Source organism: Protopterus annectens, chromosome 2.part0, assembly GCF_019279795.1.
Source record: "Protopterus annectens isolate FY-2018-M chromosome 2.part0, PAN1.0, whole genome shotgun sequence".
Lineage (NCBI taxonomy): Eukaryota > Metazoa > Chordata > Ceratodontiformes > Protopteridae > Protopterus > Protopterus annectens.
In genome coordinates this window covers 1,217,053,810-1,217,125,898 of record NC_056728.1, presented here as the reverse complement: position 1 = coordinate 1,217,125,898, position 72,089 = coordinate 1,217,053,810, and positions in this window count along the sequence as shown.

The following is a 72,089-nucleotide window of genomic DNA, read 5'->3' as shown; positions in this document are numbered from 1 at the left end:
CCCAGATGTGCTGGGGCCCAGTGAGATGGCCAGATGAGGTGGGACAGGTGGATGCACTGGGATCACCTTCCCAAAAGTGCTATGGTGTTGAGGTTTTAAAGAATACGTTGGTTAGTCATGAACAACACGCTTCCAGATTAGTTACAACTGCATGCATGGGTGTTCCAATTATCCCCGTAAAACAGATTTGAAACAGTTGCACAGCAAAATGAACACATGCTTAAATGGAACAACAGTATGCATCGTAACAGCATGCCAATAACATTGACAGCAACAGGCCACCAACAATGGTATTTGAACAAGGTATGTTAACATGCAACCAATCAAATATAAGAACGATAATATAACACAAGTCCCAGCATTAGGTTTGGAGTAAAACATACCCATACTATGTTAGTTATTGTATTGATCCAGATGAGGGGTTGGGAGGAGAGGCAAAAAGTTCATTAACAGCTGTTTATGCTTCTATTTTTCACAACAGTACTGCTCAATACTCTGTGGGCCCTCACTTTACATCTGCCTATGGCCCATAGCTTCTGTACCACAAATGTACCTCTTAAACTGTCAGCCTGGAATGATTATGGGAAACTGTGACAACTCTGGGTACATGCCTAGAGGGGACTTGTACATGTCAGGGTTACATATCTAGCATAGGAGGGGTACCCTGAAATGCTGTTATGTGAGTGTGCTACTGGCATACTTCAACTGGTTTCCTATCTGTGTCCAGGGTTATTGGCAGCAGTGACCAATAGCCATGCCAGCATGACATCTGAGAGACATGTATTGGGAAGAGTGCATATTGTATGTACCTATCCTGCTGTCATTTACAAGCATGTGGTGGGACAGTTGAACGGTTGTACACAGTTTATTAATATACCCTTCATACAGCTACTACCAACATTTCCTTACCTGTACAACCTATGGAGAAAATATTTGTTAACACTACCAGGCTGTTTTTACATTTATTCCAGATTCCTTGTGTGTTGATATGCACACATCTTAGTACCACTTCCTGGATGTGAACAGTGTCTGTGTATGCAAAATTAATAACTAAGCTATTTCTCATGACACTGAGCTAATGAGGAACTGCAGGTTCTAGTTTCACTGGTTTCTTTCTAATACTCTCTTGTTTAGACAGTATGACCTTGTAATCCTGTGATGCATGCATGACAGATAGTTATTGTACTGTGCATTAATCCTCTGGATTACTACAATCTGGAAGGCAAAGGTTAACACAAAGCAATGCTGAATGGAACACAATTTTAAAATTCACACATGACTATTCAGGATTCAGAGCTTAGTGCAGTATATATTTCACATTTCAGTTATATCTTGTTGTATAGCTCCACCATCTACAGATTTTCTTCCAGCTGGTTCACAGAAAAAGCTCAGTTAATGTATGCTGTCACAGCCACATTTGCTGTGTAGAATATGTATACATTCTAAATGTGTACAACAACATACCAGAGTAAACACAACAGTTTTTTAGGTAGTTTTATTGCACATCAATATTAGTCTGTCAAACATTTTTTATTTATTCAGTTCACACAGTAACAGTATACCTACTAGCAGTAAGCAATGTACTCCTTGTTAGCTAGTTGAACAATATACTGCAAGATAGATTTGTACTCCCTAGCATGTCGGTGCAGCCTCTGCATTCTGTCACCATGGGCTTCGATGTTCATAGCCCTCTCTGCTGTAGCTGTAGGGGAGTAAAATAAACATTATGCATACCTATCACATTCTCAGGCTAGTATTTGCTACAAACTACTTGATAGTGATACTTACTCACTACTGGAGCATTCTGTGCCCATGCATCTTGGATCCACTGGGCCAAGAGCGTCCCCTTACTCTGCTTTTGGTCAGCATAGTGGTGCCATACCTGCTCACCAGTCTGGGAGATGCCAGTAGCACTGGTGAGATTACATGCAAGATAGTCCCAGGCCTCTGTTTTGTGCTGTGAGCTCTGGTTCTGGCCCTGCAGCAGTCTCTCATCATGGTTTTTGACAAGGAGTCCAGCCATGACCCTGGACTCCTGAATGCTGCAGTACTGTGCCCGAAAGCGTGCTCCCTCTCCAACAACAGACATGTTCCTGCATAGATAAAATTAAACAGGTTATAGCTGTATTCCCACCTGCATGGTTTAAATACGGACCATATTCCTGCCCTTTGAAATCATTGGACCATTTTGAAAATGCTGAGCACAGCTTAGCAATGAGCAAACCCGCTAAGTTGGGTTGAACAGTGCTTAAAGGGGTAATTGCTGAGCACTGCTTAACAGTGAGCAAATCCGCTTAGCTGAGCTACCTGCTACTTAGAATTCATGCTTAAGCGATGCTTATGGTAAGTAAAACTGAGCATTGCTGACCATTGCTCACTTTTCATTTAAAAAAAAATCAGGATAATGGCTTTATTTAGTAGGTGTATATGATTTACTATACATGACATCACTCCATGTGCTTTCATTACATTAGCAAGGGGTGTGACTATACTGTATGGGACACTTGTGTATACATGGGTGATTTCACATGTTACATGCACTCACACTTCCGTTTTACACCAGTTGCACTATCCTGGTTTACAAAAAACAGTTACTACATACTTTATGTTAAAAAAGTAATTTTAACACTGCTTTCCAATATAAAAATAACTTGCCTGTCTTGGTACTTGGACCATGAACACCTGCATGTAAAGCTGGGACTCTAACCACTACAGTATCTTGGTTTAGGAATTTCAGCTGTATATTTCTATTTATTTCCTATGGGATGTTTAAGCAATGCGTAGCGGAGAGACATAACATGCACATCCGCTTATCTACACTTAAACATTCCTTAGCATGTAAAAAAATATATTATATTATTATTATATTATTATGTTATATAGTGAGTTTTGTGGTTTTCTGACAAGTCATCGAGGACTGCAGTCAGGAAATAATGGCATATATTTGAATTTCAGACTTCTATCCATAGGAAATTCATGCTAATGCATGACCTGTTTCTATCAACTTTTAAGTTTGTGAAGGCAATATTTAAGTAGTGTTCCTTTTTAGTGCTTTGTCCCCCCATTATTTGTGCTTTTGTCCACATGAACTGCTGTCAAGGAATAATGGCATATATCTGACTTTGAGACTTCTACCCTTTGGACATTTCTGCTCATGCATGACCTGTTTTCTATCAACTTTCTAAGTTTGTGAAGGCAATACTTAAGATCTGTCCTGTTTTAGGGCTTTATCCCCCCATTAGTTGTGCCTTTGCAGACATTTCCTGTTTTAGCAGGTTGCAAGATATTGTATGGCACTTTTACAATGCAGGGGATGTGTCACAGAACCTGTCACATACCTCCTGCATTGCTTTCCTGCTACCGTATGTATTTCAGTGTCTGTGGACACTGAAATGATTATTTATTTCATTTCACTGTCTGCAAATACTGAAATACTGGTATAATATTAGAAAAATTCTTTAATATTGTGCCAGATCATGTTTAGAAAGTGCCGTATGGAAGTTTCTGAGTGCAGGGAGCGTGTTCATAGTCTGTGCATCCCCTGCATTCGTTCATGGTTCATGTCAATTTAGCCTAAGCAGCAGTGCACCTTCATGAATATGCAAGATGCGCTACTGTGGCTACACAGACATGAACCACTCTGTGCAGGAATAGCACTATTCCTGCATGGAGTTTATTGAATCCCAAAGATTATTTTAAAAGAAGTCAATTTCTTTTTTAAGCTATATTCCTTTGCATTCTAATGACACAGCTGTAGTCGCACCAGGTGAGCTGGAGTGCATGGCAGACATTTGGTACTGTTTCCAGCATGTACACAAAAGGTCATGCAAGTTTGTGTGTACCACAACAATGCAGGAGTATCTAGCAACATACACAAGAGCTTGGGGTTAAGTAGTACAGTGGTAAAGCAGCATAAAATCAAAGGGTTTTAGGCATTTAAATGCATGTGAAATTGTATGCATGAAACAAGTCATAATTCATTTATCTTTCTTTTGGGGACATCCCTGGAATAACTGGCTGGCTAAAATACATACAAATAATACAGCATATGGCTTAGGAGTTATGTTTTGCCACAGACAGAAGTATATGCAAAGACCTATTTGGTCACATGCCTGCTATCATAAAACTAAGTATGAACCAGAAAAAAATGAAGGGAAAATGCTTCTGCTATGCTGTGCTTCCAGAAGGCCTTTTACTGTTTTCACAAGAGTAAAACTTAATAAGTTGCATGGTGCCATTCTCAAGCTGGACCACACTGTGTGCAAGAATGGTTGACACAATGGAAAAAATATTTGCAAGGAAGCTATCTTGGTACATACAGTTTCAACATCCTGATACACTACTGAGCAGGATGTAATATAGTGGCATATGACACTTGTAAATTGCAGGCTAAAAGAGTAAATAACATAGTCTAATGAGCTTTTTGAGCCATACCCTGACCTGGATCAAGGTCAAACAGACCCCTAAGCATACTGATATAGTAAGAGAATGGGCCCTATTCCAGAACAGCTCTCCTGCGGCAACCCCCTACTCCCCTCACAGCAGTTCCCTCCCCAGTGCTGACACAAGTCCTATAATAAATGGCTCACTTAAAACAAATTTGAATTTATTGATAAATCAAGCCAAAAGACTTTATACTACAACTAATAAATACAATCAACATCATAACCAAGTTAATATAATATAGATTAATACTGAATTTAAAATAAAATGACCACCAGGCTATGATTTCCTGGCTATCATATTGCTATGAATGAAACACCAACTGATATAAAGATAAATATGATATAAATTATTAAGTATAAATATGAGTAGTTATCTGTCCTTTGCTTTCAATTTTATTATTTATGTTCTGAGCATTCATTGTTCAGTTTTAGGTGTGTTAATGTTCAGGCTCTTTTAAGTTATTTGGCTCCAATTTTAAATGAGTTATGTAGCAGTAGGTTATTTAAATGGGTTGTTGCATTGTTATTTTATCTGATAAAGTGTCAGTTACCGGTGCATATGAGAGACAAAAGCACTTATCAGTTTTTATTTGTATTATAGTTTTTAGGTTTGATTTATCAATAAATTCAAATTTGTTTTAAGTGAGCCATTTATTATAACTGATTCCTTTTTTTTTTTAGAATAAGTGGCCCATAGTCACAATTGCAGCTGTTTCATTGTTTCATTATTGGTTCATTTGTGCTGCTTGGTTGAATTCAAGTGTAACCTATACAGTTGTTGGGTATAATCCTTTCTCTTGAAAAGTTTATACAAGGACTTTCGAGGGCAGCTCTTGTGCTACATATTTGCTGAAGCAGGATAAAGTGGAAGGTCCCCAGTCCTGGTTTTGTTGATGGAGCATTTACTGCACTGCAGCTTTTGGAGCAACAGCTCTTTCTTCTTGGTAGCTGGACCAGTTGTTTACTTGATTTCCAAGAGTACTTGTGGGGAATATTGGGACCATTTCAGAGGTCTGCAGAATAAATAGCCTCTTTCCAGCCTGGATTTTTACAGATGCGTTATAGTAGCTTGTTCTTGTATTGTTGATTTTTTTATTGGACTTGTTTCAGTAGTCTGTTTCCCTTTTCTTGAAATATTTTTCCCCTTTCAGCTGTTCCCTTAATAACCTCAACACAATCTAGTTGGCCTCTATTGATACCTTTGAGGTAGTAGTACCTACAGGTTTCACTTGTGTCTTTTCACAGTCTTCTTTCCTCAGGTTTAGACAGTTCTATTCCATCTTCGTAATATGTTATTTATTATTATTATTATTATTATTATTATTATTATTATTATTATTATGTTTTTTTGGGGTAGAATTGTTGTTAACCTGTAATATCACCTATGCAGTAATGTAGATTATGATTTGTTCACCATAAGGCTTATGACTGTTTACTGAACACTTTTTGCATTTTCTGTCTTTACGCTGGTTTCTATACAGTAGACTGACTTTTTTGTTGCACATGCTGTAAATTGGGAAAAAAAACTTTAAATGCCTTAATGTGAATTTTTCCAAGTTCTAACAAACTTTGGTGCTCCAACAACATAAGTGGGGTTTTTTGCACATATATATTTGACTTCTCTCCTTTTGTATAGGTGCAGGTGTTAATCCAAGCACTTGTGGTACTTCAGTATCTCAGGAATGGTGTGGATGTATCATTAATTTCTCCATACTCTACCTCTATCATTGGTTTGGATTACAGATGATCTTGGCTCTGTAGATTTGGCAAAAGACACACATATTTCCTCACATAGCTTTTCCCAAGCTAGGTTGATACAGAGTTTGACCTTGATTCAAGTCAGACAAGAGTTAAACTGAATACCTTAGTGGTTATATTTTGCGTTTAATATTTTGTGTGTTCAATTTGTATTTGAATGTTGGTATCCTACGATTCCATCATAGTGCATGGGGTTACATGATTATGCATGCAAAGTATATGTTAATGAGTGTACAGATTTTTGGTCAGTTATACCCACTTTTCATGAGCCTTTGTCCAGATTTTTGATATTTCCAGGTTGAGAGGTATAAACTGAAGTGGCACGGATGTTTTGTTGGCTGCACATGTTCTGCCCTTAGTGGGAGATTCCTGAGTATCACTGACATTGTTATGATTAGAAAAGTGTGATGGGAACTAATGAAATGACAGATGTGTTAACAATCTGCTTTCTTTACTTGGCTGGACTCTGCATGTGTATATAATGGGGTTTGTGTCACATAACTTTTTTTCTGAGGATGTCACATGTTTGATGATCATATGAAAAGTATTTGTGTGCAACTGTGGCATTTTATTTACAGGGTCAGCAAGACAAACAGCTAAGCTAACAGCAATAATGTGGATTGCAAATTAGATATAGTGGGCACAGCTATGCTTTTTATAGCAGATCTTCAGATGACTTTGCAATCTGACAATGAATCGCATGATGAAGAGAGAATACTTCATCACTTCTCATTTACATTTCCTTATTGCTTCAGATATAGACATAGATATAGGCATAGATATATAGATGTAGTCATAGACATAGATATAGATATAGACATAGATGTAGTTTAGATATAGACATAGATACAGATATAGATATATAGATGTACTGCAACAAAGAAAGGTATCCCTTAAGTTTCAGCAAAACAAGTGTTTATTATAATAAGCAACAGGAAAACATAGGTTCATTGAACTGTAGCAAGATATGGAAACACATATCAAAACTTGTGACAGCTTATTACTGATTACTGCTGTTTCGCTTATAAAAGTCCTCTCTTGCCTTCTTGGCTTTGTAAGACTGAGATGTATTTGCAGTGTCAAAACAAATTTACTTTCAGTTCACTGGTCTTGATGGACCTGTCCTAGTGAGTGGCTGTCACTGCATAGATGTATTACAGCTCTTTGTGTCTGGGTCTGTCACTATCAAGCAGCTGCAGCACTATAGAAGTGGTACTTCTTCAGATCTCACACTAGTGAGTGGTTAAGACACATATAAAACAGGTAGCAGTCCCATCGATCTTACATGGGTCTCATACTATGGAGTGTTTGTGCAATGGTTAAATAGGTAACAGATGCTTTTCTCCTTTCCAAGTTGTACATTAGCATGCACTTGCAGTTAAGCAAAACAGGTGACATTTTGCTTTATCCCTACTAAGCTTATCCCAAGAAACAAGTAGAAATCAATGAAAATGAAACACAATCTCTTTCATTAGATGTTCCATAAATGTATAGGAGTAGGTTTATATTCACGCAAGGCAAAATTCAAGGAAGACTATTACACTAGCCCCTATCTTACTTGCAGTGTAAGTTTTTTGCCTTGGAACTTAAATGGATCAGCCAGCAAAATTATCATGCAAAACATAAACTGCAGCAAACTTAGGTTAACAGTCTCTTAGACACATAACAATGCTTAATAAGAAAATTATCTCATATCCGGCTTGTGAAGAACAGAAGGCATTTTCAGGCAATCAGTGATTAGTGCAACTGTAGGGTTTCAAATAAAATTACCTTTCAGACAGCACCTCAACACAAAAGCTGAATGGTCATTTCTGGTCCATCACTCAGACAGGGAATGTGACTGCCAAACTCCAGAACTCTTGGCATGCAAGTGCACTAAGAAGTGCTCCAGCTCTTCTGTTCTCCGTAGGTTTAGTCAAATTTCTAACTAAATTCATGAGTCTTCTTAATTGTCAACTTCTTGACTTCTGATATTTTGTTTGTAGACTTAGCTTATATGGGCATCTGCCTCTTTCTGTGCCTAATTACCTTAACTAACAAGTATTTCTTAAAAGCCAGCTATAGCATCTTACAATTTTCTAAAGTGCCTTACTAATAGAATATAACCTGGGTAGTGCATGTCCATCAGACCTGCCTATTGCTGTTATTACCAAGTGCTGGGGTCTCACAGTTGCACCATCATGCTATGACATAATATCTATCTATCCTTTCATCTATCTATGTGTCTATCTATCTATTTACAGTATAGGCTGGATTCAATAAAGCCTACACAGTGGGCTAAAACTGTGTGCGCATTGTGCCACAATATGCACATGGCAGGGTGCTGCTTTTTATTCAGTAAGCAGCTCTACACACCCTGTAGAGCTACGCAAACTTGGTAAACATTGTGGCATGCTAATTACTGCATAAGCTGCTGAACTGTGTGCTAATCAACCAACCCAAGATGGAGGAGCTATTCAACAAGCTATAAACCAATCAAGTAGACTCAGTGCAGGTTTTGCCTGTGAATTCCAAAACCTATTGGAGTACAACCACAGAAAATACTCTAAACAGAAACAATGTTAAGAGCTGTTGCTGCTCTTATATATGTATATGTGTAATGAGCCCAAGTCTATGTGGCTGCTGAGGCTAATAGCCTCTGCCAAAAATAAGGGCTTTTAGACTCCCTTTCACTTTTCATGGTCTGGATGAGGTGGAAATTATAGAGAGCTCCAGGGTGGCTAGAGGCACACTACAGACATTCTGCAACCTCTGTCATCCTCAACTTAGAGCAAAGGCAAACTGAGGGCAACCAATACCTGTGGAGGCGAAGGTATGTCTAGCACTTACAATATTAGCTACAAGAGCCATCCAAAGAACAACAGGGGATATGCTGAGGGCATCACAGTCATCAGCATCCAGGATTCTACATCAATTCCTGAATGCTATGCTACAAAATATGAGTGATTACATACAGTTTCCCCATATACCCCATGCACTATGCAGGATTATTACCCTGTAGCACACCTCCCTAAAGTCCTAGATGCTATAGACTGCATGCACAATGAAATCAAAGCACCACCTGGGGACCAGGAAAGGATGTACATTAACAGAAAGGGCTTCCACTCCATTAACTGCTAGGTCATCTTTAACACTAAGGGAATCATCCTGAATGTGTGTGCTGGCAACCCAGGCATTTAGCATGACTCACATATCTGGCACAACTCTCAACACTATCAGATGTTTTCTAGGGAGGCTATCCCCAGAGGGATATTTACTAGAGGATGCAGGCTATGCACTTGAACCATGGCTGATGATGCTCATCAAAAATGCATACGCATCAACTGAAGAATGCTATAATAAGGCCCTCACTCAAACAAGGAAAATCATAGGGGTGTGTTTGGGCTGCTGAAGTCACTTTTCCAATGCCAAGATACATTTGGGGAAGCCCTCCAGTACAATCCCTGTACTTCTTTTGAAATGTTCACCTTCTATGCCATCCTTTATAATATTATCTTGGGAAAACAGCTTCATCAGGAGCACCAAGGGGAAGGGGCATTGATCCCACCACCTCTGGCAAGGTCACCACAACCACATGCAGGTGAGAAGTCAAAGGAGAAACCACTAGCTGCTGTGGGTGTGTAGGCAGATATAGGCGTGCACAATATCTCCTTAACCTGGCCAAGAAGCAATGTGCTCACCACCTAAGGCAGTAAACCTTCAACCTATGCACATACATACAGTAACATTGATGCCAGGCAACACTCACAAACTTTATTTACCCATGTAATGGCTGTTTGTTGGTAGCATCACACAAACTCTGCCCTGAATTAAAACTCTTGTAACTGCTGGACTTCCAAGTAAATGTTGAACGTGTGAGAAGAAAATAAATGGCCAAGAACACAAATGAATGCCATATCTTTGCATACTGTTACTTGCTAATGTAACTAAAAAGAAGGTGGGTGATTTTTACAGCAATGACATCAATATGTTACAGCACTAACATGTCAATAGATGTGCTCTTTATCAAGTAATAGGCCTCATGCATCAATTTTCAAAAGAGCATCACCAACACATGTATACTAAGCACTCAGTCAGCTATGCACCCTGGTCATGAGACAAAAAACCTATGTATCCCTGAATCCCTGCTTACCATGTGCAGATGACTCCACACTTGCTATGGAGGATGGTCCTGGAAAATGTTAAGCAAAAGGTAAGGACACAGTCACCACAATACCAATAACACAGTGAGACAGCAATTTTGCCTATATGTTAATTAACAATACTTTTAACTGAATATTGGCTGACACATCCACCCAAAGTCCATGTGTAATGAACAAAAATGTGTTGTTAACTGTATCAGTTTATCAACTGGTTCAACCAAAAATAAAATAAATAAATAAATAATTAAAACAATATGATTTATTACATTCAATATTTTACTATACAAGAAAATGTTATAAACTGACATATGTAAGCTTACCTGGAAGATTCTCCTTGCACATACTTGTCCTCACAGAAGCATTAGTAAGAACATCAATCATATGTTGTGCACTTTTTACTGACCCTTCTGCATTTCTGAAAGTGGACAGGAATTCTTAATTTGGTGTTAGTTGTGGCTTTTTAGCAGCCCCCCCCCCCCCCTCCAGTACCCAGCTGTTCATAGATAACTGCAGCTGCTCTGCTGTGGTCTGATGAAATCATCACACCTAATTATATGTCCTGCTGCACCCCTCCCCCGTGACATGTGACTATCCGGTTCCAAATCTACATTCTGTCAGACATATCCCCTCATCCTCTCTCAAGCAGAAAGGCACCATGAAGTCTAAATGCTTGCACAATTAAGTCATTTTTTGAGTCACTGAAAATGGGTTTACTTGAATTAGTACTCTTGGGTGCCATACTCCTAGATGACATAAAACAGAAAAGGATACAAAAAATAAATACCACATAATTAAACTCCTGCTTATATACATGTATATATTTTCATTATTAATCACTGGAGACACATAGTTCAGATTTTAAAATTTAAGGTTATGTGGTTGTACCATATTGTAATCTCACGCAAACCAATGTTTGACCCAAAACAAGGAATAACAATAGAGTAATGTATTGGTTATCATAGAAAGAATTGGATGACTGCACAATTTCAAGAGCAAACCTCTTGAAACACAACTTTTGTTATGGTAACACACAAATAGTATTTGCCCCCAAAAAAAAAAAAAACAGGCAAATTACAGCTTGTAACAAGCAAGGAATAATGGGCGGCCACGGTGGTGCAGTGGTTAGTATTGCTGCCTCACAGCAAGAGGTTCTCCGGTTCAATCCTCGGCTGGGGTGCCTTCTGTGCGGAGTCTGCATGTCCTCCCTGTGGTCGCGTGGTTTTCCTCCGGGTGCTCCGGTTTCCTCCCACATCCCAAAGACATGCTGCAGGTGGATTGGACACTCTAAATTGGCCCTAGGTGTGTGTGTGAGTGTGCCTTCTGTGGAAGGTTGGGCGCCGGGCTGGCAACTCGACACCATAAAACTCCACTGCCAATCAATGTGCGGACAAGGTGATCCGCTGTGGTGACCCCTAACTGGGAAAAGCTGGAAGAAGAACAAGCAAGGAATAATACATTAGTCAATTGTTTTAAATGCTTTCTAAAAAGTCTCACAAAATGTGCACCCATTTACAAAAGAAATGTTAAATTTATATGATTGCCAGTCACCTCTCCCTGTGCCCAGCACTCCTCTAGAGGTATTTATCGGCCATCTTATAAGGCTAACACCCCTGTGTCATTGACAATATAAGACATTAAATTTCACTGAAATAACATAGAAGAGTGCAAAATATCCACTTCTAACAATAACATCCGTGATGAAAGTGAATCTATCTGAGAAAGTAAAACGCCTGACAAAATGCCTATGCAAACAGTGAACTTATAAGAGGTGCATACAGATAAAGGTTGTATTTTCTATTGTGTGTGCATATGTATATATATATATATATATATATATATATATATATATATATGGGTCTAGGACTATTCACTGAAAGCGCATTTCACTGAGACACATTTGACTGTGCACAATTTACTGAAAGTCAATTCACTGAAAACACAATTCACTGAAACACATTTCACTGAAAGTTATATATGGCCTTATCCCCACTGTTGTGCGACCCTGGAGTTAGTATATATATTAAGTGGGTGTGTGGGGGACACCGCCCCGACCTATTTTAAATATTTTGAACTATATACATGGATACTTGCAATTCCAATAAATTAGTCTTTTCTGAACTTAATATATATCCAAAATATGTGAGGGGCTACACCCCCCACACCCCCTAACTATATATACTAACTCCAGGATCACACAACAGTGGGGGAAAAGGCCATATATAACTTTCAGTGAAATGTGTTTCAGTGAATTGAGTTTTCAGTGATTTGTACAGTCATTTGACTTTCAGTGAAATGTGCTTTCAGTGAATAGTCCTAGACCCATATATATATATATATATATATATATATATATATATATATATATATACATGTGTGAAGGGATTGGTATAGATACATAGATACACACACACACACACACACACACACACACACACACACACACACACACATATATATATATATATATATATATATATATAAATTTATTTATTTATTTTTTTTTCTTGTAACATATGAACAAATCTAGCATGCATTTGAAACATACAATTGTACCTTAGTAAGATCAGAAGGCTTCTGTGAAGATATATCAAAACTAATAGCAATCTTCTTCAGTGTTCTCCACATAGTTAACTCTCCTCACAGACAAGTTCCCCAGCTGCATGGTTACCTTTTTATAGTGTAGATTCAGGCCTATGAGCACAGTGAAGATGCAAATGAAGTGTGAAGTTATAAGTTCATAGGTGTGTACTAGGCTAATGGCCCTGGAGCCTTTACAAGCCTAGCCCATAGAAGTGCCCTGGCATCTTGCTGTCCAACATTAGTTCCCAGTCCCTCTATGAAGTAGAGCCACTGGAGTGATCCCAGGGATGAACTTTCTATTACCCATCCACTCATCAAGATTTCTCTTGAAGAAGGACAGTGAGGTCAAAGTGACCAATGGTCCCAGTTTTTCCAGGACAGTCCCAGTTTGGAAGTCTCTGTCCCAGAATCCCAAACATTGTCTTTGGGACACAGAAATGTCCCAGTTTAGACTGCTCAGTCTGAATGGTGACTTGGCTTCCCAGGGTGGCCAGTCCCCCTGCTTTCCCATCCTAAAAAGCTCTGGGGACTTTGCGATTTTTTGGGGAAGCCATTGGGTATGGGGTAAGGTTGGATGCCTTTGCCCTGGCAGGAGCCTTCCAGGCCCTGCCACCATCAGTTAGTCACAGCGTCAAGGACGTCTGTCGTAGGGGGTTCTGCTTCACCCCACTCAACCTGGCAGGAGCTCTCCAGGCCCTACACCCATCTGCCTGGCACTCCCATACTGATGTATGTCAGGGCCAAACCCTACAGTCCTCCCCTTCAACCCAGCTAAGAGACATTCCCTAGCTGTGACCCCCCCCATGTCAGGGGACTCCGTTGCCTGCATGTCTGCTGCACACTGCCAAATCATGCTGGGTTGCTCATGCCCTTGGACCCCCTCAGGGGAGCTTCCCTCTGATCCTGTCTTCTCCTCTGTAACTCCCCTCAGCTGCTGAGGAGCAGATCCTCTCTCATGAAGGCTTTGGAGTCCTCCTGCTTTCCCATCCAGAGCAGCCCTGGGGACTTTGAGATATTTCAAGGATGCTGATGGTTATGGGGTGAAGTTGGATGCCTTTGCCCCGACAGGAGCTCTCCAGGCAGCTCTGCTGTCCACCCTGGCACTTCCTCAAGGACTTCCATCAGAGGGAGCACTGCCTGACCCCACTCGCCCAGGCAGGAGCTTTCCAGGTCCCACCCACTGTCCGCCAGTTGCTCCCTTAAGGACGTCCATCATAGGGAGCTGTGCCTGACCCTGCTCATCCAGGCAGCAGCTCTCCGGGTCCTGCTGTTGTCTGCCCTAGTGATCCCTTAAGGAGTTTCATTATGGGGAGCTCTGTAAAAAAATGGTCACCTTGAGTGAGGTGCTCTTCTTGACATGTATGGGAAGTCTATTCCAGAGCATGGGCAGTCTCTGGCTGAGGAACCTGTCCCTCCAGCATGTTCTGTTGATTGTGGTAATGAGGTTGAGGTCTCTGGACCATGTGGTGCAGAGGGAGTGGGATTTCTTTAGATGTGGCATTTCTAACAGAGCTGGGTCAGACATGGCTTTGTAAGTCAGGCAAAGATCGCCTCTAAGTAGGCGATATGAGACAGAGAATAGCTGGAGTCTTTTGAGTCTGTCCATGTAGGACATGTGTTTAATGCCTAGGATCCTCTATGTGAGGTACTTCCATGGCCTTTCCAGCTGTAGCAGGTGTCTAGTGAGGTATATGCCAAATGGGGCATTATACTCAATGATTGGTCTAATGAGGGAAGAGTAGAGAGAGACGATGACCTCTTTCTTCCTGGATGCAAAACCCTTGGTAATGAGATGTGCCACACAGAAGGACTTTCTGACCATAGTGGCAATGTGGTGGTTGAAGGAGAGGTTGCTGTCAAGCTGCATCCCCAGATCTCTTATAACACCTTCAGTATTCAGTGGGCTCCCATAGATGTGGTAATTAGTGGGAAATGAATTTTTACCAAAGGGGATGATGACACATTTTTTGTCATAAGCTTAAGGCAATGGTTTTGACACCAGTCATTGGTCTCAGTGAGGCCTTTTTGTAGGATGTCTGCATCACTTGGGGAGTTAATAATGGCTCACAGCTTGCAGTCATCTGTGTACTTGGTCAGGCAGAGTCCCTTTGTGTTGGTCTGTATCGTATTTTCTATTGTGTGTGCATATATATATATATATATATATATATATATATATATATATATATATATATATATGGGTCTAGGTCTATTCACTGAAAGCACATTTCACTGAGACACATTTGACTGTGCACAATTTACTGAAAGTCAATTCACTGAAAACACAATTCACTGAAACACATTTCACTGAAAGTTATATATGGCCTTATCCCCACTGTTGTGCGACCCTGGAGTTAGTATATATATTAAGGGGGTGTGTGGGGGACACCGCCCCGACCTATTTTAAATATTTTGAACTATATACATGGATACTTGCAATTCCAATAAATTAGTCTTTTCTGAACTTAATATATATCCAAAATATGTGGGGGGCTACACCCCCCACACCCCCTAACTATATATACTAACTCCAGGATCACACAACAGTAGGGGAAAAGGCCATATATAACTTTCAGTGAAATGTGTTTCAGTGAATTGAGTTTTCAGTGATTTGTACACAGTCATTTGACTTTCAGTGAAATGTGCTTTCAGTGAATAGTCCTAGACCCATATATATATATATATATATATATATATATATATATATATATATATATATATATATATATATGTGTGAAGAGTTTGGTATAGATACATAGATACACACACACGCACACACACACACACACACACACACACACACACACACACACACACACACACACACATATATATATATATATATATATATATATATATATATAAATTTATTTATTTATTTTTTTTCTTGTAACATGTGAACAAATCTAGCATGTATTTGAAACATACAATTGTACCTTTGTAAGATCAGAAGGCTTCTGTGAAGATATATAAAAACTAATAGCAATCTTCTTCAGTGTTCTCCACATAGTTAACTCTCCTCACAGACAAGTTCCCCAGCTGCATGGTTACCTTTTTATAGTGCAGATTCAGGCCTATGAGCACAGTGAAGATGCAAATGAAGTGTGAAGTTATAAGTTCATAGGTGTGCACTAGGCTAATGGCCCTGGAGCCTTTACAAGCCTAGCCCATAGAAGTGCCCTGGCATCTTGCTGTCCAACATTAGTTCCCAGTCCCTCTATGAAGTAGAGCCACTGGAGTGATCCCAGGGATGAACTTTCTATTACCCATCCACTCATCAAGATTTCTCTTGAAGAAGGACAGTGAGGTCAAAGTGACCAATGGTCCCAGTTTTTCCAGGACAGTCCCAGTTTGGAAGTCTCTGTCCCAGAATCCCAAACATTGTCTTTGGGACACAGAAATGTCCCAGTTTAGACTGCTCAGTCTGAATGGTGACTTGGCTTCCCAGGGTGGTCAGTCCCCCTGCTTTCCCATCCTAAAAAGCTCTGGGGACTTTGCGATTTTTTGGGGAAGCCATTGGGTATGGGGTAAGGTTGGATGCCTTTGCCCTAGCAGGAGCCTTCCAGGCCCTGCCACCATCAGTTAGTCACAGCATCAAGGACGTCTGTCATAGGGGGTTCTGCTTCACCCCACTCAACCTGGCAGGAGCTCTCCAGGCCCTACACCCATCTGCCTGGCACTCCCATACTGATGTATGTCAGGGCCAAACCCTACAGTCCTCCCCTTCAACCCAGCTAAGAGACATTCCCTAGCTGTAACCCCCCCACCATGTCAGGGGACTCCGTTGCCTGCATGTCTGCTGCACACTGCCAAATCATGCTGGGTTGCTCATGCCCTTGGACCCCCTCAGGGGAGCTTCCCTCCGATCCTGTCTTTTCCTCTGTAACTCCCCTCAGCTGCTGAGGAGCAGATCCTCTCTCATGAAGGCTTTGGAGTCCTCCTGCTTTCCCATCCAGAGCAGCCCTGGGGACTTTGAGATATTTCAAGGATGCTGATGGTTATGGGGTGAAGTTGGATGCCTTTGTCCCGACAGGAGCTCTCCAGGCACCTCTGCTGTCCACCCTGGCACTTCCTCAAGGACTTCCACCAGAGGGAGCACTGCCTGACCCCACTCGCCCAGGCAGGAGCTTTCCAGGTCCCACCCACTGTCCGCCAGTTGCTCCCTTAAGAACGTCCATCATAGGGAGCTGTGCCTGACCCTGCTCATCCAGGCAGCAGCTCTCTGGGTCCTGCTGTTGTCTGCCCTAATGATCCCTTAAGGAGTTTCTTTATGGGGAGCTCTGTAAAAAAATGGTCACCTTGAGTGAGGTGCTCTTCTTGACATGTATGGGAAGTCTATTCCAGAGCATGGGCAGTCTCTGGCTGAGGAACCTGTCCCTCCAGCATGTTCTGTTGATTGTGGTAATGAGGTTAAGGTCTCTGGACCATGTGGTGCAGAGGGACTGGGATTTCTTTAGATGTGACATTTCTAACAGAGCTGGGTCAGACATGGCTTTGTAAGTCAGGCAAAGATCGCCTCTAAGTAGGAGATATGAGACAGAGAATAGCTGGAGTCTTTTGAGTCTGTCCATGTAGGACATGTGTTTAATGCCTAGGATCCTCTATGTGAGGTACTTCTGTGGCCTTTTCAGCTGTAGCAGGTGTCTAGTGAGGTATATGCCAAATGGGGCATTATACTCAATGATTGGTCTAATGAGGGAAGAGTAGAGAGAGACGATGACCTCTTTATTCCTGGATGCAAAACCCTTGGTAATGAGATGTGCCACACAGAAGGACTTTCTGACCATAGTGGCAATGTGGTGGTTGAAGGAGAGGTTGCTGTCAAGCTGCATCCCCAGATCTCTTATAACACCTTCAGTATTCAGTGGGCTCCCATAGATGTGGTAATTAGTGGAACTGAATTTTTACCAAAGGGGATGATGACACATTTTTTGTCATAAGCTTAAGGCAATGGTTTTGACACCAGTCATTGGTCTCAGTGAGGCCTTTTTGTAGGATGTCTGCATCACTTGGGGAGTTAATAATGGCTCACAGCTTGCAGTCATCTGTGTACTTGGTCAGGCAGAGTCCCTTTGTGTTGGTCTGTATTGTATTTTCTATTGTGTGTGCATATATATATATATATATATATATATATATATATATATATATATATATATATATATATATATATATCTGGGTCTAGGACTATTCACTGAAAGCACATTTCACTGAGACACATTTGACTGTGCACAATTTACTGAAAGTCAATTCACTGAAAACACAATTCACTGAAACACATTTCACTGAAAGTTATATATGGCCTTATCCCCACTGTTGTGCGACCCTGGAGTTAGTATATATATTAAGGGGGTGTGTGGGGGACACCGCCCCGACCTATTTTAAATATTTTGAACTATATACATGGATACTTGCAATTCCAATAAATTAGTCTTTTCTGAACTTAATATATATCCAAAATATGTGGGGGGCTACACCCCCCACACCCCCTAACTATATATACTAACTCCAGGATCACACAACAGTGGGGAAAAGGCCATATATAACTTTCAGTGAAATGTGTTTCAGTGAATTGAGTTTTCAGTGATTTGTACACAGTCATTTGACTTTCAGTGAAATGTGCTTTCAGTGAATAGTCCTAGACCCATATATATATATATATATATATATATATATATATATATGTGAAGGGATTGGTATAGATACATAGATACACACACACATGCACACACACACACACACACACACACACATATATATACATATATATATATATATATATATATATATATATATGTATATATATATATATATATATATATATATATATATATATATATATATATATATAAATTTATTTTATTTTTTTTTTTCTTGTAACATGTGAACAAATCTAGCATGCATTTGAAACATACAATTGTACCTTTGTAAGATCAGAAGGCTTCTGTGAAGATATATCAAAACTAATAGCAATCTTCTTCAGTGTTCTCCACATAGTTAACTCTCCTTACAGACAAGTTCCCCAGCTGCATGGTTACCTTTTTATAGTGTAGATTCAGGCCTATGAGCACAGTGAAGATGCAAATGAAGTGTGAAGTTATAAGTTCATAGGTGTGTACTAGGCTAATGGCCCTGGAGCCTTTACAAGCCTAGCCCATAGAAGTGCCCTGGCATCTTGCTGTCCAACATTAGTTCCCAGTCCCTCTATGAAGTAGAGCCACTGGAGTGATCCCCGGGATGAACTTTCTATTACCCATCCACTCATCAAGATTTCTCTTGAAGAAGAACAGTGAGGTCAAAGTGACCAATGGTCCCAGTTTTTCCAGGACAGTCCCAGTTTGGAAGTCTCTGTCCCAGAATCCCAAACATTGTCTTTGGGACACAGAAATGTCCCAGTTTAGACCGCTCAGTCTGAATGATGACTTGGCTTCCCAGGGTGGCCAGTCCCCCTGCTTTCCCATCCTAAAAAGCTCTGGGGACTTTGCGATTTTTTGGGGAAGCCATTGGGTATGGGGTAAGGTTGGATGCCTTTGCCCTAGCAGGAGCCTTCCAGGCCCTGCCACCATCAGTTAGTCACAGCGTCAAGGACGTCTGTCGTAGGGGGTTCTGCTTCACCCCACTCAACCTGGCAGGAGCTCTCCAGGCCCTACACCCATCTGCCTGGCACTCCCATACTGATGTATGTCAGGGCCAAACCCTACAGTCCTCCCCTTCAACCCAGCTAAGAGACATTCCCTAGCTGTAACCCCCCCCCATGTCAGGGGACTCCGTTGCCTGCATGTCTGCTGCACACTGCCAAATCATGCTGGGTTGCTCATGCCCTTGGACTCCCTCAGGGGAGCTTCCCTCCGATCCTGTCTTCTCCTCTGTAACTCCCCTCAGCTGCTGAGGAGCAGATCCTCTCTCATGAAGGGTTTGGAGTCCTCCTGCTTTCCCATCCAGAGCAGCCCTGGGGACTTTGAGATATTTCAAGGATGCTGATGGTTATGGGGTGAAGTTGGATGCCTTTGCCCCGACAGGAGCTTTCCAGGCACCTCTGCTGTCCACCCTGGCACTTCCTCAAGGACTTCCATCAGAGGGAGCACTGCCTGACCTCACTCGCCCAGGCAGGAGCTTTCCAGGTCCCACCCACTGTCCGCCAGTTGCTCCCTTAAGGACGTCCATCATAGGGAGCTGTGCCTGACCCTGCTCATCCAGGCAGCAGCTCTCCGGGTCCTGCTGTTGTCTGCCCTAGTGATCCCTTAAGGAGTTCCATTATGGGGAGCTCTGTAAAAAAATGGTCACCTTGAGTGAGGTGCTCTTCTTGACATGTATGGGAAGTCTATTCCAGAGCATGGGCAGTCTCTGGCTGAGGAACCTGTCCCTCCAGCATGTTCTGTTGATTGTGGTAATGAGGTTGAGGTCTCTGGACCATGTGGTGCAGAGGGACTGGGATTTCTTTAGATGTGGCATTTCTAACAGAGCTGGGTCAGACATGGCTTTGTAAGTCAGGCAAAGATCGCCTCTAAGTAGGCGATATGAGACAGAGAATAGCTGGAGTCTTTTGAGTCTGTCCATGTAGGACATGTGTTTAATGCCTAGGATCCTCTATGTGAGGTAGTTCTGTGGCCTTTCCAGCTGTAGCAGGTGTCTAGTGAGGTATATGCCAAATGGGGCATTATACTCAATGATTAGTCTAATGAGGGAAGAGTAGAGAGAGACGATGACCTCTTTCTTCCTGAATGCAAAACCCTTGGTAATGAGATGTGCCACACAGAAGGACTTTCTGACCATAGTGGCAATGTGGTGGTTGAAGGAGAGGTTGCTGTCAAGCTGCATCCTCAGATCTCTTATAACACCTTCAGTATTCAGTGGGCTCCCATAGATGTGGTAATTAGTGGGAACTGAATTTTTACCAAAGGGGATGATGACACATTTTTTGTCATAAGCTTAAGACAATGGTTTTGACACCAGTCATTGGTCTCAGTGAGGCCTTTTTGTAGGATGTCTACATCACTTGGGGAGTTAATAATGGCTCACAGCTTGCAGTCATCTGTGTACTTGGTCAGGCAGAGTCCCTTTGTGTTGGTCTGGCCTTCTGAGAAGTAGATGTCGAACAGGAGAGGACCCAGGACAAATCCCTGTGGTGTTCCACTTGTGACTGGTCAGCAGTCTGACTTGGAGTCTACTACTTTCACACTGTGTGTTCTGTCTGTGAGCCAATTTGCAACTCACCTAATGATATAGGGGATGACGCCTAGTTTGATGAGTTTATCAATAATTCCCGAATGAGGAATGTTATCAAAGGCCTTGGCCAGATCGAGGTAGGCTCTATGCACTGCCTTACCTTCATCCACAGCCCTGGTGACTGACTCAAAGAAGTCAACCAAGTTGAGCAGGCATGATCTCCCTTTCACAAAGCCAAATTGGGTGAGTCCTAGAGTTTGGAGATTTCCTATATCTTTTTTAATCAGGTCCATGATGGTGTGCTCCTTAGCTTTACATATCAGACTTGTCAGGCTAATGGGGTGATAATTCCCAGGGTCTGTAGTTGATCCCCTTTTATGGAGAGGGATGACTGTAGCAGTGCACCATTTGGTAGGGACAAAGTCTGAGGTGAGACTGTGACTGAACAGGGCACACAGATGTGGTGTCAGTTCACTTTGCAGTTCATGTAGAACACAACCAGGGATATTACTGGGTCCCATGGAAGCTGTATTCTTGGCCTTGGACAATGCAGCTTTAACCTGTGTGCAGTAATGCTGGGTGCCTGGCATTCTTCTGGCATTGTGATTGGTCCTTTGGGAGGGAGGGAGAGGTAAAGTTGGCACTGAATCTGTCAGCCAGTATGTTGGCAATATCTGTTGGCTCAGTATAGGAGGTACCATTGCGCAGTAACTCAGATCAAATCTGGGTATTGCCATGGAGGTTCTTGATATAACTATAGAAGGGTTTCTGATTTATTTTAGTGTCTGCCACAATTCTGCCTTCATAGCTGGCTTTAGAGCATTTCATGAGGGATCTCAACTTTTTGTTGAGGCAAATAAGGGAGTTTTTCCAGTCTTAGGACTTCACCTTTTTCTGCAACAGTTTCTTCCTTCTGTTGTAGAGTTTATCAATGGCAGGAGACCACCAGATTGTCTTCCTTTTTTTGGAGGAGAGCTTCTTGGTTCTGTTGGGTATGGCTAGTTCCATGCATTTATGTACATGTTCGTACAGTGCATTGGTGCATGTTTCTGCAGTCCTGCATCTATTTTCCATTGGCATGGGTGCTGTGAAGTTAGCCACCTCTGTTTTAGGAGCGCAAAGTCAGCTTTGGAGAAGTTTTTCAAGGTGGTTACTTTTGTGGGGTGTGGGGGTGTGGGTGAGATGTGGATTTCCATGGTGATTAGTTTATGATGGGATCTGACCAGGGAGGGAGTGACGAGCAATGATCACTATGTTAGTAATAACCAGGTCAAGGATGTTGCTTCCTCTAGTGAGGGTCAGAATGCTCTGGTCCAGGGCATTGGAATTGATGAATTCTAGGAAGCGTTGGGCCAGTGTATTGGTGCTTGAGTAGTTTTCCCAGTTGATGGAGGGGTAGTTGAAGTCTCCTAGTATGATAGTGTTGGGTTGGACTCATTAGAATTGCTGAATCCCAAACTTTTGACTTCATGTTGCAGGTATAAACATAGTGTAGGCATTACCCCAGTGTTAGCTGCTAATGGATTACATCTGGGAATTATTACTGGTAGGGAGAAGAAAAACACAAGAGTAATTTAGACTCCCTTACTTGCCATGGGTGCATCACCCAAGATACACTTACAAAGTGTAGAAGTACTTGTAGCAAGCTTTTAAATGGAAGTGAGTCATGCACATTTCTTGGATTATGTTCACTAATAGCCAAACTCTCCTGCCTTTGTTGAAAACTGTATATTATTGTCATGTAGTATTCTCATACATTTTAAGGACAATGATACAAAATGCCCTACAGACTGCACGTCTGAGAGTACAGCACTGATAAGAGAAGAATGAAGACAATACAAAGAGAAGACAGAGTTGCATTCGTGGAAACAATACTCATAAATGGTTGTGTGGTCAGTCATTGCACTAAATATGAAACACATATACAAACAACCGAGAGTCTGCAAGTGTTATATGTCTTATTAATACTGTGTTGGAAATGGGATTTGCTTGTATGCTCACTGATTTGCATTCCTGCTGCAAAGCTGTTTCTGTGGCAAGGAGATACTGTATATGACACCCTTATTGTTTTTTATAGGTTCATTCATCTGACAGTTCAAATCCAGAGTTGTGTAAAAATCTGTAATGTGTGTTAAAATGTATTTAGTATTTTTTTTTCTTTTTTCAATAATATGAATATTTGCATGGGGTGTGGCTTAGTGAAAACATGTTGAAATGGATAAATAAATTACATTTAATGTAAGTTACTTGTATGAAAAAGACTGCATAAATTACAGCTATGAATCAAGAATTTGTGAAGTACACCAGGTAAACATTGTGAACTGTACAGTATATAGTGTATTTAGATCATGGTTCAAGTCCCACAGTTGTCTTTTAATGATGAAACCTGATATATCCTTTTTACAAGAGTAATGCATGTCGAGCTTTGCGTGTCACATTTACTCTTCACTTACCTTTGTGCAAACATGGTCTAATGGCCCAAACAGCAAGCAGACATTGTTAGTTTCAAAAAGGATATATTACCTCTTTTGCTTTTCATTGCACAAACCTGCTAAGTGGTGTTGCATGACAGTCCACAACACTTGCAGGTCCAGAACACTTGCAGACAATAGGCAGACACTTGTCAATTACAAAAAGGATACATTGCTTTATGTTTTTCTGACCATCGTGCAAACATGATAAGTGGCGTTGCATGACAGTCCAGAAAGCCTGCAGATACCAAGGAGACACTTGTCAGTTTCAAAATGGATACATTATAGGTTCATAGATATTTACTAGGCTAATGACCACAAGGGTCTTTTTAAGTTAAGCCATACATCACGAATCTCTGGCAAGTTCTGACACCCTTGATAAATGTAAGCGTGAGCCTGGGAGATGAAGTTACCCATTTGCATTAGAGGCATAGGTGCCAAACCAGGGATGAATTTCTGGTTTCCCATCCAATTGTCCAAGTTGCACTTGAATTGGGTTAGGGAGTAACTCTGCTTCACATGGATAGGGAGCCTGTTCCCTTAATGGAGTAGTCTCTGGGATACATACCTATCTCTCCAGCAGGTCCTATTTATGTCACAGGCAAGGTTTAAGTCATTAGAACGGGTAATTCTGGTACTGTTTGTTTTGTGGATATGCAGGAGGTCCATCAGAGTGGGGTCTGATAATGCCCTGTATACCAGGTATAGATCTCCCCTCAAAAGCATGTAGGAGACAGAATACAGGGATAGGGCCTTGAGGTAGTCAGCATAGGATGGTTTGCTATCAAAAGTGCGAACGGCACTACGTCGACTGTCATATACTCGAACATGGAAGGTCGTAATCGGTAATGTTGTAGACAAAATAATCAGTGAGACAGTTGGCTATCCACCGGATGACATGCAGGTTTGTACCTAACCTCTTGAGTTTGTCAACAATGCCCGAGTGGGGTATTGTGTCAAATGCTTTGTCCGGGTCAAGGTAGGCAGAATGAATGATTTTGCACTCATCCATTGCTTTGGTGACCTTCTCAAAAATGCCCACCAGGTTGAGTAGGCATGATCTGCCCTTGACAAAACCAAACTGGTTTAGGTCCAGTGTCTGGAGGTTTACTATATCTCTATTGATCATTCCCATGATATTTCTTTCCATGGCTTTACGTTTCCAGGGTCTGTAGATGGCCCACCTTTGTGCAGAGAGATGACTGTTGCCTTTCTCCATTCATGAGGCACAAAGCATATTTGGAGGCTACAGTTAAATAGTTATCATATTTCATGCTATTTATAAGGCATCCTGGGATATTGTCTGGTCCCATTGATGCAGTGTTCTTGGTCTTAGAGAGAACATTAAGGACCTGTTCCCTAGTGATAGTAGGGGAGTTATATTTGATGATATTTTCTGAGAGAAGGTTGAGGTGGAGGTGGTGATTTTGCAAAATGCCAGGAAATGCCAGACATGGTGTGTGAGGTTGTGGAAAGCACCACTGGTGTATGCCTCAGCCAGATGAAGAAGATGCTTGCCAGAATGCTGGGAAAAAGAAAATGTCAAGTACTCCAACCGTAAGCTGAGGAGGGGGGCAGAAATGACTGTTCTTAGGGTGAGAACTAGATTCTCATTGACCCCATGTTTGATGGGCAAGGGCATCTGATGCCCCCCCATCTCCAATCATGGTATCCCCCAACTTGTTATGTCTATCACCATCCCCATCTCTTGCCTTGTTTGCCCTGTTTGTCTGCATCTCTTTCCTCGCATACCCTACTTATCTGACCCTGACATACCTATGTCCCTTACCCAACATTCCTCTCTTACTGAAGTAAAAACATAAAAATAGGCACCTGTCCAAAAAACAAAATTGTCCCATACATAGCTCTCCACTTTGCACATTTGTCTCTTGACACACTTGATTTGGTCCAATTGGCTATACAATATTACTGCATTGTTGTACCCATCATTGTTGAGATGGCAGTCAAAATTCATCCAATATACTATGTTCATTTTACACTGCTGAAGAAGGGAATAGCTATGGTTCTTTCCTAATTCCCTCCTGTATGTTCCTATATTGCTTCCCCTTTGTTCTTCCCCAGCTTGCCCCCCATTTCATCACTTTCTGCTCTACCCCATTTTCACACCTTTAATCTGGTCAAAAATAGAGTCAGACACCACACACATAAATAATAAATCCGCAACGAAGCCATTTCACTTTTTGTCTTCTACGTTTGCATCTAAGTTTGGCATTGTGCACCTTTGCCAAGTGATGGTGAATGGCTCTTCATGGCCTATGGCATATTGCGGTTCCCTGATGGAGGTCCAGGGAGCACACGAGTCCAGTATAAACCACACAGCTAGTAGCAACCACCAAAGATTTATTGAGCAAAAACACCAGTCAAGTGATTTTGTCTTACATCAAAACTGAAATGTGAACATCAAATTTCATATAACAGTCAATTTCAACTCCTAGGAGTTTGGTGTGAGTAGTTGGAGAGATAGTTGTGTTATTGTTAGAGGTGATAGGAAAAAGTGGGTAAATAAGTGAAGTGGTTAGTAGGGTAGAATATGAGAAGTTTGGTTTTTGTTGGGGTTTAGTATTAGCTGAGCTTTAGTTAGCCATCCTTCTACAGACATAAAAGAAGCCTGTGTTAGTGAGTGGAGTTCATTGAAGGAGGGAGAGGTGCAGATTAGTGTAGAGTCATCAGTATATTGGATGACTGAGGCATGTAGAGAAGAAGTGTGGAGGCTATTAGTGAAAATGGAGAATAGTATAGGGCCCAGGATAGAGCCTGAGGAACACCCAGTGTGAGTGGTACTAGAGGAGAGCTTTCCTTTCTCCACAAAACAGCTTGCAGCGTTTCATTCCAGACACTCCTTTACTGTGCTTTTGTACTGGGAGAATGGGGATTGTTCATCTGGTGGCAGTAGGTGTTTACCTGGTCTATCTGAGATGGGAAACACAAAAGGGCTCTAAGTATTTTTTTTTGCACTTCTCAGGACTTGATTTGCACTGTTCTGATACTTAGATAGCATAGACTAGATTCAGACCTGCTGAATCTAGCCTGCTATTGATATACTTGAGCACTAAACCAGCCATCTTACATTAAGAAGAGCTCTCCTGTAGCTTTGTGACAGAAGAGTGAGGATCCAGCCTTGTCTGAGATGGAAATTGTAGGAGGAAGGTTCATTTGTACTTTGCTATTTGTAGATTACTGTAAAGTGCCTTAATTTCACCTTTATTTAAGCATCACATTTGAGGGCTGCAGCACACTATAAAAAAAGAGGTTGGGTGCCCTGTATAGATGAAAACACATTGAAACTCAATTTTTCCCTAGACATTTGTCAGTGGAACCCTTGAAATCTTCCCTACTGCACATAGTGCATATAGGTACACTGAGCAGCGTTGCCACACTTCTCATCCATAGCCATCAATTTTATTTTTATTTTTTTATTTTTTATTTTACATTTGTTGACTGGGCTAGTCCAACTGGATATATGTCCATTTTCAGTAGAGGTCCAGGGAGAAAAGCTCCAAAATTACATAGTTAAAGCATACTTCAATTTCCAATATGTTAAACTGAAGCTAAAATAAGCAAAAAAACAACAATATATTAGCAACAAATTGGAGAAAAACAGCTCCATTACATCGGTGTAGCCAGGTGAGAAAGAATACAAGACATTTCCATTGAGAACAAAAGATGACAATTTGTTTAGCCTAAAAATTTCTTAAATAAGCAGAATTACAACAGGATATCACTGAGAGGTAGAATAAGGAGATACATAGGGGTATGTCTGTTAAGCAAGTTGTTAACTGAAAGCCCTCAGAGAAGGGCATAAGAGATGAGTCAGAGCTGGTAAGGAAAGGGGGAGTAGAAGTATTTTATTGAAACAGAGAGTTTAAGTACTTTTTGTTACTAGAAAAAGTCACATACTTGCAGGGTGATACTGAAAAAGTACAAAGGAAGTTGGTAATAATAATAATAAGGACATAGAGGTGATAGGCAAGAAAGAAACAGCAGGTCAGTCAGGATTCATACAAGGGCATAGCCACTGGGATAGAAGGAAAGTTCTTAGTTGTTTCTTAAAAAGGGGTGTTGATGTAAGTGATGTAAGTCAGATTAGATGGAAGTTTGTTCCAGTTAGTTCCAACAAAGTTAGAAAATAGGCAGTCCCCAGATTTATTGTTGGATTTAATGGAGGCTACTAGTAACTTACTTGCTGAACGCAGTGTTGTAAGATTTTTATAAGGCTTGATAATGTTACAGAGTATGGGAGAGTTTATTGGATGATATAAGATCTTATGGGTAATTATAAGTTGCTGAAGAAGAAACTCATTGTGTAATTCCAGCCATCCTAGTTGTTTAAGGTTTTGGCAGTGATGGGTACAAAATGCGGAACCAGTAGCAAATCTAGCTATATTATTATATGAGGTTGATAGTTTGTTTAGATTGCTTTTGGAAAAGTTAGAGTAGATGGGAGAGGTGCAGAGAAGGGTGGATATAAGGTGTGTCTGGGCAACAGTGGTCCTAGCTGAGGGAGTAAGAAAGGTTTTAAGCCTGTAAAGGGAGCCAAGTTTTCTATTTACTGATTTAATGGTCAAATTAATGTGTGAGTCAAAGTTAAGATTATTGTCAGTTGTTACACCCAAAGGTTTGGTGGTTGTGTCTGGTGCTATATAGTTCCATTTTTGGATGTAAATGTGAACTAGATAGAGGAAGACTTTTGTGTAGGAGTAAACAATAATAACTTAGTTTTGTTAGGGTTGAGGAGGAGATGGTGGTTGTGGAACCAATTTTCAACTAAGGTAAAAACTTTTTGGGTATTGGTCTGCAGTTCGGTAGTGGAGTCAGCGGCACAGATTAGTGTAGAGTCATTGGCATATTGTAAGGTGGTGGTTAGAGGAAGGGAAGTACTCAGATCATTAATAAAAATGGAAAAAAGGAGAGGTCCCAAGATTGATCCTTGTGAGACTCCCAGGGTGATGGGGAGTTGAGAGGATAAGCTACTTTCCCAGAGAACTGCTTGTTGTCTATTCTCTAGGTAGGATTTGAACCATTTGAGTGCTTGAGTATCAAGTGACAGTGATTTAAGTATATCTAACAATAACTGATGGTTAATCATGTCAAAGGCTTTGCGGAGGTCTAAGAAGAGTGCTGAGGAAAGTAGGTTGTTGTTATGATTCTTATTAATACAGTCAGTAATGGTTAAGAGTGCAGTTGTGGTGCTATGAAAAGGCCTGAAACCATGTTGGCAATCAGATAGTAGGTAATTTTGGAGGAGATGATCAAGTAATTGCCGATGGATACATTTCTCCATAATTTTTGCTAATGGAGAGAGAAGGGCTATGGTACAGAAATTTGATAGACCTTTTGAGTTACCACCCTTATGTAGTGGGATAATATGAGAGTCTTTCCAGAGGGCTGGGATAGTACCCTCTGTAATGGTTCTGTTTATTAGAATAGAAATAGGACAGGCAAGTGCTTCAGCTGCCATTTGTAAATATTCAGCAGGAATGGCATCTGCTGAAGGAGTACATGGTTTGAGTTTACAAAGTAAGGAAAGGATAAAAGAAGTTGGAACTGGCTGGAGCTGAAATACGGGGGATTTATTGATAAGAGAGAGTGGCTCAGTAGTGCTAGTATGTGAAAGGGACTTTGCTAAAGATTGCACTGTTTCAGAAAAGAAATTGTTAAAAGTGTCAGCAATTTGTTTGGGTGAGTTCTGAGTAAAATTAGAAGGGTTGGGAGTTTTAGCATGTCCAGGATGGAGTAGTTTATTTATGCCTGACCAGAATTTTTGAGGGTTTTGATTTTGGGTTTGTTGGAATTTTAGGTAATATTTTTTTTTGTCAAGGAGTATTATTTTTTTGTCAAATTTCTAAGTTGCCTAAAGTTTTGATGGTCAGTTGGGTATTTGGTAGTTCTCCATTTGTCCCAGATTTTATTTCTCAGCAGTATTTTCTACCTGGTCTCTTTTGAGAGCCAGGGAGCAGGTTTGTTCCTAGTTCTGACCCTACTGCAGGGGGTATGGTGGTCTAAACTTTGCAAAAATGTCTTATTAAAATAAGAGACGGCTGGGTGACCAGTTACAGGCTTTGAGCTCAGCTTTGTAGCTAACTAGGTCTAGATTTTTCTTGCTATGAGTTATTTTATAGGTTAATGGGTTGGAGATAAATGTTTTTTGTCTAGTAATAAAGGTAAGTGAGCGATCATTAATATCATCAGGAAGTACATTTGATTTGTAGGTAAGGGGATTACTGTTCACTAATATCCAGTCTAAGATGCTTTTTTGTTGCTAGGTTTATGAGTTCTAGTGGAGGAGATGATGGTTTGATGGAAGCCATAAAGGTTTATATGAGTGGCAGGTTTAGGAGAAGTACAACAATTCCAATCAATGTTAAAATCACCTAGCAGTATGGTTTCTTGAGGGAAGGATGTAGAAAGCCACCTAAGGGTATTTTCAAGAGTGTTAATGTTCAAATTTGAAGAAGCAACTTTGTTAGTATTAAAACAAGCACAAAGGCAAGCTTGCTGTTACTACTTCACACACAATCCTTTAATGTTAGCGCTTTCGTTGAGGTCAATACCCCATCTTCTTGAGACAACTCAACAGTGCAGAACAAACTGTTTTTATATCATATCCAATTAAACAATCAGTTCAAACTATTCACATTTAAAGGTGAATTGTTTGAACTGATTGTTTAATTGGATATGATATAAAAACAGTTTGTTCTGTTCTGATGAGTTGTCTGAAGAAGTTGGGGTATTGACCTCAACGAAAGCACTAACATTAAAGGATTGTTTGTGAAGTAGTAACAGCAAGCTTGCCTTTGTGTTTGTTTTAACAGTTTGTTAAGAGAGTGGTTTATAGTAACTTTGTTAGTTGCTGTTGTGTCTTTCGGCTTTTCCCGGTTAGGGGTCGCCACAATGGAACTCCGGTCTGCTAATGATTGGCAGTAGATTTTTACGTACCAAGTTGCCAGCTCTGATACACAACCTTCAACGAAGGTATGCCCATTCATGCATGTCTCCACACAGAAGACGCTCTAGCTGAGAATCGAACAGGACAACGTCTTACTGTGAGGCGACAACACTACCGCAGCACCGCAGTTACTTTGTTAGTATTACCACATAACATTGTCCAACTAGCCAAATTCCTTCCCTAATAGTACATATGGTAAAAGTCTGCTATAAGGGATGGGCAGTTTCCCTTCATTTCACCAGTCAGCCTGATTGACATGGGCATCCTGAGGCAATGTAGTAATTGCCTGTTGTATACTGAAAAACACTTACTCCTAAAACAATCAAATACCCTATGTGAGAGATGTAATTACACTAAGAAATTGGAATCAGTTCTCTCATGTAACAACAAACTGGACATCAAACAGGCTGTCAGCACACACACTGCATCTCTCACACAATATGAGATCATGAGATATAAACCCACACATGCGGAGGTACTCACTAGAAGCCTACCAAAAGATCAGAGACCTCCCAAACATAAACCACTTGCACACGCACTGCTATGCAAATAAAAACCACTACACATAATAGCACATACACCATCACCTCAGTAAGGCAAAACACCTCAAAACTTAATGTCTTGTTCATAGACAAAGTGGACAAGGAGAAGGTCATGGTCAGCTGCCTGTCAGCTGCCAGGATCCGTCAAATCACACATGCAATCAAGTCACTCAACAAGTACCGTTATGACTCTGCCATAGTCTATGTTGAGGTGAATGACTTGCGACATACCTCTCTGGACTATATGAAGAGAGACATGACTGAACGCTCAGATTATGTGTCCCAGGGAAGTATGTCTCTACCCCTAAGCAGCATTCTACCTTCACCCAGAATGATGCCACAATATAAATAAAAGATGATTGATTTCAGAAATTGGTTTAGCTTGTAGTGCCAGCTCAGGGGGATCCAGTATCTGTCAGCCTGAGAAGACATGGTCAATAGGCCACACTGTTTTGTCAGGGATGGTCTGCAGCTGTCTCCTGTAGTCTTTCAGATACTGGCAAAGGCACTTGCCTCCCCCATAGTGCCTTTTTAGGCAATGTCAAAACAACAACATTTCTGATGTAACAAAATCCACTTGAGACAAACTCAAGGTTCTGCTACTTAGTGCTTGGAGTCTAAACATGAAACTGCACTGTCTAGAAGCAATCCTCAACTTTGAAGATGTTGACATCTGTGCAGTCACTGATACATGGTTCAAGACCAGGGAGAGCACCCCAGCCGTGCAAAGTTACAATACCTTCCACATGTTCAGACCTCAACATTAGCATGTCTGCAGGGGTTCGTGCTGCTTTACATGGTTTCCTGGCTGCTAACACTGTTGCTGACCATGAAACTGTGCTTATATTTGTGTAAGCGTGATGTGCAGCATGTATTGCTGTTCATTGCATTAACATATAAACTCTATGTAAGCTAAACGCTAAGCCTACAAAGAGTTCATTCAATACCTGGGTACATTTGTCCAGAGGTGTAGCTAGTTTGTCCAGCACTCAGGGCTATCCCACAGTATGGTGCCCCCTCTTTAAACTGTTGTAAACCATTTGCTATGAGGGTAATAAGCAGCTTGCTCTGACTAACAGGAAGTCCTGAGTGCTTAATTCCTAACTAACCAATAATAAACTAAACCACACATAGAATGCTGAAGTGTTTCTGAAAATGCCAATAATGAAAATTTCATTCCAGGCATCTTGTGGCTGCGGTGGCTTCCCCTTTCCCCCACCCTAGCTATGCTTCTGCATTTGTCTGTGAAAAGCCACAAATATAAATGCCACATTACTGTAAGATATGCACTGCCCACAATGAGCCATATCAGTTCTCATCCAACAGTGACCTTCTATCTGCCCCTTCACTCATCCAGCAGTGACCTTCTATCTGCCCCCTCAAACAGATATCCTCTTCTGGTGATCACCTGTGTTGCGAGGCCACTAAAAGTAGAAAAAAATAAAAGCAAACCTCAGTTAAATAATGAAAGCACTCTTTTCCCTGATTAAATCTCACACGACGTCTTTTTTTCATGCCCATTGCTTTCGTAATACACAGTGCTTTAATTTCTCATGTTTGCTTTACTTTTCAACACTTGTTTTAGTTTGCATATATTCTTTTCTCATTTATTACTTTTACATGTGCTATAGCAATTTAACTTGCCTTGCTTCAGTATTTGCTTATTTTCTGCCAGCATACCTGTCAGGCTTTTACCTTGCCCTCTTACCTTTAAATTTTATCTTCCCACACCATCCACTTGGAGAAATCAATCCCTTTGCCACATAAGGTATCCTACAGATTCCTCTCTAGTTTAAAAAAAAAAATGACTGATTTGATTTTCAGTTAGAATATATTTTAAATATTGGTCAGGTCTAAGCAGTGCTGATTTTTTTCATTTTTTTGGAATTGCTATTTTATATAAGAAAAAAACTATCAGAAATGAATATCTCAAATCTTCATATATACTTCCATGATTATGCTCTCGTACCTGAAATGGCCATCATGTGAATAAGCGTAATCGGACAAAACAGCAACAGCACGGACTGTTTATTGATAGTAAGTGCTTTCGGCTAAGGATATTCCTCCGCCTTCTTCAGACTTGTACTAGGAGGAATATCCTTAGCCGAAAGCGCTTACTATCAATAAACAGTCCGTGCTGTTGCTGCTTTGTCCGATTCCGCTTATTCACATTATTTCAGTTTTTAGTTTTTCATTTTTTACAAGTTTGTCATGTCTACTGAAATGACCATCATCTCAGTCTTCACATGACTGAGACCAATACATTGAATCCTACTCCATCACTACACTGTAATGGGTGTATAGGTCCTGCACAGAAGGGAAGTCCTGAAGTTTAGAGTACTGAGTTTGACAGTCCAGTATTTTAAGCCATGTGCATTTCAATGAAGTACAGATATATAGCTAAATCTATCTATCTAAATGGAATACATTCATTTGATCGAGCTAACATTGCTCGATTGGGTATAACACCGAGTGTTATTACCGAATTTCTCCTTACCGAATGGTTGGAATGTCGTACAAAACACCGAATGCAATATTTCCGACCACTCTACCACCTAAAGAAGCACTACCATGGGTCAAAGGGGGGGGGGGTTGCGATTTGCAACAATTGCGTTTGCATTTATGAGGTTTTGCTGCACTGCTTTCAAACATATTCCGATCAACTATCTACCGGATGATCAAATGAATGTGTACCTATAGAAATATATACCAAAGTCTGAAAAGGTCCCACAGACAAAACATTCAGTAAAAAACTGCAAGAGAAATCCAGCCAATCTAGAGTTTTCACTATATAATACCTTAAAGCTCCTCACAATAAATTGCTCCTTAAACTACTAAAACAAAAATAAACCGTACAGCTCTCAGAATCAACTTTTATTAGTGGTAAGTGCTTTCAGTCGGAATATTTGACCTTCTTCAGACAAAAATCAAACAGTCACATTACCTTTTATATAAAATCATCAAACAATTAAAACCAGTAATCCAATTCAAGTATCATTAAATTAACTCCTACAATAACATAATATTCCACACCAGCAGTTTCCCCCAACCAACAACCATAACAAAATTATTGCATTTTTTGGAACATTTTACCTGTTAAAAACTTTCATCTTTAAAACAGTAGAAATAGAAGTAATAGCATTACTATCAGGTGGCACAGAAACATTTAAATAAATTTGCCACCAATATTTCCTATTTTCTAATAAAACTTTCCAAGGACCCCCCTGGGATTTTCCTTTGCTTGTTCCAATACAACAAAAGCAAAGGTATGATCATTAAACTGTTCAACATGTCTAAATAAAGCATTTGTATGTTTTCTTTTACCAATGTCATAAATGTGTTCATATATACACTGTTTGAATTTATGTTTTGTTTTGCCTATATAATAGGCAGAACAGTTCGAACACTTTGCAGCATATACCACACCCTTAGTGACACAACTAAAATGCCCAAAAATACTAATATGTCTATCCCCTAAGGAGATTTTATCACATTCTAAAATGTACCTACACTGATTACACATCCCACACATTTTCATTTTACCTTTCAGTCTAGGCTTATTAGAAGTTAAAGTACACCAGTCCTTCAGGTTCCTGTCCCTCTTATATATTATGTGGGACAGGGACCCAATATATGACTCACCTCCCTGTCACTTGCAATAAATTCCCAATTTTTGTATAGTATTCCTGAAATCCTTTTACTATCATTAGTAAATTCTGAGAGCTGCATGTTTTATTTTTGTTTTAGTACCTTAAAGCTTCTGTAATGGAGGCCCGCGCAGTATATGCAACTGAACCCTAAACGATCTCAAGTGTTTCAAATACATGGTTTCTGAATTCCCATGACTTTTTTATTTTTAAGACGTTATGTTTACATTCAGACCAATAAAGTCAAAGCCCACTAGCTGTGGGCATGCATGTTTTGGCCTTTTTATATTATATTAACTTCTTTTCAGTAAAATCGATACATATGTAATCTTTGCATTCCCGTTAGACAGTTGCTCCTTAAGAAGCCTGAATAAGCCTAATTTGTTTTTCTTACTGTTCCCGATGAACTCTTCCATATCTCTTAATTTCTGTCAGTTTCTATTGTATTAGTAATAAAATCTGGACATGTAAAATGCACCACTACTGCTATTTAAAGAATTAATAAATAGGTGGCACAGCACATTAATAAAAACTGTATATAGTACATATTGATTACATGAGACTTGCTTCTTTCTAGTTTTTTTTTTAACCATATCCATGAGTTTCAGATTAGTAGGCATGTTGTTCATATCCTTGTGAAGAGGTCTCAACATATTAACGTTCTAGTGTCCTAGAACATGCTAGTCATTGTCATGTCCCAAAAAGGGAAAAGGTTTAGTAGCAAACTACCAGAATTTGTGGCTATGGCATGAAGTAGGAGGCAAACACTATAAGTACTATTGGGTATTGATGTTTGGGTAATATTAATCTTTGTATGATAAAAAAGACAATTGCATGAATCATAAATTATTTCTCAAAAGTAACAGGCGACCTCCCACTTTAAATTCTGATTACACTGGCATAAAGAGACAAGGTGTCTAGCTTTAAGACATGTCTAGAAGTTGGCAGCAGATCAGACCTTTGTTGCAAAAATCTATGCAAACATTATATTCAGTTCATTATAGAGGCTCCCTGCATTAATAAGAAAGTGGTGGGGGTTTCATTCAATTTATTATAGAAACTGCCCTCATTAATAAGAATGCGGTGGGGGTTTCATTCAGTTTATTATAGAGGCTGTCTGCATTAATGAGAGTGTGGTGGAGGTTTCATTCAGTTTATTGTAGAGACTGCTTGCATTAATGAGAATGTGGTGGGAGTTTCATTCAGTTTATTATAGAGACTACCAGCATTAATGAGGATGCGGTGGGGTTTCATTCAGTTTGTTATAGAGACCATCTGCATTAATGAGAGTGTGGTGGAGGAGGGATGGCAACAGGAGGATTATTGACTGGTGCATTAGCAAGTCTACCATCTTATTAGCCTTGATTATATTGCATGTTCCCTGTAAGTATTATTGGTTGTCTTAAGACATTTAAGGGATGTGAGGCCTTACATAAGTCTAAAAGGCAGAAATAACACCATTGAAGCATTTTTCTGTAAGAAAAGCAATCATATTTAGTGCAGGAAATACCCTGTATTGTCCAAGGTTTGGGTACTCTTAATCACTAAAACAGTTGCTGCTAAGGTGCATTGTTATTTTTCTCTCGAAAATATGCAAAATAGTCATTAATAATTAAAGAACAGCTATCATCAATATATACCATAGTGGCTACAAGAAAGTAAGACAAGTGAAATGTTATAGATTTCATTTATCTTGTTGTCAAAGAATGCAAAAAAAATATAGATAGATAGATAGATAGATAGATAGATAGATAGATAGATAGATAGATAGATAGATAGATAGATAGGTATTATTCTTATATAGATAAATAGGTATTATTCTTTGTTTCTTTCTTACTTATTTTTCCATGCAGCTGAACATCAGCTGACTCTGGTGTCTCTCCTCAAACCCCGGCTTTATCAAGTTACCAAACTGTCTTTACTCCCTAAGACTTATTCTGATGAGTGTGGGGGGTGGGGTGAGATGTCCTGTGACAGCATCATATAACTGCCATTGGATTTGAACTTTAAGCCCTTCCCCTCCATATACCCATAAATGTTCCAGGATAGGACATACAGTTCATGATTTGTGCAAAAGTTCCCCTCACTTTCACAAACAGCTGACATCAGCAAGCCACCCCAACCATCCACTCTAGAATGCCGCTGTAGTTTCCCCAGTCTCCACCGGGGAAATCATACTGTATTCTATACTCACAGACACACTCCTGTCCATCCTCCTCCCAGCATGGACATATGCCTATCCTTCCTTATCAGCACCTCAGATGGCCAAGGCACTAATCAGATTTGGGTTAGTTTGCACTTTGACCATCTCCAGGGCTTTGTCCCTCTATGCTGGCATCAAATGTAATAAGTTATCTGAGTGACATGTAGTGCGCTTGAAAAACAAGTGACGTTTGTAGAGTTTGAGAAATAAAGTGAAACATTAAGTACGCTGTATTTTATGAGTAGAGAAAGGGCTAGATGGGGTGGATTATTGAAGGTTGGTATGTACTAAATGCAGGTCAGGAAACAGCAGAAGAGGTGAACAGTAAAGGGAATTGGTAGGTTGAGGTTATAAATAGCTGACTATCATGAGTTAAGTTATTCAGTGATTAACTATGTAGAAATAAAGGTGACTGAACCTGTGAGGGAGTAATGTGTCTTAGTCAATAATCTGCATCACAGAATAAACCAGGAAAGCTGAGATACAAAGATGTATTAAAGGCAAGTGCAAGAAGTAAATTAGTATATTCAGCATTGTTCATTAAATGATTCATGACAGAAACCGGACTGTGTGGGGAGACAAAATAAATTTGTATCTACTAACAATGCAACACTCTACTTAACCTAACTCTTCAGAGCAAAAGACAACTACAATGAGAAAAGAGGGGTAAGGAAACATTTGTTCAATGGCAGTAGTATACAAGATGGGTAAATTGCAGTGGTAATTTATATGTAGTGCTCAGAAAAAAAGTAGGAAATTCCAAGACCTGTAAATGGGAAAAAAAAAGTATACTTAAAGGTCTGGGGTGAAGAAAGAACATCAAGAGTGAAAAGGGAGCAAAACAAGATACAATTATAACATAAAGTAAAAGTCAACATATCTAGCTAAGTTGGAAATATCATATAAATGTAGCAAGTGGCTAGATAAAACTCAAAAGAAGCAAAATCTGGCAACAGACTCTTTGTGAAACAGGCTTTAGAACCAGCTGTTCTTGCATGCTTACAATCTTTTGGCACTAATGAATATTTCCCCAAACACTCAGAGACTATTATTTATGTACTTTATTTCATTTTTTATTAGTTAATCAGTTAGGCCCAAGGGACACAACTGCCCCTTTTTAAGAGTAACCCAGAAGTACTATCTGGTTAGGTAACACTCAGAATCATAGAGTAGATAAATGGAGACTGAGAGACTCAAACCCTGGATTAATGAAAGTGACTCATTAAAATCATTTTGCCTTAACATTCTGTGCTAACTTCTAGATAGCATTAATCACAAATATCTAACACTGTGAAAGGGACATTAACAGATCAAAACAATATAAACATTCAGAAAGAAACATTTCCTCGTACTTTTTCAATGTACTTAGCAGCTGAAGAGAAAGTACGACTGAACTTAAAAGATGTACAAGAGAATATAAGACTTCATTTTTCATCATCTGGAATTAGTTACATTCCAAAGGAGTGAGTCAAAGTTTTTGTTCAGATATCGGTGCCTGAACTCTGACAATAACTGAGGAGACTTAGGAGTAGCAGTCTCAGTTCTGAATCAAGAAATAGTTCTCTAGTTTCAGCAAAAGAAAAGACAGCACCACAAAATCGAAGGCGCAGATATTCATCAGTTACCATCCCTCTGGTATCCGAAGGTGACTACAGTGATTAACCTTCAACAAAGTACAGCTGAGCAAGCATTCTCATTCCAGCAGCCCCTTTTTTTTCTCCGTTTTTTTATACCTTCTCTCCTCTTTATCTATTATTTACTCCTGCCTACGTTCTCCTAGAAATATTTGACATAGTAGACACAACTCCTTGTGCTGATACCATGCAATCCCTATTCTCCTCTTCTTTCTTCTATATTATTCTGCAAGCTTGTGTTGTTTTTTGTATTGTATATATATTTATGTAAATTGTGTACCAATGTGTACAATAATGGTACACACCCCTACAAAAATCTGTATACAGTACTTAAGAGAATTTGTTCACAATCCACCAATAATTTCCAGTGCTGTAGTCACTCTTGCTGCTATAGATTATTTCTATTTCTAAATATGCTTGCATGTTATCACATTCATTACAAAACGTTTGTCTCTGGAGACTATACATTTAAGCTAAAATTATTCCATTTATGTTACAGGCAAATCAGAAGCTAAACATTTCCCACTATATTTGTTACTTTACAAACTAACTTGGATTTTGTAAAGCAATATTTCAGATGGATTTTTTTGTAACATTTTAATTCCTATTTATCTGTGAACAGCCTATACTCTTACGTTTTTGTCTCTAGGCCTTCAGGGAATCTGACCTAAATAAATACATGGCATCACAAGCAATATACTTGATAATATCTCTCTCTAATCCAGGGTTCATTATATCTCATTAGTAAAAGAATAGATTAAGATAACTCCTGCTCCAGTGCTACATCCAACCTAAAATGTATGCCCTTCTGAGCCAGATGTTAAAAGGCCACAAACGATTCTACTCACTTTAAACATTATCACCATCTTTCAGTTATTTATTATATTTTAAATCTGTTTACTGGGTTTGAGCATTAATCACAAGTGACAAATATTAATTTATTCATAGAATTACAGTCACAGAGAGACAACAAGGCTATAATGAAAAAGCATATCTATAAGATGCCATTACATAAGCTAACAAAAATCTAAAGAGAATGTACAATTGCAATATATATTAATTGCAATAGATCAAGACAAATCACATGTAGAAAGTGACGTGTCTGTGTGATAATTCCAGCTGAGTGTTTTCTAAGTGGAAATAATTGGACAGTTAAGTTGAGTGAAGGACTTGTATAGAGTTTGTGAGCAGCTGGAAGAGATAATGTTAAGCAAACATTTATGCACATAAGAAATGTAGAGTGATGCAGCAAAACCTGCCATATAAGGGCCAGTATGAGTGTTACTAGTAGATGAAAGAGAAGGTGATGTACCTAAGGTTAGCTGATATGGTTGGCTGAGAAGCAATGACAAATGAGAAAGGCTTTAGTTGAACCCTAATGTTAGGGTCCAATGATGTTTCTTCTACATGTGAGAAACACTTTCCCAGAGGTTTGAGCCGAGGTAGAGAAGCAGAAATCTGTACAGAACTGTTTACGTATTTATTTTTTTTTTTATGAGGAAGGTTGCATTATGTGGGCAGAGTGGTTGTGGTTTCTAAGGCTGTAAGAGGAAGGTTGTCTAATTAGTTTAACTGCTAGGGCAGAGAAGGTCTGGTTGACAAAAATTTTGAAAACTTGAAATCCTAGGTTAAGGTCAACCTTCTGTTGAATGGGGATCCATTTTTGCTTTTTTCAGTGGTTTACAGTGATATTCATTTTAGGGGACAGGGTAATAAATGTAGAAATTTTATTAGTTATTGATTGAATATGTGTATGGAGTTGGAGTTTCTATGTTGAAGCTATGAAAGAGACATTGTAATCTAGTTAGGAGAGTAGAATGCATTTGTGTGTGGCAGTTTTGGAGATTTTAGTACAGAAGGGGAGATCATCTTGGCCCAAAATAGTAGGAATTTATCCTGTTTCATTATGTAGTTGATATGCAGGGGGTCAAGCCAAATTCCAGGATATATAAAAAAAGCAGTGTTTTATATGGGGGTGGTGTTTGTGGTCATAGATATGCAAAGATTTTCTTTTTTCTTTAGTTTTTGTTTGTTGCCAAAAACATATTTTTGATTTTGCTGGAAATGAGGACATTTTTGTTGGAGATCCAATGGATTAGGACTAGAAAATCAGCTTGAAGCTCTTTTTGGAGGTTGTGCATTGAGTTGTTTGTGCAAAATAGTGCCACATTCTCTGCATACAGTATGAAGTACATTTGGCGCACATTTCAGTAAAATCTACTTAAGCCATGTATCTTAAAACCAGTCTTAGCCTTAATTTTCAAGACCATAAACTCTTCTGAAATTAACTTGAGTCCACTATCAGACTGACAAGTATTGTCTTTCTCTCTGCTACTTCTTCTCTTTCAGGTGCTCTTAATTATCTCATTTACATCTTTATAGTGTACACTTGTGTACTATTAAATGACTTAAAAGATGTTATTATTACTCCATCCTTGAAATTCCAAACATTGACTCTTCCTTAGCACTACTAATCAATTAAAGTGATTTCATCTACTGCAAAAATGCTTGAAAAATTAGTCTACAAGAAAATCCTGTTCCATTGTCTTCTCATCTGAATACCTTCCAAATATCTACATGGCTTAGGCCATCCCATAACTTCAATGCTGCTATTTATGGCTACTGATATCATAGTCTGTCTTGTGGATAAGGACATAGTGACAGTGATAGTCTTTGCAAAACTAACGCATGAATTTGGCTTAGATGACCATGCCCCACCCCTAGGTAAACTCTTCCATCTTAGTTTTTCGGATTCCCCTTAACTGGCTCCAAAGCAACGTAATTGTGGGCTCTGTCTCTATGCTGTTGTTATGCTTATTCTCATATCCCTTCCCTTAAAACTGATGCCCTCCAAAGCTCAGCTAGGCCCATCCTTTTCTCCTTTACACAAATAGTCTCCCATTTGACTCCTCATTACTTGCTCCTCTCCATTATAACATTGATATTTTCTAGTTAAAGAGCATATCCAGTGATCTTATTCTATTTAAAGAAGTTAAATATATCATCTCATTTCAAATAGTGCCTACTCCGTATCCTCTGTTACTGGTTACATAATAAGAAAGTGATACTGAGCACTGGATCTCACTGTTAATTGTCCACTATGACTAACCACTGGTGAAATACATTCTCTTCTAACTCTTTTAGTGCCTTGGTGCACTTTTTGTCTCCTCTTTTACATTATACCCCATGTACCTATGTTGAAACTGCTGTCTCTAAAGCTATGTACAGGCTATTGCTATAAATTTTTAAACTCATCCCTGAAATCTGTCTTTCCATTACCAAATCCATTCTCATGTCTATAACTGAATACATAATTTTTCTTACCTTCCTCATATAGGACTGTTTTACTGCAAAAGACCCATAAAATGTAGGTGTCTTGACCTCTCTGATCATGTCACTCACCATTGTCTGTTCATCTCCTCAAATAATGCAGATTCAGATTAATGAACAGGCTGCTTTCCACATGGCCACCACAATTTACAAAACTCTGACTTTCCCTCTAGACTGCAAAAGTGCACTCTCTTCCTGCCACTATACCATTGATTTTATTCTCTCAGACTGCCTTTCCTTACAAAAAAGTTTTTTTTTCCACTGTGTTCCCCAAAATTCCATCTCTCAAGTTGCCTGTGCCGTATGGAATGCCATTCCATCAGATGTTTGTGGCAACAGAATTTGGAACACCTTAGGAATTCACTGTCTTGCACCAGATGCAAATGTTTCAACAAAAAACCCTCATCTGTTTTCCACACAGTACTTCTCTCTAGCATCTCTCAATTTTCTACCCACTGCTCTTCCCTTATATTAAAATACTTCCTCTTGCTGCTGTTCTCTACCTTTACTCCTTCATTTTTTCTACAGCCACTCGCTTTTGTCATCACCCACTATTAAATATTATATTAGCCCCACATATTTAATTTTGTCTTTTCTCTTCTGTCATGTTATACTGTAAGATAACACTGAAATATTTGTCATATAGACAATATAAGACTGAGTGTAGGTTTTCTTCAATAAAATCTTTGATTTCTATAGACACATATAAAGTTTTATGATATTTATACAGTTTACATTACTGTGTATGTTATTAAATTTGTGTTATCAGTTAAGCTAGCTGGACCCATCTGAAGCCAAGTAGAGCAGGGCAGTTTATGATACAGTTAAGTGCACCCATCATATGCAGACCAAATTCTAATAAAAGCTTACTTACAAGGTCTGTAGCAGATTAAAATTTCAAAAGAGGCAGTTATGCAAATAGTGCGGCACAAAAAATAAATAATTAAATAAATAGCATATGTATTATATATGAAGTAGTGTTTGCCAGTTTTATTTTGGTGGAATATAATCTCTACTGCCACCATTCTTTCCTTTTTTCTGTGTGCCTGTTATCCATGGGCTCCACTATTTGCCCTGAAAAGGTTGTATATGTTGATTTCCCTACTATGCTGCCAGCCAGTTATATCATTGTTTCATTAACAGCTCCATCAAAGAGCTGTCATTTATAAATTGTCACATTTTGTTATTGACCTTTGACATAATCTCGTCCTTATATTGTGTCCTAAATCATAATCTGTAAAGACTCTACTCTGAGTCGTGTCATCCTCTACAGATCGCTTCTGACTTCTTGGCTAGAGTGCTATAAGCTGTGCATCTAATCTCTTTCTAGAACCAGATATGATCTGTTTTTACTGGATTTGACTCCGTTTTCAGTCCCTTTAAATGCTAGTGAGGTGTAGTTTAATTAAATAAACTATTTTTTTTTATTTAATGACATCTGTTTACTCTGAAATTCTGACTGAGTAGTGCCCTATTGCACTGGTAGCCCAGGCAGAAAAGCTCCATTATAAAGACCCCAGGATTCATGAAGCTCCATGTAAGAATAAGGCTATTCTTGCATAGAGTGGTTCATGTCCATTTAGGATAGCAGCGCGCCTTGCATATGCATGAAGGCACACTGCTATCTAAACTAAATGGACATGAACCAGGAGCGAGCGCGGGGAGTGTGTGTTAGCAGTGCCTGCACATGCATACCCCCTTCCCTCAAAAAGTGCCGTATGGAACTTTCCGACATAGATGAGTGTCAATCTATATAATATTAAAGCCTGGCTCTAATATTATATAGTAAACGAGTGTCCGCAGACACTGAAATGTAACTAGCAACATTTCAGTGTCCGTGGACACTGAAAAAGAAAAAAAAAACATACACACCTAGAAGGCAGTAGCCTTTAAGTGCACACCCCCAAATGTATGCACTCTTGCCCTACATGCATGGAAGCAGTAGGGCAAGAGGAAAGGAATAGAAATTTAAAAAATGTAATAATATTTTTTTTATCATGAAATAAATCCAAAGTTTAAGCATCACGCAGCTTGTTTGCATGGCGTGCCGCTATGCTTAGCCTGGCTGAAATCCTGAAAATGATAGACAAGTGCTACTGTGATAGAAAACATCAACAAGCTGCTGTAGCATAGTCAAACTGCCATGGTATAGCATGTAGAACATGGTTGGTTCAAATCCCCCTCTGACAAATTATTTAATAACTTTTAAGGAATTTGAATGATAGATGCCACAGTAGGGGTGGGAATATGTAAAATATAAATGTAAAAAATAATTTATACATTTAATTAAAAAATAGATTTAAGCAATGCTTTCCTAGTGTAAGCATTGCTCATCTGCTTTCAGTTCTGCTTAGCTAGTGTAAGCATTGCTATGTGGATTTGCATGCAGTTAAGCATAGTTCAGCATATTAAAAGCAGCCAATCAAGAAAAAGTGCGGGTAAATGACCCTATTTAAACCACACAGGTGGGAATACAGCCATATGGGATTGCTCACAGCAGGACCAAAATGTCTGGTGTTGTTGAAGGTGTGAGCATCCAAGCGCAACAATAGGGCATATAGGAGTCAAGATTCATGGTTGGGCTCCTAGTTAAAAACCATGATGGCAGGCCGCTGCAGGGCCAGTACCAGGTCTCACAGTACAAAGCAGAGGCCTGGGACCAGCTTGCATGTGATTGCACCAGTGCCACTGGCATACCCAATACTGGTGAGCAGGTACATCATCACCATAACGACCTGAAGTGGAGGAGGGGTGCACTCTTGGACCAATGGATCCAAAAAGCCTGAGTGCAGGATGTCCCACCTGTCTGTAAGTATGCAGTGTTATGTATCTCTAAGTATGGAAAAGTTCAACTTGTGACTGTGCAGGTGTGATTAATGTGTGATGTCTCCCCATACAGCTGCTGCAGAGAGGTCCCAGAATGTTGAGGCTCATGTCCAGTGACTGGCCTGGCTGTGTCGGCAGTATGGTGAGTACAGAATGCCCCCTACTATTAGCAGTAAAAAATAAAAACTATAGTAATTGTAGTACTGCCTGTATATATAATTGTGCTGTAAAAGTCAGAAATAAATGCCTGTGTCAGGCTAACAGTGTTACAATGGAGTATTCCCAGCTGCTGTGTAATACAGATATCAGTAGCAAACAAGGTACAATATGCAGGGAAGGAATATTAGAATATGTATGAGTGTGTCTGAGTGAACCTGCCAAGAAAGTGCCATGTCAGGGCTACTGTAACTGTTAGAAATGAAAAGCATTCCCCTGTGCAGATCATGTAGGACTAGTAATTGTGTATTTCTGAGTTGTGCACAGATATGTATGTCAAAACTAATAAAGGTGATCCCAAACACTGGTGTGAGTCATCTCACTTGTACCTGAAAAATAGAAATGTGTATGTCCTGCAGAATGCATTAACTGAGGTGAACTGATTTAGCACTGTGCATCAGCATACTTTAGAATGGGCATGTCAAATAACTGAAAAAAAGCAACAGTGCATATTCCCATCAGAATGTGTTTTACCTGTTTGTCTGCCAGCATTGTCCTGTGTTAACCTTTCAATTTCAGCTGTATGTAGCTGTGAATGTACTGAAAAATGTTTAAGGCTAACAGGTGCAGACGTAAAACCTACACTGCGTACTTATGAATCTAAACTGTAGTATGTATAGTTGTAAAACAGTCAAATGTGCAATCCAGCTAATGTGCACGTTCCACAAACAGTGAAACCAATGTTTGTTGTGTATGCATAATTTGTACTGAAATTGGGAAACAAATAATGCAACATGTCATAATAAAAGTACTGTGCACAAAATTATGTACTAGATCGAAATGTCACAAGCAGCACACAACACCTACTCAGTAGCTCAGCCTGATAACGGCTAGGCCTGTGGTTCAATTTTGCACACACACCATGGTTCGAATCCAGGGACTGCGACTAACATCTCAGTCTGGTTCCACAGTTGTAAACTGTAATCTGAATAGAAAAAATAATGTACTGCAACTCTTACATTTTCCATGCAGGGCACATAGGTAAACAAATCTGGATAGAAATACTAGTATGATGTGTATAACTATGAAAGGTGTACAACTGCTGTATTGATCAGCCCCAGTCTTACAAATAGATGCAAGCTAGACATCCACACTCTGGCCCAGACAAGCCCCTCAAGTGTCATGCTGTCATGGATAGTTTCCCCAGTTGCCAAGACACCTACAAACAGAGAATGTCACAGTAGATGTATGTGAAAGGCACAACACACACACACACACTCCAGGGCCTGCATCTAATATGTGAATCTGAAATATGTGTAGAAACAGCAATGTAATGTGCACACAGTTCATCTGCACAGGCCCACAGGTAAAGAAATTGGTATAGAAAAAAGGTATGATGTGTATAACTAAAATAAGGGTACAATTGCTCTGTTGATATCTACAGATGTTGGTGTGCTGTAGCAGCCCCATGGCCCAGGTAGAGTGTAAGTGTAGTCAGAATGTAGAGTAGTGAATAGTAGTGTACTGACAAATATACTTGATAGCAGTTGTCAATTGAATCTGTTCCCTTCCCCCCACCACTCAACTGATCAAACCATTACACTGAAACCAACATGGACATGTTCCTAAACAAGCCTCTACTGTTGAGACAATTGTTCCATTTGGTTTATCATTGTTTAAACTGTGTGCATAATAATATTTCCTGTTGAATAATCATTTTATTGCCTGCCTGACATACCACTAACTGGCATGCTGTTGCAACCCTGAATGCCATTCCATATATGTATTGGTTCTGTTTGCTAATGACACAGTTATAATTGTACTGTTTTGGGTAAATGGGAATATCCGTGCATGTTATTTTGACTAATGTTGTAATGTATTGTGCATGACTAACTAACATTCATTGTTAATTTCCACACCATAGCACATATGGGAAGGCAAATCCCAGTGGATCCACCTCTCCCACCTCACCTGGCTGAGGCACCAGGTCCCAGCACGTCTGGAACCCAACCCAGACCTCCCTCATCTGCTGATCCTGCACCACCCTCTGGTGGAACCAATGCAGGGAATGGGGCTCACCCCCCGCAAGTGGGCACACTGAGGATTTTGGCACCCGGGACAAGGTCTGTGGCATGGTGCGCAGTGTCCTCCAGATGAAGCTGGATGACCGCCTGCACCAGGTGGAGGACAAGCTATCACAGCTAGAGGGGCAGTCGGCAATTCTAGCCCAGCACTCAGCATAGCCACCTTCAAGGCTGTGAAGGAGTAGTGGTGACTGCCATCAGGTGGGGATATCAGTGCCACTACTACCATCTGGGGGGCTCATGAGACTTGGATTCCCAACCACCCTCCCCATCAAGGTGTTTACCCCCATGTCTCATACATCACTCCTGTCTGCTGTCATGTCTGTTTTGTCTGTCTGCAAATGCAACCTCTCCTACAAAACCTCCCTCACTACACTTACCAATAATCATTCCTTAACATCCCACTCTCACCTTAAAAAAAAAGGGCATCTGTCCCACAAAAGAATCACGTCCCATACATAGCTCTGCATTTCACCCAGAAACATGTACCCATCACAAAATCTAACTCTACCAATCATCCATATTGTATGATGCCCACACACATCCCTGTAGGGTGTGAGGCTCTAAATTCTAAATTGCCCACATTGAAAGCACCTGTTGCTGTCAAAGAAATGCAGAGCTATGGTCCTTTCCTACACCCGTCCTGCACATCCCTACTAGTTTCTCCTCTTGTTTGTCCCCCTGCTTGCCCCAATTTCATCACTTTCCTATCTCACTTTTTTCTTTTCTTTATTTGAAATTAGCGCAGGTTTAAGTGGTTGTAAGCAGCTGTAAGCGAGAGTAAGCTAAGTTAAGCTCACATAAGTGTTGCTTAGCTCCACGCAAACCCATGCAAATCTGCTTACAACTGCTTTAAAGTGCTTTAATCTCTCTGTCTCCAACAGCCCCTGTTCTGCCCAGCAACAAAACAAGCAGCCATTGCAAGTCTCAAACCCAGGACCCTGTACACTATAGCCAAAGTGATTTTCCACTAAGCCATTTCAGATATAAATAAATCTCATGTTTTCTCAAACATATCATCCAGCACAGTCATTCAACAGTAGGGGAAATGTATTTATATATGTGGCTGTATGTATATATATATATATATATATATATATATATATATATATATATATATACACACATATGTACATATATATGCATGCAAACACACACACACACACACACACACACACACACACACACACACACATATATATATATATATATATATATATATATATATATATATATACACACACACACACACACACACACACACACATATATACATATATATAGGTATATATGCATATACACATACATACACATATACATATATTACTACTTATAGATGTGTATAAAAAGATATATATATATTTAGAGGGTGCATGGCATATCAAACAGCCAGTATTCCTACAGTTGCCACCTTTTAAAATGGCCTTTGTTTGATTCTATAATACAAAAGACAATTATTGCGTGAAACATATTCCCACAGACAAGTCAAAGGATATGACACCACACACAGATTTGCACACATAGAAATGTTTGTGTACTATTTCAGTTGTATATGCCATTTCATATAGCAGCTGAGTGTTTGAAATACGTAATAAGTGAGTAATGCAACTCACAAACAAAACAGTAATCTGAAAGCATAACATATGTAGCTGTCCAGGCTAAGGTCTTCATGTAGTACAACAGTAACAAAAACACTTGCCTGGATGATAAGAATCAATCAACACTAATTAATTACAGATGGAGTTCAGCAGTCTCCAATTACACTCTGTACTCAACTTCTAGGGGGAAAAGAATTAAGTTGTCACAATGAAAATGTATATGTTACATAACAATGCTTAACTTAAAACATCACTATCACACTGACAAACAGAACTGTCTCCAAGACAGTAAGCACTAGCCCACCACTATTGCCATGGTGAAATGTATGAAAATGTACAGCCGTATACCTTCATATATCTTTCTACTTATATCCCTCACATGTTGTAACAGCCTAGGTTAAAGATGGTGCATATCCCTCCCTCATACAACGACTTACAAGGGCATATAACAGTGTTACATACACTGACCTCTGGACTATACAAGATCACATGCATTTTGTCCAACTGTAGCCCTCATATATATGGACCCTACCCCACAATATGTGTGGGAGTCCACAACATTACTGGAATGATAGCAGGAATGCCAGCACTAAATAATGATAGGCCACTACTTAACAACCTCTTACTGCATGACAAATGGACAAAGCCTGGTATATAGGTGGAGGACAGAGGCTGGAACACAGGGTCATATTTGCAATATTGCTGTTATACACTGTGAAAGGTGCTGATGTTACATGACTGGTTGCACCATACCCTTACTCAGGAATATGAAGTCAGAAACACAAATTGATGTAGCCATGTACTGATAGCACTCAACAGAGAGAATGCCACTGATATATCAGAGACAAAACCTGTGTGCTGAACAGAAAAAACATAACAGCCAATCCTCTGGCCATCATGTGGATAGGCCCACAGTTGTGAGCGATGCAGACAGACTGCATTCCAATACAAAACTAGCATGTACACACAAACCCTGTAAAACTAGCAGTATACAATGCATATAACAACAAAAAACACACTGTCCGTAGGTCTTGAACCTTATACAGATATGTAGCTGGGCTGTGTCTGCAAGTCCTGTTGTAAGAGGTATTGCTGCTTGTTGTCTGTAACACTGCTGCCCACACACAGGAAGGATGTCTTCCATACAGGAAAGGTAAAGTGACAACACCCACATGATTTAGTAATTTATAGTAGTGGGCTGCCGTGACAGTGGTAATTGGAAGTACTACACAGCTGGATGCATGCAATTAGCAAGTGGTGAACACTGATTGGTGCAGAGGCCATCACCTGATCATGAGCATCACCTACAAAATCCATTCTGCAGCCTATTCAAAACAGCTCAATCCCTGTAGTGGAGAGAGAGAGAGAAAGAGAGAGAGAGACAACTAAAACTACAAACCAAACCAAAACAAATGTATATAAAACAAGGGACACATCAAAGCGTACTTAGAAGAGAGGACAATACTACAACAGGTATGTGAAGCATGTATGCATGTGATTGAATGTAGTACTTGGTCTGTAATAATGGGATAGCTGATGTGGAAAGATTTATATGTGCCATCAGATTTATATGTGCCATCAAGACTTGTTGTAATGATGTCCTGCTAAACAACTGCTATGGCCATAGCATCTGGCCCTGTGGACAGTGGGCCATACCTATCAACTGTGCAAATCAGGACTGAATGACAAGATGTATGCCATCATAGTGTGTGTTCTGTACCTCAAGTCATGTATATTAGTGTTGGAAATAGCTGGTGGTGGAAGTAATGAAGTTATGATAGACACATGAATTTCAGACCCCCACCACCTGCAAGATAGTTATGTTAACGTGAAATGTATCATGCACAAATGTCCTAGGTTTGTTATAGGCTTACTAGCAATCTGTTCCTATATATAACCCCTTAATGTTAGCTGTGTCCACATGTGACACCTGTCTGTTTTGTAGCAAAGCAGAACAGTGCAGCTGTGAAGGAAGGAGAGTTAGAAAGTGTCGACCTGATGTTTGAATGCACTGTATATATATATATATATATATATATATATATATATATATATATATATATATATATATATATATATATTAAACAAGTGTATGTCTACATATATACAAACACACACACACACACACACACACACACACACACACACACACACACACACACACACACACACACATATATATATATATATATATATATATATATATATATATATATAGTTTCCCTATTTAATTTTGAAATACTGAAATCATGAATTTCAGTATTTTGAAATTATAATACCGAAGTCTTGAAATCCCAGAACACCAGAAACGTGAAATTCAAAATCCTGAAGTACGGAGATTTTGAATTAGTGTTTCTGGTGTTGTGGTGTTTGAATGGTAAGATGTAAGTTTGGGTATGTATGTATGCATGTGTATGTGTGTTGGTTAGGGGCTTTAGTGTATGTCAGTCTGTGTTTTGACTGTGATGTGTGTGTGCGAGGGTGTGTACAATGTGTGGGAGTGAGTTACCTGTGTGTGTCTGATTGTGCAATCTCGGAGTTAGTATATATAGGTAGGTGGTGTGGGGGGTGAAGGGGGGCTTGCCCCCCTGCTTATCTGTAGTGTAGGATATTATGTTTGAGTTGGGGGGAAGTTATGTGTATGTGTTTGTGTGTGCTGTATCTGTAGTGTACTGTCAGGATTTTGAATTTCGCGGTTTTTAGGGTTTCGGTGTTTTGTGTGTTCGGCTATGTAATTTCAAAATACTAACATTTGGGATTTCAGTATTTCGAAATTACATAGTGAATCCGTATATACATACATATATATATATATATATATATATAAATACATTTCCCCTACTGTTGAATGACAGTGCTGCACAATATGTGTGAGAAGACATCACACATATCTATACACACACACACATATATATCTACAGTAGTAAGTGGGTGTGAAATTGACAGTTATGTCTGGTGTAAAATCCATGTTGGAACACATTGCCCTTGTTTGTGAAGGCGAGATTGGTATGTTGGGGAAGGATGGTAGATATATTTGGGGAGGTAGGTTGGGTTGGAAGACAGACAAGACAGCATACAGGGGTGGTATATGACACATGTGATGGGTGAACACCTTGGATGAGGAGTGGTGTTAAGTGGAAGCCCATGAGCCCCCAAATGGAAATAGTGGGACCAAGGTCTCCACCCATGGGCAATCACAACTGCACCTTCACAGCCCTGAAGGTGCCTGAGCTGAGGGCTGAATAGGAGGAGCATGCGGACCCTGTAATTGTGTACTGATGGCCTGAAAGTGGAGTAGCACATCCCCCAAGTCTCTGTGGAGGTCCCTATGCACCAGACCCTGGACCTTACTTTAGGTGACAGGATCCTGTCTGTTTGTGCTCCCAGAGGGGGACGAACACCATCCCCTGAGTTGGTTCCACCTGAAGGTAGTGCAGGACCAGCAGATGATGAGGTCCTGGGGTCGTTCCCAGATGTGCTGTGGCCTGATCCCATGGTCAGATGAGGTGGGAGAGGTAGTTCTGCTGGGAACAGGCTTCCCAAACATGCTATTGTGTCACAGTTATAGAACATATGTGGGTAGTAATAGTCCACACAATCCAGGATTACGTCTAACAGTATGCATAGATATCTCCATTAACACAAAACACCAGATTTGAAGCAGTCACATAGCAAACAGAACACATGCATATATGGAACCATAGTGGCCCTTACAATGTCATGCAGGTGACATTGTTAGCAACAGGCCACCAATGATAGTGTTTCAACATGGAGCATGACTAGAAACACATTGCAAAATTTGTTGTATAATACAATATATGTCCCAACAGTTGGTTTACTGTAAACATACCCATTCAGTTGTGTGTTCAGATTATTGTTGCAGATATGGTGGGGGGGGGGGCAGAGATGTCAATTAACAACTATTATATCCTTGTAGTATGAGGTCCTCAGACCTTTTTTCCTCTTTATGTTTTTCAGGCACCAAGTCTAGAGAGTGTTTTCCAGTTTACTCCCCCCAGGAAAATGAAGTCATAATAAACTACCTGGTGCAGCACTACCACACTCTGTTTGGCCGTACAGCCCATGATCTACAGGAGAGGCCCACCCTGTGGAACGAGCTTGTCCACGGAGTAAACAATGTTGGCCTGCATGACCGCAGTTATGAGCAGGTCCGACATCGCTGCACTGACCTGCTGCACTTAGGAGGGACCAGCTAGTCACAGGCAGGGTCATGCCATCCAGCCCCCCCCAACACATGCTGAAGAGCTGTTCCAATAGTTTTCTGCATTTCGACAGCTGCCACTCATTCATTCAGAAATGTGCAGTTATTAAGGGGCAATTTGTGTGTGCAGAATGCATGGTGACAACTTGGATAGGTTTTACCAGAGAATGCCTTAACTTGAAGGAAATGTTATGGAGAAGAGGTTACCCCCCAATTTAATTGACAACATCATGAAGGAGGTTAGTGAGAAAAGACAATGTGAGTATTTTGCACCAATTTTGAGGACCCCTAATACTGACCATCCTGATTTGACTGGGTTGAACATAACTGAAACAGTCACGGACACTGTTGTGAATGAGTAAACAATTGTCCATAACCAGGAAATATATAGGGGGCACCATTCCTCTGGGTCTGAAGTAACTAATTACCACACAAGTTTTTCAACTGTTTTCTCAAATGACAGATACACCATTAAAGATATTTTGTGTAAGAATTAGAATTTGTTGAGTAGTGACAGAGAATTTTTTTAAATCTTAGGAGAAAAGCATGTGTGTATTTTCAAGAAGGGCCCTAACTTGAAGAACATTTTCGAACGTAATAATGATGGAATCTATAGGAAGGGTCAGATGATTAAGTGTGGGGCATGTAAATTTTGCCCTTTCATTTTGGAAGTTAGTGAATGTGAAATGAATAGAACAAAAATAAAAATACCTCAGAGATGTAGTTGTTTAACTGAAAGAGTGGTCTATTTTGTTGTATGTTCCTTTTGCCCATGTTTTTATGTGGGGAAGACAGAATGTAAACTTAAAAATAGGATCAGCGAGCACCTTAGGAATATAAGGGATGCTAGTGAAGTTAATGCACTTGCTAGAGACATTAGTAAGTACAACAATCACCAGTTCAAATTTGTAGTACTTGAAGTCCAAAAAAGACATAATAGGGCGGCAGCCTGGCCATATTTACTTGAAAAAGCTGAGTTGCTATGGCAACGACTTGATGCCACCCACTGGCCAGGCTTAAATGACCGCCTTTCCATAAGCAGTCTGCTTAAATTGAGGGCTCTTGATAGGTGAAACATTCCCTTTAGATATGGATATGGTACAAAAATATTTTTTATAAATGTCCTTCATACCTGTTGTATGTATATGTACATGAAATTTATTCATTTGTTCCTAATGGATTTTTAACTGTATGCATATTTTATTTATATGTTTTTATATGCATATATATATATTTTTTAAAGGATCTTAAAAGCATTTTTGTATATACACATATTTACATATTTATTCTTGTGTTTATAATATATAGTTTAGGGTGTTGACATTTGCACAATCAGTTTTTATATGTATTTTTATATTTTGATAGTTATACTGTTTTGTGCTGACACATTTATGTGTAGTGTTTCAGACTTCTGTTTCAGAAGACTGTTTCAGACTTGGGAGTGGTTTTCACTAATCTAGGAAGTGATGTCATATAAGATTTCCTATTTAAAACAATTTACTTCCTTAATTTCCTTGTATCTGTTGAAGTTCCTGCTTTAATTTTTGGAACGAAAGCACTTATACCTTCTTGTTTGTCTGAATAAAGAAAGCATCCTTGTACTGAATTGTAATGAACTGGATGTGTTGGCTTGATTTAAAGCACACATTGGATTATTTCAGGGCTCACTGACTCTTATTGCCTGCAAACTGCTTGTGCGGTGATTTACATGCCAAGGAAATCCTTGTCAGCCTTGGGGAACCTGCCCACCAGTAAAGACAAGACCCAGCGGATAGCATTGTGGAGGTGGGTGCTACCCACACAATGGACGAGGAGCATGCAGGTAAGGCCCCAGGGCACATCAGTAGATCACTGTTGCTTATCCATCTGCATGTGTAGAGTTTAATCATGTATATGTGATATAAAATATATATAGTCAGTTGCTGCATTGTAGTAATGAACAGATGTGCATAATCTGTAGAATTGTGGGTTTTGTACTTTTGATGTACTGAAATGCTGCTACCACCCTGTACCAATGCCATAGGTGTGGCTACTGACATCACATCTTTCACACAACTATGTAGGTCCCCCTGGTATACATCTGTGGCAGCACCCTGTAGCTGGTGAGTATGGTGTTGGTTATTCAGGTTTGCCAATACACCGGCCATGTTATGGCCATGGTATTTGCCATGGATACATATAACACACCTACCCATAATACATGCTGTACATGTTCACTTATTGTTACTGTTAACTGCACTTCCTCAAAGTGGTCACCATGGTGGCATATCTGAAGGGTATGTAAGAGTCCTGCAATATGAATAACAACCTGTCCTTGCAAGATATGTGCACAGAGATGAACATAATGTTGGGACAAATGGTCTACAACAGGAACATGTCTGAAATATCACCCTTATACAGTGTTACAACAGTGTATATACCACTATTACAATTTTAACTGTTACAGGTCTACACAATGGCATATCACAATACCACATTCCACAACCCTTACAACCTATAATGTGGTCCTAACATGAGGAATGAATGCGTAATATGAAATCCTATGTTAGGACAGCAAATATGGGGAATATATGCCTTAACAAACACTGGAAGCATATGTGTGCACATACTCCAAATAACATATTGTGGAAGCAGTTTTTGAGGTATTGACAGCATACACTCTTCATGAGTATGGACCTTCCAGCAAGTACAGGTCCTCAATGTCACACCAAGAAATGCTCTGCTGTCCAAGATGCATATTCATCACATTTTACCATTCACCTGCAACAGAGGCAGCCGTGACTTGTACACATCTTACAAGCCATGGAATGGATCCCGTACCCAACAGGTAGCACACAGTAGTGGGACATGTAACCTTACCTCACCATTGCATATACCAAGGTAAACAAGGCAGACAGTCATGTATGTGATGAGGCTGTATGGGACAACATTAATGTAGACAATAAACAGATGGCCATCCAAGACAGATGACGACACATGTTGCAATCTGGTCATGGAGGCTGCCTAGTAACATGCTGCAACACTAAGGGAGTTGCAGAAATGCCTAGCAATTACTGTCTGTGCAGTACCTGTGTTGACAATCGCCTGGACTCTGCAGAAGTGTGGCCCATGGGTTAGCGTAATCAGATGGGACAATTGTTCCACAGAAAACATCAGCCAGGGTTCTCAACAGGTAGCATATGTATAACATCAAAAGTCCCCCAAAGGCATGTGTTGCAATGTGTAATGTTTCGTAGGCTCATAGGTAGGTACTAGGCTATCGGCCCAAGGGCCTAAGTAAGCCTAGCCAACAAGGTTCCCTGACTTCTGCCACCTAAAAAAGTTATTTTCCTGTGCCCCTGTCGAGCAAAGCCACAGAAGTGATCCCCGGGGTGTATTTCCCATTTCCCATCCATTCATAAAGATTTTTCTTGAAGAGTGCTAATGAGGAACTTTGCTTGACATAGATGGGTAGCTTGTTCCAGAGTATGGGAAGTCTCTGGGACAGGAATATATCCCTCCAGCATGTCCTGTTTATTGTGGTGACAAGGTTTAGGTTCCTGAAGCATGTAGCTCAGATGGATTGTGATTTCTTTAGGTGTAGCATGTCCAACAGCTCTGGGTTTGCTATAGCTTTATATGTTAGGCAGAGATCACCTCAGAGTAGGCGTTATGCTATGGAGTAAAGATGAAGTTTTTTGAGACGGTCAGTGTAGGGCATCTGCTTGAGGCCAGTAATCCTCTATGTGAGGTACTTCTGTGGCCTTTCCACCTGCTGCAGATGTCTTATAAGGTACATTCCAAAAGGGGCATTGTACACTATAATGGGTCTAATGAGTGTCAAGTAGAGGGAACAATGACCTCTTTTTTCCTGGATGGGAACCCTTTTGTGATGAGGTGTGCCACATAGAAGGATTTCCTGACTACTGTGGTGATGTGATTATCAAAGGAGATACTACTGTCCACCTGGGTCCCAAGGTCTCTTATCACACATTTGGCATTATCTAGACTGCCACCTATGTGATAGTTCATGGGTACAGAGTTTTTACCAAAGGGGATGACAATGCACTTTTTTTGCATTGAGCTTGAGGCCATGGCTCTGACACCAGGCATCTGTCTCAGTGAGGCCCTTCTGTAGGATGTCCACATCATTTGGAGACTCGATTATGGCTCCTAGTTTGCAGTCATCTGTGAACTTCATTAGCCAAAGGCCTTCTGGTTAGCCTGTACTTCAGAGAAGTAGATACCAAACAGGAGAAGTCCCAGGACTGAACCCTGTGGTACTCCACTTGTCACTGGTTTGAAGTCAGATTTGGAGTCTGCAACGTTTACAGTGTGGATTCTGTCAGTGAGCCAGTTGGCAAGCCATCTTGTGACATAGGGATTTATACCTAGTTTAGTGAGTTTAGCTATAATTCCAGAATGGGGGCTGGTGTTGAAAGCCTTGGTGAGGTCAAGATAGGCTGTGTGAACCACCTTACCCTTGTCTATGGCTTTGGTGACTGCCTTAAAGAAGTTGATCAGGTTCAGGAGGCATGATCTGCATTTCACAAACCCAAACTGGGTGGGGTCCAGAGTTTGGAGGTTACCGATGTCTTTGTTTATGAGTTCCATCATGATACGTTCCAAGGCCTTGCAGACCAGGCTCATCAGGCTAATAGGGTGATAGTTCCCAGGATCAGTGGTGGCTACCCCTAAGTGGAGTGGGGCAAATGTTGCTGTGCACCATTCAGTGGATGCAAAGCGTGACATGAGGCTATGATTGAACATGGAGCTTAGGTGAGGATCCAGTTCATTCTGAAGTTCATGTAAAACGCAGCCTGGGATGTTGTCCGGTCCCAAGGATGCTGTGTTTTTGGCTTTAGAGAGTGCAGCTTTTATCTGCGTAGTTGTGATTACAGGGACTCAGCATTATTCCTGTATAGATATGGGCCCTTAATGGGGTGAGAGGGGGTAAAGTTAGCAATGAACCTATCTTCCAGGATGTTGGCAATATCAGTTGGTTCTGTAATTTTTGTGCTGTTGTATTGTAACTCAGCACAGATCAGGGTGTTGCCATTGAGATTCTTGACATAGCTATAGAATGCTTTGTGGTTGTCCCTAGAATCAGTGGCAATTTTGTTTTTGTAGCTAGCTTTGGAGGATCTTAAAAGGGATCTCAGCTTCTTACTGAGGCTGACCAGGGAGCTCCTCCACTCATGGGATTTTACTCTCTTTTGCAACAATTTTTTACTTCTGTTGTAGAGTTTGTTTATGGCAGGGGACCACCAGACTGGCTTCCTTTTTTTGGAGGATAGTGCCTTGGTTCTGTTTAGGATAGCACAATCCATGCACTTGTGTAAGTGCTTATAGAGTGCATTTGTGTAGGATTCAGCAGTTGTAACTGTATTGTCCATCTGCATGGGTGTCATGAAGTTCACCACTTCTGTCTTAAAAAGCATGAAATTGGCTTTGGAGAAATTTTTTACCATGGTTTCCTTAATGGGGGGTGGGGGTGGGATGTGGATATCTAGGGTGATTAGCTTATGGTCGGATCTGACCAACAAGGAGTTGACTTCAGGTGTGGAACACTGGTCACTCATGTTGGTATTGACTAGGTCTAGGATATTGTTGACCCTGGTGGGGATGTGGATAAGTTGATCCAGGGCACTGGAATTTATGAATTCCAGAAAGCGTTAAGTGAAGAAGTTGGTACATGAGTAGTTTTCCCAGTTAATGGTGGGGTAGTTGAAATCGCCCATTATTACAGTGTTTGGTTTAACCCTAATATTTTCCAGTGTATCAAGAAAAGAGGAGTAGGAATCCAGGGGCATGGTGAGAGATCTGTAGCAAGCTACAATTTGGATTGCAGTTTTGCCCAGAGTTAGTTGCACTTGGATAACCTCAGATGCATTATGCTGAGCAACTAGCCTGGAGGTGTGGGTATCCTTAATGAATATGGACACACCTCTTTGGTTTGCCTTTGATGTTCCTGTCCAGGTTAGGTGGCCAAAAAGTGTGATATGAGTTATAGCCTGGTAATGCAGGGATGCTCTCCTGAGCCTTGAACCAGATCTCAGTCACTGTACAAATATTGATATTCTCCATTTTAAGGAGTGCCTCGAGGGAGTGCATTTTGAGATTTAGACTTCTAGCATTACCCTCAGTTTTTGCTTGCCTGTTCCTGATACGGTGGTGAATTTGTCATTTGAGCCTTGCCTAAAAAAGGCACTATAGGGGTGGCAAGAGCCTTAGCCAGTATCCAGAATCCCAGGGGTGACAGGTGCAAGCCATCTCTGGCAAATCATCATGGTCTGTCGACCATGTCGTCCCAGGCAGACAGATACTGGATCCCCTTAGAATGACACCAGAAGCTTAGCCAATTGTTGAACTCATTCATTTTGTCCTTGTACTGCGGTATCATTCTGAGTGATGGCAGAATGCTACTCAGGCTAGTGGTATACCTGCTTGGGCTACAAGATCGGAGAACTCTTCCATGTATCTTTTCATGTAGTCCAAGGAGGTATGTTTCAGGTCATTCACACCACCATGGACAATGACAGAGTCATATTTGTACTTGTTGTGGACTGACCTGAGTGCGTGGGTGATGTGGCGGATCCTGGCTCCCGACAGGCAGCTGACAGTAACTTTCTCCTTGTTTAGCCTGGTGAGTGGAACATCAGTTTGCCTGACTATAGAGTCACCTATGACTAGTGTGTTGGGTACGTTGTTTCGCCTTATGGGCTGTGGTTGAGTGGCACACTGAGTCTGTAGGCTATGTGTCATTTGAGATGTGTTGAGGGGTGGAGGTTGCTTGCGTTTCTGTTTTGGAGGTCTCTGTTGCTTGAGCAGATTATTACTGAGAGCCTCCGCAAATGTTTTTGTGTTTCTATGTGTGGATTTTGGTGGTGTAGGTTTAGTGGGACTATGTGATGAGTGTGGTGTGGTGCAAATGTTTACCTTTTCCTCTTGACTGTAAAGTTCAGTCTTGGTTAGAGAGAGCGTTACCTCCAGTTTGGCTAGATAAGTGCATCTCTCACAGGTTGTAGTGTTGGGTGGTAGGAGGAGAGGGCTGTGTACACGAGGCAATTGCTATATTGCCCCAAGATGCCCAGATTCATCAGATAGACAGGAGAGAACACTGGGATCTGATCCTTGGACATGCCTGAGTAAAAAAATATTTTCTGCTAGACAAGTGAGGAACGTGAGTACAAGAGCTGTAAGTGAGGAAAGTAAGTAAAACACTGTTTTCCTCTAGGTAATTAAGAAGGTTGAGTGCTGTAGTAATTTGTAGCTTATTTAGTGCTTACAATGAGTTCTGAACAAGTGCTCAGCATGAATAAGCAAATTCAATGCTAAAACTAAGAATTTGTATCTGAACTAGACTAGTTACAGGAAAGAAACAAGTGCAAATGTGGGCTTTTAAATCAGAATGTTGGAAGAGATGGAAAAATTGCCCAAATGGCCAATAACTACAATTTCTGGGCCAGGAACCACTCCTTATGTGGTAGATAGCTCCCACTGATAAGCTAGCAGGCTTCCTTCCAACACAGAAAGGTTTGGGGGTCCCAAAAGCTTGAAAACAGTCCTGGATACAGCAAATCTGTACCTGAACTAGACTGGTCACAGGAAAGGGGAGAAACAAGTGCAAATGTGGGCTTTTAAATCAGAAAGTTGAGTGAGATGGAAAAACTGCCTAAACGGCCAGTAACTACAATTTCTGGGCCAGAGCCACTCCTTACATGGTAGTTCAGTTACCTAGTGCTTACCACTCCCACTGATAAGGTAAAAGGCTTCCCTCCAACACAGAAATGTTTGGGGGGCTCAGGAGCTTACAAACAGTCCTGGATACAGGTGTACCAAGACCAAGTTCAAAACCTACAGACAGTATCAATTAAGATACATGTGCTGCACAAGCAACACCTCACTCCACCCCAGGCCCACCATCCCCATCTGTACCTTGCTGGTGCCAGTCTACACCTATATGTTTGCCATTCATTAGCAGGGACTAGGCCAGTACATATGGTGTTCTGAATTTAGGACACTGAAAATAACACTTGTGTAGCTCATTGCTGTCAAGCATCTGCAAAAAGGCTGAGGATGGGGAGGGTTGTCATCCTGAAACACAACAGTGAACTGAAATGGACATCCAAAGCTTTCTAAGAATGGCTGTATCTGCACGTACTCAAGGTCATGAATTGTGGCAGACATAACCTTGACTCCACAGCAATAGTGAAGGCACTGTGTGACCTCCAAGGGCTGTGCACATGAGATGACCTTGCAATCTTGCAGAGTTGGGGGACATTTGTAGGGTAATGACAAAATACTGGCAAGGGAAGATGGGCCATGCTTGTATACTCCTTCCAGGAATAGTGACTGATGTAGTACACTTAACAGTTGGTGCAACAAACCATCATATTAAGGGTGTGCACACTTGTGCACCCACAGATTGTATGCATCTCAATCAGCATCTGCACAACTAACACATTTGTTTGATACCGCATTTGATTGCACAGGTCATATGTCACATATCAGGTTCATGTAATGTTAACATATGCAGTATTGTGGCCCCATGGCATATCAGGGAAGAGAATGCCATGTCAGTAATGGTGTGTATACTTCTCATAGCCACAGTAAGGTTTGAAGGTTGTCAGTGTAATTGTATTTTAATGGTCATACATGCACCGCTGATAATGAGATCTGTAAATCAGACATCATGCATTCACTATTGACATCTGTCCACATATCATCTCAGGTATGTGTTGGACAAACACATAGGAGCTCTGAGCAGCAGAGCAAACATAACTGACACACATATACACATTCAGCAATGGTGTGTACACCAGTAAGGTATGGTGCACAGTACATGCCAGGGTGCTGAACAGGTGCACAGCAATACTGTGTACATGGGTGCAGTGTATTCCAGGGGCAGGGACATCACCTACTAACACAACTCATGCATCACAGAGACATATAATGTTGGTAACAGGGATGGACTATAGCTGCAGTGCATGCTGTTGAGTGCCTTATGTCATGCATGTTGACAGATGGGTAATGAGAGGTCTGTGTGTAATATTTTTGTGCAATCTCACCTGTAAGTGTGTGTGTGTGTGTGTGTGTGTGTGTGTGTGTGTGTGTGTGTGTGTGTGTGTGTGTGTGTGTGTGTGTGTGTGTGTGTGTACAGTTAAGCAATGATGTTCAGGTCTTAATGTGTGTTTCTTGTTTTCCCCTCATAGGTGGCAAGGTGGGTCAGGGTCCCCCCTGCAGGCAAACTGATGTTAGTGTCCATACAGACTCTGGCAATGATGATAGGTGTGTTGAGGTACAGGCAGGGTTGGCAGGGGCTGAAGCTGTGCCATCATTTGCCATCCCACTGTTATCCACCCCATCCCCGCACACAGTCACATTGCCTATACATACCCCATCATCAGTGGCCATAGATGAGGGACAGTTGGTGGGTGGTGGCATGGGACATGACAGTGTGGTGTCTATGACACCTGTGTCTGGACACAACAGCCATAGCTGGATGCCCAGCTAGGTACCACAGAGGCAGATGTACAAGGGTGCTCATAGGAGGGATGCTGGTCATCATGCTCCTGGCAGACGTGCCACAGCTGGTGTCACCAGACGCATGTTTCAGGCTGTCATGGAGGTGCAGGTATGTATGGAAAGGTATACCAGGCAGGGTCTGAGGCTGCAGAGGGCTACTCCATCTGCTGTTACTGACAACATCCGTGATCTTGCAGGTGCCCACCGTTATTTTGCAGAGGTCCTGGATAGATGGTTGGGTGAGATGGGAATCCTCAACCATGGAATGTCTGCACTTGAGCATATGGTGGGAATAATGTGACAGCCACGTGGACATAGGCCAGCAACACCAACAGGTGGAGGTCAACGTGGACATGCAAGAAGTCAGAGCCACTCCTGTAGTAGCAGTACCAGCCCCAGCACTGCAGGGGGGGTGCTGCCCACAAAACAACATAGCAGGCCACGTGCACTTGGCCCTGCCCAGTCCCAAGAGGGACCCAGATCCAGTAGACATATGTCATCATCAGGGGAGAATACCATATTGTGGCTTGTACCTGGTAGTGCCCGTGGAACCCCTGGCAGGCACAGTTTCATGTCCATGGCTGGAGACAGTGAACTGTACACTCTGCCAGGTATGGTCTGCAGCTGTCCAACAAATCCCTGTATAGGGCAGCCACATGGCAGAACTGTGTGTATGCATACACATACACATCACCAACACAGCTAGGGCAACCCCATACCTACACACACCACATTGGCACAGCTCAATTAATAATGAAACCCCCCAACACACACACATGATGTCAAACAAATGGCTCAGCCTAGGCCTCTGGCAAACCCAAAACACACCCTGTGCATATGATGATACCTGTGCCACATTCCTGTCATCCATAACATTGATGCAGGGACAGGCTAATATGGCTGTACTATGGTGTACCAATGTAATGCTGTGTAACATGTTTTCAGCACTAAAGTTTAATGCTTACATGTCAGGATGTGTAGCTGTCAAGCCATGATGCATTGCAGCTGTTATTAACACTGAGTGATTGTGGTCTCCATAATGTATTCCATTTGTGTTGTAGGTGTCTATGTGTCAGCAGGATGCTGGTCTGCTGTTGTTTCCTACAAGGGGTATGGCAATGTGGTGACACCTTGACTGTGCCATATCCTGGGTACAGCTGAACACAAGTCACAGGTCTGTATAACAGTTACTGCATGTGCTACATGCCTGATAGGTCTGAGGGGTGTATACAGGTAAGTGCATGGTGGCTGATGTCAGCAGCCCTTCTACAGTGAACAATAGTAAGTGTACTGGGTGGTACACACCACATGTTTGTATATAACATGCACACACACACACACACACACACACACACACACACACACACACACACACACACACACACACACACACACACACACACACACACAAAGAGGCTTTGGTGTTGATGCAATACACAGAGAATACTGTACACATGGATGGATATACTGTTGCAAGGAACCCATTTTAGCCTATGTAATTCCACCAAGACAGAATAGGCACAAGATCACATTGGAAAATATTCAGTCTGATAGTTTAATGTCATTGACAATGATACTGGCAGGTGTATGTCCCCTTCCCCAATGTAGTGCAATCCTCAACTTGGTAAACATAGGTGTGCTGGTGTGGGTGGCACAGGCCTACCCTTTGGAGGGTATAGGCTGGTGTAAAACTGCAGAAAGTGTGATTGACAATTACTTAACCTGTTAACATAAACTGTACAGTATTACAGTCAACTAAGCAGGGGGATACACTCAACAATAACCACAATGATGGTGTCTGTGTCCACAAGATCCACATCCAGCTATATATACAAACCCCAGTATCACTGTACAGATATACAGTGGGCAAGAGGGCATTTACACATCCACTATTAGTTTTGATGGAATGAATTTCCACAAGATGATACCTGGGAAATGTTAGCATTTGACAGTCAGTTCTTGGACAGATGACCTCCTGGGACATGTATATTCTGCAAACTGAAGTAGATCTGTTCACACACACACACACACTCACACACACACACACACACACACACACACACACACGCATACTCTTACCTGGCAACACTGGGACTATAACCCCATACCTAGGTACTTATTGCTACTAATGTGTGTGGCTTTAATTGCACACACCATGCAGCTTTTAGGATGAGGTGTGTTCCAGGTTACATGTTAAGTGAAGAACATCACCATGCCTTGTACAGTATGGTAATGGGGGATATAATGGTAGTTTAGGAACAATACAGTGTGACATACTGTCATATACACATTGACAAACACATAGTCATACACACATCTGAGAGAGAGTGCTAACTACCTTGTCAGTGTGTCCATTCTGTTACAGCTAAGTTGCACACAGCAAATGCATCATTGGGCTGGATAGTGTAATCTGTTACCTGTACGGTTGATTGTAACAGTGGTCCCCATACAGTGGAACTTGGGACATTTACTGTGAGTACCATGGTGTAAAGACAGTATACCCACCACCTACACCCCACATTGGATATCGTACTCACTGAAACACATGATAATACTCTGACGTACCCACCATCACACATTGACCAGGACTGCAATACAACCCCTTGTCTATCTCAAGAGTGCTGCTACAAGGATATGCATCTATTGCACATGCCACAGGGATAGTAGGGTGATGCTTTGTCATGGCTGTCCTACGGTCAGCAACATCACTATCCTATATACTGTGTGGCAAGGTGTATTGCATTAGGAGAATGTGGCCTCAGAATGCTGTATCCTACAAATATACACACTTTTAAACATACACACACTTGCCAGGACTCAGAGGATAACCCATGCCTATCTACCCATTTGTACAACAGTGTTGTGCTGGTTCCACAAGCTCCAGGTAGCCCAAAGGGGGAAGAGTGTAACAAGGTACATGTAATGTCCATTACAGCAGTATCCATATCTAACTATGGCAATGGGGGTGCAGTGGGTTTGAAGGGCCTCAGGGTATTATCAACTACAGGTTTACAAACACACAGACACTGTTATTCTCAGTAATGCACACTAACACATTTGTCAGTACTGGGGTCCATAGGTGCAGGTGTTCATAGGTGTGTACCAGGATATTGTCCATGGATAGATGGGAAGAGTAGGGGATGTGGGTACAGTGGTATCATGCCACATGCCATTTGCCAGCAGGCCATCTATCAACTGCTGCCATGGGAGTGATCCTCAGGGCGAGAGTTAAATGCAATGGCCAATCATCTGGTTGCCTCTTGCAGAGGGCCAGTGAGGTGCTCCAATTGACATGTATGCAACATGTATTACATAACATGGTCAGTGTCTATCTTGGAGACCTGTTCCCAAGCATGTTCTGCTGACTGTGGTAGTGTAGTTGAAGTATTCATGGCATCAGGTGGGAATTCGTAGCTGTGGCATTCATAACACAGCTGGGCAGACATGTCAGAGTCACTCAAGCATAGATTGCCTGTAAGCAGTCAAGATGGATACCTGACATCTGCACATCTCTACAGAGGACAGGCAGACATCAGCTAGCCAACTGGTTATGCATTAGTATGAATGTGTTGACAGAGAGACATCTGACAACGATAGGTATGCCATTACTACATGACAGCAGCCCTCAATGACATGTCCTATACACACAGTAGTCTACAGTTAATATCCACATGTCAGATCAATATCCAGTAGGAAATATTTAATGACACAAAGCTCACACACCAAGAACATGACAGTGAGGACTTACAGTCCATCTTTGCATGGAGGGGTGTTTGGTTCTAGTACTACAATCTGCAATCTACTCTTACTTGGGAAAGCACTGTCAACAGTGGTAACATACTGATACACTACATGCCAATGTGACTGCATATAACCTGGGATACTAAGCACATATGTAATACATTCAAATGGAAAAGAGTGTTCTACAAGCCATATATACTCAGGTGTCCCAAACAACAGACTCACACTCCTTGCTACTGTAATGACAGCACATAGACACATGTTACGTACATGGAATTAAATACACTTATTAAAGATATCATTACCCTGCTATTTTATCAGACTGGAATGTGATCAGTGGTTACCAGGGCTGACCCATGCTTAGCAAGTTTCAGCATTGCTGCAATATAAATGATAAGCAGATTTGCGCACTGGTAAGCAAAGCTGAAACGGTATAAGCATCTATATGTTTAACCATATGTTATCAGTGCTTACCATTGCTCAAACCCACACAAACCCACTTAAAGCTGCTCAAAACTGCCTTAATCACTCTGTATCCAAAAGCCCTTGTTCTGCCCAGCAACAAAATCTACAGCCCTTGCAAGTTTTGAACCCATGACCCTGTACATTATAGTCACAGCAGTTAACCACTAAGCCATCATATCTCTGAAGATGACTGTTGTTTTTTTTCCAATATATCTGTCAATAAACATACTGAATAGTATTGAACAACTGCTTTGATTTCTACAATTGTGTAGTACTTGTTAGTGAAATTACTGTTAAATCAAGTATGTTGTTATATCTGAATATACACATATCAAATTATTTCATTTGAAATGTCAAGCATGGGGAACCGGCATCTCCATGCAGTGCGGAATGGAAAGATTTCCATTTCCGCACTGTAGTGTGATCACGAGGGGTGTAGGGGGGCATAACCACCCTGCTAGCATCATTAAAGTTAGTTTTGTTTTTGTCTGCTTGTATGTTCGACATTTCAAATGTCGATCATATGGTCTCGGCCATATGGATTTTGACATTGTAAAATGGTGATCATATCAAGTAGACCCATAAATAAATAAATATATATATATATATATATATATATATATATATATATATATATATATATATATAGGTCTAGGACTATTCAATGAAGCACATTTCACAGAAACACATTTAACTGTGCACAATTCACTGAAAGCTCAATTCACTGAAAACACAATTCACTGAACTACATTTCACTGAAAGTTATATATGGCCTTTTTCCCACTGTAGTGCAACCCTGGAGTTAGAATATATAGTAAGGGGGGTGTGGGGGGCACCTCCCCCACATTGGGTGGTGTGTGGAGCATAACCCCCCCACCTATTTTAAATATTTTGAACTATACACATGGATACTTGCAATTTCAATACATTACTCTTCTAAACTTAATATTATATCCAAACTATGTGGGGGCTATGCCCCCAATACCCCCCAATGTGGGGAGTGGTGCCCCCACACCCCCCTAACTATATATACGAACTCCAGGGTCGCACTACAGTGAGGAAAAGGCCACATATAACTTTCAGTGAAATGTATTTCAGTGAATTGAGTTTTCAGTGAAATGTGCTTTCAGTGAATAGTCCTAGACCCATATATATATATATATATATATATATATATATATATAGACATATATGTATAGCATATGTCCATAACATGTAGTGGAGTCATATCTCAGCACCAATAGTCACAACCTTTTAGTGCAAGGGGATGTCATGTAAGTATTGCAGGTATAAATGTAGACTTTTGCTACTGTAACAGGGGTTGTCTTAACAGAAATGTTGTGTTGGAAGTCACATCTGATATTGACATGTACGCCAACAGTTACTGACAGACATCATAAGATCATCATAGTAAAGTACCACACAAATCACAGTAATAATCCTGTGGAATACAGCAGAGATATGACCAACAAATCTGGACAGTCTGACACACTCTGGTCAGTCCAGAGGTATACACAGAACCCCTTAGTGCAAGACGTGTGGACCAAGCCTGACAAAGTGGATGTTTACAGCCATGTAAATGGGGATATCATGAAAATACTGGAATAGATAAGCTCACACAGTTTATGCATTCACACACTCCTGTCTGTCCTGCCACATAATAACCAGAGGAGCAGAGGTCACAAGCCCACATACTGCCCACTAGTTAGTGACATACATCTGTACAGCATCTCACTGCTTTGTCAGAAATACACAACAGTTATGTTGGCCCAGCAATAGTACATGTGACAAATATCTGGGCATAACATCACACTGGGTAAATACACTAAGCTGCTGAGCATGTCACAAAGCACTGTGCAAACTACAGGCAGACTGCCCCAACACTGGCCTACATATCTTATGGGGGAATACACATGTGCCTGCAAATATAGCATGCTCTACAGGCATGTAACAGCACAGAGTAATAGCCACCTGTGTGAAAGTGTATACCCATGACCAATCTGAACACAGCCACAGTAACATATGGTAAGCGTACTTAATATTACAGTATATGGACTGTGTGAACAACACCATCCTCATATGTGCCACTCACACACTAACCTTAGATATACTGGGTCAATACACAGTGTATTCCAATGCCTGACTGTGGTATGGGACATGTGTTGGTCTGACCCTAAAAACATGTACGGTGATAGGTTACCATACACTGCAGCAGCATGCAACATCACATAGCACAGGACCAAGAACAATGACATCTACCACAGTCTGTACACAGGCCAAGGTACATATTCACAATACACACTCTGTCGACAATCACCATAAGTACACAGACCTCACTACTGTATGCACTACAATAGAGTGTCCAGGTTTTGTCCTCAAATATAAGGCCTACTATACATAACATGTCTGGCAGTCTGATATCTCACTGGCTTGTTATCAGGTATGATGTCAGTAAATAATGATGGACTGAATATATGCACCTCTTACTGCATGACATATGTACAAAGGTTGACAGTGTTGTGGCTGGAGGCACAAACACAGGGCCAATATTGATATGTTGCTGTGATAAACCCATACATTTACTGGTGTAACAGGGTTTGTTGTGACATATGTCTTCTGAGGGATATGAAGTCAGTAACTCACATTGCTGTCACCATGTACTGACTGCAATCCTCAGAGTATGCTACTGCATTTCTAAAGATAGGAAATGTGTGAGTATCACAACACATGTAAGACTCCAAACATTAGCCAGTCTGCAGATTGCCCTACAGGTGAGTTTCCTCAACCACATAACACTGTCATGACAGATATTAAATCATTTAGGACGGCCATATCCACGCAAACCCTGTTAAACCAATATTACTTCAAATATTGAAGAGCAATACTTACATTGTGTCCTCATGTCTGGAACATCCCCCTCCTGGTTGTTATCCTGTCTCCACAGTGTATGTTGTAAGAAGTATATCCAACTACCCTCAGTGATGCTGTTTGTCAAACACCCACATGAAGTCCTGTTCATAGTGAAGAAAAAGGGCCAAGACACACATGAAGTGCTTGGTTATAGGAGAGTGTTTCCATGCAGTTGGCTACAGGAATGATACCACAGCTGTTCCACATGCAATCAGCTAGTGCAATTCATGTACAGGCCATTAGCTGATCATGAGCATTACTTACAAAACTCAAGCTGCTGCCTAAGCAAAGCAGGTGTACTTTTCCACATCCACCAGAGAGAGAGTAAGAGAGAGAGAGAGACAGACAGAGACAAAGTAAGAAAAAAGGGAATTGGAGAGTAAGCGCCAAGCATGTTTGTGTATGATCCATGGGTGGAGAGTGGTATCTGGGCATTATCATGATTGCCTATATTGTATACTAATCCATACTGTTACATGGTAATTGCACATGGCTGTACTCATTTATGGCTGAGGATTGTCGATAAGAATCTCTACAATGTTTGGAAAGCGTTGGCCTTGTAATGTTGACAATGGGACATGTAGCTCCTCAATATAATGATGTGGCAAAATCCACAATGCAATGAACTCTGTCATTACACAATCACCTCAGCACCCACAAAGGACACTGATAACACATACACATACCAGTACTGAGTTCCAGACCCCTATCTGTCTATGTATTGCTATTACATTGTTATGAAGTTATTGCACATGCCAAGGAGCTTACATGTTTGAGAGCTGTCCAAAGGTATCTTTGAAGGTGAGTGACATCAGCAACAGTGATAAAGGAGGGATAAGGGAAGTGTAGTACATGTGACTGTCCACAAAAGCCAGTGTCAAGGAAGACAAAACCACACTCCCTTAGGGAATCACACACATTATCACAGTTGGCAGGATCAGGAGTAGAACTTCTACCTAACTAGCTTGCTACACTACAGTATTATGCAGTTATCACATGTGCCACAGAGCTTATCAGGCTAATATATGGCCAAAGGGTTATTTCAAGGTGGCTGACATCAGAAAGAGTGCAGTAGATCAATGGGAGGTGTAGTGAGTGTAAATGGCTTCAAAATCATTAATCTACAAACACACACATACACACACACACACACACACACACACACACACACACACACACACACACACACACACAGAGACACACACACACTTGCCAGTACTGACATGCATGGGTTCATTGCTTCACAGGTGTGTAGTAGTTGACTGTGCCAGAAGGCTGTACAAGTGTAGACAAAGGGAATACCTTGGCATCAGGCCACATGACAATGGTGTCCATTGTGGCTCAGGGGTGTAGTCCCTGGATTGGCCCACACAGGTGGGTATCGTATTTACCATCCACTCATCTGGGTTACTATTGTGGGTGGCCAGTGCTGTGCAATGCTTGCCATGTATGTGATCTATATTCCATAACATGGACAGTGTCTGGGTTGTGCACATGTCCCACATGCATGTTCTGTGATGTGTGGAAGCGTACTTGGGGTCACCAGGGCAGAGTGTTATCATCTGATGTGACATTTCTGACCTCATGTTGTGAGACCTGGCTATGGAACTGAGCTTGTTCCTGTACCTACATTGACAGCATGAATTCAATGGAGTTAGTTTCATCTGTCCATACAGGGCATGTGTATAAGGAATGGTATTCCCTTTGTGGGTTACATTTGCAGATGCTACAGTTGTTGCAGGCATCCAGTGGCGAACATAGCAAAGGACCACTGTGTGTGTGTGTGTGTATATATATATATATATATATATATATATATATATATATACACACACACACACACACACACACACACACACACACACATATACATATATATATATATATTTCTATGTGACTATATATATATATATATATATATATATATATATATATATATATATATATATATACATACATATATATATATATATATATATATATATATATATATATATATAAAATGATATATATCTATATATATATGTGTGTGTGTGTATATGTATATGTATATATATATATATATACACACACACACACACATTGGGCAGGATTCACGAAGGCTTGCACGGAGTCTAAGAGTAGTGTAAGACTCCATGCAGCCTTCACGATCCAGGAACAGCCCAAAGTCCGTGTAAGAGACCAGCTAAAACGTCTCTTACACGGAGTGGGCGTGGATAAGCTAATCACCTCACTTGCAGCCGAATAGCATGCAAATGAGGTTGATTAGTGATCCAGGAAGCCCAAAGCAGCCCGTGTAAGAGCCGTTTTAGCTGCAGAAATGTACTCAGTTGACAACTGAGTACGTTTCTGCAAAACACAATGGAGCCATGTCAGCTCCAAATAAAGGGTGCATATGTGTCAGGCAGCATGCCAATGGCCAAGTATGTGGCCATTGGCAAGGTAACCTGATGCAAAATTAATAAAAATATAATTTTTTTTTCGGTGATCGCCGATGTTTAAACCCAGCGCAGCCCCGCGCAAACGGGCTGCGCTGTATAAAACATAAAAATGAAGGTTATAAACCCACAAATGTGGGTTTTATACAATACATGGATTTACAATGCAGGGATCAGCAGACCAAAAACAACAGGGCCACCGTGTAGTGGTTGCTAAGGGGGGAAGCTGAGTCTAAGACATGTAACTAAGCATTAGT